At 41.1% G+C, this 72,089-nt stretch overlaps 2 protein-coding genes across 2 annotated transcripts; one reads left to right on the top strand and one right to left on the bottom strand.

Annotated features, from left to right (window-relative positions):
* The first annotated feature begins 22,407 nt into the window (after positions 1 to 22,407).
* Positions 22,408 to 32,877, top strand: POU1F1 (POU class 1 homeobox 1). Its single transcript, XM_035115498.1, has 7 exons — positions 22,408 to 22,549; positions 27,071 to 27,136; positions 27,267 to 27,384; positions 28,965 to 29,203; positions 30,171 to 30,335; positions 30,672 to 30,732; positions 32,664 to 32,877. Exons 1-7 carry the CDS (start codon positions 22,408 to 22,410, stop codon positions 32,875 to 32,877), a joined length of 1,005 nt encoding a protein of 334 aa, XP_034971389.1.
* Positions 32,878 to 38,423: 5,546 nt separating this feature from the next.
* Positions 38,424 to 54,334, bottom strand: CHMP2B (charged multivesicular body protein 2B). The gene is made up of 6 exons (XM_035115876.2): positions 54,117 to 54,334; positions 46,206 to 46,297; positions 45,735 to 45,929; positions 40,997 to 41,099; positions 39,176 to 39,282; positions 38,424 to 39,004 (listed from the first exon to the last, which is right to left on the bottom strand). The coding sequence occupies exons 1-6, from the start codon at positions 54,148 to 54,150 to the stop codon at positions 38,891 to 38,893; spliced, it is 645 nt and encodes a 214-aa protein (XP_034971767.1). The 5' UTR covers positions 54,151 to 54,334; the 3' UTR covers positions 38,424 to 38,890.
* Between the last annotated feature and the right edge of the window lie 17,755 nt (positions 54,335 to 72,089).

The following is a 72,089-nucleotide window of genomic DNA, read 5'->3' as shown; positions in this document are numbered from 1 at the left end:
GTAGATTTGATAACTGGATTAATCAAGTCAGTCCACATTTAAAGTTTGAAGGCAAGTATAGCTGCAGAAGTCTTCCTTTCTTGGATGTGGAGGTTTACATAGATAATTCAAAAATCCTTGTACGACCTTATTCATAGCTGCCAAGTTATCCCTTTTTTAAAGGGATTTTCCCTTATGCTGAATAGGCTTCCTCGCGAGAAAAGGTAAAACTTGGCAGCTATGCCTTATTGGAAGAATATTGATAAAAATTCATTGTTGCATTATACCTCTAACCCCAACCGGGGCGAAACAAAGGAGATAACCTGGGAACCTTGTTTATGGACATTGGTTTGCCACACCTGATTGCCAATTGGATATACTGTTGTCACCTCTACACCTAATGTACACATCCTCTTGTGGAATTCAAATATTATTTCTACTTCGAAAGTACTTTTGAATTGACTTTCTTTCTTTCTTTCTTTCTTCTACATGGATACCCCATGAACACTTCATTTATTTTGGACTGAATCCTTGTTGATAATTTGAACATGTGGGTGTCCCATTTATGTTGACTTATGTTGATCCAGTAGTGATGTATGGAAGTGAGAGCTGGACCATAAAGAAGGCTGATCGCCAAAGAATTGATGCTTTTGAATTATGGTGCTGGAGGAGACTCTTGAGAGTCCCATGGACTGCAAGAAGATCAAACCTATCCATTCTTAAGGAAATCAGCCCTGAGTGCTCACTGGAAGGACAGATCGTGAAGCTGAGGCTCCAATACTTTGGCCACCTCATGAGAATAGAAGACTCCCTGGAAAAAACCCTGATGTTGGGAAAGATGGAAGGCACAAGGAGAAGGGGACGACAGAGGACGAGATGGTTGGACAGTGTTCTCAAATCTACGAACATGAGTTTGACCAAACTGCGGGAGACAGTGGAAGACAGGAGTGCCTGGCGTGCTATGGTCCATGGGGTCACGAAGAGTCGGACACGACTAAACAACTAAACAACAACATGTGGATCTTGTTAATCTGATAAATTTTTGAACAAAGTTTTGAATAAGATTTTGCACATTCTGTTACAACAGCCAGTTACGCATGTTTACATAGTGCCTAAGATCCAGGGCAAAGCGCTGCCTTTCAGAAAGTAAAGGATTAACTACCTGTCATTTGCTTTCCTTGGCTGGGTGTGCACAGGACAATAGGCTACTCATGACCACAGGGTTTCTTAGTCTTTCCTTGGCAGAGACAGTCCCCCAAGCTGAGCAAGCGATACCTCAATTCCTTTATCTCTGCATGATAATTCCCTGTACTGGGAGCTTTTACATATGTGTGTTTATCATAAGGGAAGCAAGACAAGATGTGGCATCAGCAACTTTTTAATTTTTTCCTTCTAATTACAAACTTCATTGTTCTGTCACCTCAATCAGCAACAGAGAAATTAAATTTAAAAATGTAAGTGGGAGAGGAACTGCTGCTTTTCACCAGGTAAGTTCCTTGATTCCTGCAAATTTTATGAATTTCCCTCCCCAACCCAAAACGGCTTAAGATGCTTCTCCACTTTTGCCACTTGTGAATGGAGCTGTGAAAGGAAGTTTTTTCAGTTCAGTGATAAACCGTTTGCACTTCTGCTTTAGGAAGTGTAATTCTGGGGCATGGCTGAGAACTGCTTGGAAATGCTCCACTTCTATGATTTGTGTTCTAGATGAACCTGTGTCTCTCATTGCCTTAGCCTCACTCTCCCCATCCTTTCTCTCTGAAGATTAAATTGTTTTATGGTTCAAGAATTCCTCACTGTGGAAAATTAACTGAGCAGGTGTAAACTGAGCAAAAACTTTAAAAGACTGAAAGGTGTTCCCAGTAGCATCTGGCTTCTTGCTTGCTTCAGTCTGGCTGTGAGCCAGCCGCGAAACTAAGACAGCTGTAGCCAACATTTTGGATGACTTCCTTGTGGCATTTGGCAGAGGTGAGACAATGTTTCTGAATATATGTGACCTCCCTGTCAACTTTAATACTTGGCCATTTAGATATTCTAGTAGGAGCTGACAGGAAGATATCAGGCAGCCTCTTCTTCCCCACTGTCTGTAGTCCCTTCTATCCTGGAAGCTGCTCCATCTTGTATTGCTTCTCTGTAGCCTCAGCGGTAACCCCTTTCTTGCAGCATTTTCTACTTCAGGCATCCCCAAACTGCGGCCCTCCAGATGTTTTGGCCTACAACTCCCATGATCTCTAGCTAACAGGACCAGTGGTTGGGGAAGATGGAAATTGTAGTCCAAAACATCTGGAGGGCCGAAGTTTGGGGATGCCTGTTCTACTTCATTAAGAGATTTAATTATTTTCTACCCCCAGCAAAACAACAACAAGAAGAACCAGCAGTCACAGACCCTCTAAGTGTCCATATTTTCCATCCCTGATTTAGAGAAGCTGTCCTGCTTTCTGATTTGATTGTGGAATGTCCCACTTAGGAGTTATCCAACCCCCGAGCCATCTGAAGGCAATCCTGTATAGGAAAGGTTTTTTTAAAAAAATGTTTAATGTTTTATTATGTTTTTATATACGTATGTTGGAAGCTGCCCAGAGTGGTTGGAGCAACCCAGTAAGATGTGTGGGGTATAAATAGTAAAATGATCATTATGGAATGGGATGTCCCTATTTTCATTGGAGAAATGTTGGTGGGCCTGCAATCATCCTCAAATAAGGCCACGCTCCAATAGGTCTTATTTAGAACAGCTGCAGGTATTAATGCTTTAAAATATAGATGAAATACAGCAGCTCACAAATGGTCATTATGACAAAAGGTCTGCATTTGTAGCCACAATTCAAATGCAAGGGATTGGTTCTTTTTGATGGCAGCTGAGATCAGATTTGGGGAGAATGCCAAGATGGAATTCCCTACCTGCAGGTTGAGGTGGTATAGTCTGTGGTAATATCTCAAGATTCTGCTACATAAGACCAGGCCTAAGCCTAACATATCTAAAACCAATACAGACTGCTATTTAAATTTGTATCCTGCTGTTCCTCCCAAAGTATCCCAGGATGGCAAACTACAAATCGGCAATATAATATAATATAATATAATATAATATAATATAATATAATATAATAATATAATATAATAATGATTATCCCATCCTGCACCATAAGGTCCCAGAGTGGATTACAATTAAAACACAATATTAAAAACAGTCCAAAACATCTTAAATAATAGAAACGGGGGGGGGCAGTCCTAAAAATATACATCTCAAGCATCAAAAGCCAAGACAGAGTGGCATCATGAAGGTGTCAGGTGCACCTCTGTGGGGAGGAAATTCTACAGCTTAGGAGTTCATAGCTGTCAAGTTTTCCCTTTTCTCGCGAGGAAGCCTATTCAGCATAAGGGAATTTCCCTTTAAAAAGGGGAGAACTTGACAGCTACCGGTATGTAGGGGTTGCCAGGGAGGATGTTTAGGTCACCCCACCAAGCTTCTGAGGGTCGTGAAACAACCAAGAGGAAACATCTAAAAGCAGTCACATATCCTCACAGCTAGTATATTTCAGCTAGGTAGGTTTTAAATTCCACAGGCAGAATGAAGGATACAGACTCATCTCACCAGGGAGGGCATTCCGCAAATGAGTAAGGATCCATTCCACCAACTTGACAGCAATGTGCCATAAAAAGGCATAAAATGCAAGAGTCACCTTTCTGTCCTGGGGCATAACCAAAATAATGTTGACATTTCACATCTACAGATACGAAAGGCTACTGTTATCCAGGTGCTAAGGAGTTGAGGAACAGGGAGACCTCTGGTTATTTTCCTCACTTAATGGCTGCTTGCCAACACTAACTATGCTAATAAGTCCAATGGGGACTTTCTCTGGGGAAAGAATGCAAAGCAGGGGTAGCCAGATAGTGTTGCTCTCTAACTCTAGGGATGGGAAAGAAATTATAGTCAGTTTGCATTTAAAGGGGAAGCACCCCAATTCACACTTTTGAAAGCAATGAACAAACAAAAAAAACCACATCTGTCTTTAAAAATTCACATTTCTCTGAATTTTGAGGCACAGTTCACTAGCCAAGTAGTGTATACGAAAATGCAAAGGCTAGGCTGAAGTGGGCACAATAATGCATATATTCACGGATGCAACATACAAAGGTGTGTTATATTAGACAGAGCTGCTTTGCAAAAATGTGTATATTAAACAAACTTGCATACAGGTTAATAGAGTTTGTTGAGTTAGTGAGCCTGATGGCCAAAATAAGAAATTATGATGAAAAGAAAACAAGAGGCGAGTGGGAACATTTTGAAGAATGCTTTGAAAAGAGTGGTATTAAGGTTAACTGGCAAGTGGGATAAGCCTGTGAGCAGCAATAGGCAAGACAAAGGAACGGAAAAGGGAAATAATAAAGGGGCGGGGAAGGAAACATAAGGAGATGTAGCAAACTAAGAATATGAAATAGGATGACAATTGAAGATAAGCCAGGAAGTCTATATAAGACATGAATGGATGTAATATGTAAAACAAAAAATAGATAAATAAATATTAGGAGAAATTCTTAAGAATTTCCATGAAGACATTTTTTTTTAAAAAAAATAATCCCTAAACTGATACAGAAATGTGGAGGACTGAACTTAAGATTGGAAAATGAAAAATTGAGAGAAACCATAATTGATAGGTTTTCCATCCCTATCCAGTTCCCATCAGCCTTGGCCAGCATAACCAATGGATAGAATGATGGAGGTCATTGCCTGGCAACAACTGGAGGTCACCAGGTATGCTACCCCAGGTACATAGGAGTGCAGCCTTAAGCAGCTAGCAGCAGGTACCCTGTCTAACCACAGAGCTGAATCAGCACTGACGGCAATATGAGATACAAATTGCCAAAGATAATTCCAATTATATTTCCAAATTAAGAACACAAGAATTAAATAACTGAACTAGCCCAGGGAAACAGAAGGCACCATTTAACAGGATTGTAGAACAAAGGGAATAATTACAAATGTATTTTTTGAAAATCTCTCCATTTCAAAGCATCATATACATCAATCTTAAAAATATATATATTGAGGTTATAATTAAAAGCTGCCAATTCATTATTCCTATGACCCGTCTGCTCTCACATACTGTCCTGTTTATAGGGTTCTTCCAAGAATTACTAGTGGTTGCTTTTAAATGGCTAGTGGTACATTTTAAAAAAAAGATTTAAGATTATTTCATATGGATGTATGAGAGCTTCTTCTAAACAATTATGAAATCTTCCTGCTCCTGACAGGTGCTAATTTCTTTTCAGCTGCTGGAATTTTGAAATGCCAACATATTTTTTTTAAGCTGTTTTCCTTTAGAAAGAGTGAAATGGAAATAGCAACAGCTATATCAGCAAAGCTCCATATTACAGCAGAGAAAATGCAGGATTTTAATAGAGCTTCTGTTCAGCGGTACATTTATAGCACAGAGCAATGAGATTTCCATACATGATTCCGCTTGTGGTCCTTGGAAGTGTGCAATTAAAGTGGCTTTGAAAACTTCCCATGTATTCTATCAGATCAGAAGCACATCTGTTCGCACACATTTGGTTAGGAGCACCCACTTATCTTTTGAGTGGTCGCCAGGCAGATTCAGAGGCAATGTCTGTTTGACGTAGGAGTCTTTGCCACTGGCACTGTAACACAGGATTCCTCTTGCTTTTAATCCTACACAGGACTGATTACAGTATTGATCTTTGCCACCCTTCTGTTCCCAAGGGCTCCCAGGACAGATAAAGCGTGACTTCTGATAGCAAAGATACGATTGATTCTGAAATTTATACATTTAATTATAGCATTACCCAAGAATCTTTATAAGGAATCACCTTACATACAGTGAAGCTGGCATTCAGGGATGGGGGAGAAGCGGCAGAAATATGTACCGGTATTTCCCTGCGTATTGCCGAACTCGGATAAAATCCTAAAGTATCTCTCTGTCCTCCTGTCAAGAGATGGGGAAATTGAGGCAGTTAGCAAATCGAAAGCATGAAATAGCAATTAATCCCGCCCCATCCCATAATTTTTACACATTGATTTCACACTCCTGCAGGGAGCTCTGTGGTGCAGCCAGACAAAGCAGGAGGTCCTATGTGTGGAGGCCCTGCTTAGGGCTGGGTTTGATAGCTCTCTGCTACACCCAAAACTGACCGCCTTGTTTCTCTCGTCCCCATCAAGCATTGGGGAGGGGAGACGCAAAGCTCCGTTTTGCAAGCGAAAGCAGCAAAGTGGAGAAACCCCACTTGCTGCTCTCGCTTGCAAACTGCAGCCTCGCATCTCCTATCTCCACCCAGGAGCATAGACTTCTATAGAGCTTCATGATTTTCACATGGGTTGCCAACAAACCCATGACCTTCCTTTCTGTCCTGGGACATTTTTTTTGTCCCGGGACAATTTGCATTTTCCTGCCCATGACATCACATCTGCTTCCTCTTCCAACTACACGTTGCACATGGATAATCTTGCAAAGAAAACCCATGTGTCCGGGCGACCGCACAGCTGCATACCCCAGTTGCCCAGAGCCCTTACATGCAAGCAGGAGCTCATGTGATGGGTACAGGTAAAGGTAAAGGGACCCCTGACCATTAGGTCCAGTCGCAGATGACTCTGGGGTTGCAGCACTCATCTCGCTTTATTGGCCAAGGGAGCCGGCGTACAGCTTCTGGGTCATGTGGCCAGCATGACTAAGCCACTTCTGGAAAACCAGAGCAGCGCACAGAAACGGCATTTACCTTCCCGCTGTAGTGGTACCTATTTATCTACTTGTACGTTCATGTCCTTTTGAACTGCTAGGTTGGCAGGAGCAGGGACCGAACAATGGGAGCTCACCCCGTCACGGGGATTCGAACCGCCGACCTTCTGAACTTCTGATCGGCAAACCCAAGGCTCTGTGGTTTAACCCACAGCACCACCCATGATGTGATAAGAGTCTCCTTATAAAAAAGTGTAGTTGAAAGAGGTGTCAGGGATGGGGCGAAAAGAGTGGTTATGCATAGGGCTAAATGGATTTTGAGGCTGAGGCAAAGAATTCCCTCTGAAGGTGCATTGGTGCTCGTGTGTGTGTGTGTGTGTGTGTGTGTGTGTGTGTGTGTGTGTGTAAATGCAAATGTGGTATTTGGGGGGGGGCAATACAGGGTTTTTTAAAAATAAAATAAAAAATAGCATTTTTAAACATTCCAGGATAACTCAAGGTTTATTCATGATTTTGTTGGTTTAAAATCTGTGTTCCTTGTTTATGATGCCATCTGCAGGTGAAAAAATAGATTTCCACTACTGTACTTTTATTATCAAGTCAAACCTAATTGTGTATTTGTATAGAGATATGCATAAAGGATTAGGTTCCCTATTAGGATAGATTATATTTCCTACTTTTTGTACAAAACCATAAAGGGTTGGTTTGGGCAAATTTAGAAGTTGACCTAAAATTGAAAAATTATTAATAACACTGTGATTCTAAAGTCTAAAGCTGGTTTGTTTTTTTTTAAAAAAATTGCATCCTCATAAGATGAAATAGGGGGGGGGGGGGGAGTGTTAATTTAAACAAAGGTTCTCATGGGAGACCAGTTAACATAACCAAAGTGTCTATTGTAGTTGTTTAATGAGATGCATTCCCCTTTTAATTGGCAATTACTTTATTTTTCTGGGTCGTGGGGCAGGTTAGGGTGGTAGATTTTTAGTGATGGGCAAGTTCAGGGTCTGCTTTGTAGTAATGCATACATTTAAAAATGTTTTGCATGGGGGGGAAAGTATAAGATTTTCAAAGCTACGCAAGAAGGTTAAGCTTCTGCTATTCTTGCCGTCTTATCTCCTCTTTGGCTTCGGAACTTTAAGCCCTCCAAGTGTCTATTAAGAAAGCAGCTAATGTAGAATTGATAACGTATTTAAGGCATTAGTTGAGTAAAATTCCAAGAAGTTTGGATTGGTTATTACTATTACCAGTATTATTTATTAAATGCATATACCCACCCTTCATCTGAAGACCGCAGGGCAGTTTACAACATAAAAACACAAACCACAAAATACATAGCACATTTTTTTAAAAAAAAACTATATCCCTGACATATTTAAGAGGCCATAGATTCTTTTTTATTTTTTATTTTATTATTTTTATTAAAAAGAATGGCAATCTGCCACATGCAGCGCCTTATTTGGATTTGTCTGGAGTCTTGGAAGCTTGGCTACCCTACATTCTCCTACAAATGGTCCTTGAGCTTGTTTGGAGGTTCTAGCAGGGGAGCACAGCTATCGTACACCCTTGACCAAAGCAGAATGGTACACTCCTTCTATATGGGATAGTGATCCTCTTCCACCGAGCGTGCAACTTCAAGAGGGATGCACATAGAGCAATGAGGGAGGGAGGGGACTCCTGCCTAGCCAGCCAGATCAGCCAAATCAACCCTGACGATCAATGGGGTGACAGATGTCGCAGCCAGATCGCCCTCACATTTTTTAAATAAATAAAATAAAAATAATAAAATAAAATAAAATAAGAGACCATAGATTATTTAATGAGCCAAAGGCCTTAATTTCTTTTCCATATGATGTGTGCAGGTAAGACACAGCTACCCAGTGCAGGCAAGTGATGCAATGAGTGTACGGAGCTAAATGATGCAACAAGGATAGTCCAACATCTATAAGAAGAAAATAACAATAGTAAGAAACATTTCACCCTCCACTAGAGTTTGCCTGGAGTCGTCCTGTATTCTTGGATTCTCCTGAATTTTTCCTCCCCTTGACTTTGTCCTTCGGTCTTCAGTAGCTCTTTGGACATGACATCTGGCTTTCTTCTCAACCCTACCTTCTGGTTTGTCCTTTGTTGCATACTTACTAACATAGGAGACTGCCTTTCATTGATTCAGATCACTGGTTCATCTGTCTTAGTGCTGCCTGTATTGGCTGGCACTGGATTCTCAGATTTTTCCCATCCCTATCTGGAGGTGCCAGAGATTGGACCTTAGATTCAGCAAGCAAAGCATGTGCTCAGCCACCAAGACTTATTCTTGCTCCTAACTACTGGCTTATCTCCCAGCTTCTGGCTCACCTCACACAGCTGCCCATGGCCACTGGACAACCACACTCTGCGACAGCTTAACTGAAAGTCAGAGTGGGCTAACAAAATTCATGGTTTTTCTGGGTTGAGTGAGGCATGTAAATGGACTCGGGAAAGGATAGTAGCAATTTATTTTTCTTTAGAGAGCTTCTTCTTTTTTGTATTCATCTCTGGGTTCAATTTGCAAAAAGACTGATAGCAAAAAAAGTAATTTCCAACTCTTTGAAGTGCAATAGTTTGTTGACACAGTTAATTTGCAGCTCAGTGAAGCTATATTGGCTTTGTCTAATAACTGCAAAGAGGATAGAGAAGTATCTCAAATTTCCACTGAGAAGAGTTCTTCTCCAAAGACTTTGCTTTAGTTTAGAAGACTTAGCTGTTAAAATTTAGCCCTTAATTTATTCCATATTTAAAGTTTATTTCTTAACCAAACGTCCTTTAAAATGTGTGTGTTTACTGTGGGGAGAGGATATCAAAACTTCACATGACAAAAAACAACAACTATACTGTAAGTAGGATGTGTCAGTTTTATCTATATCAATTGTGTGCTTTTCTGGTAGTCATCCAGAACACAAAGAATTGAATTACTGTGCATTTCAACTCATTTCAGACCTAGAAAAACACATCCATCAATACATGAAGTTGCATTGGAACACATAGGAAACCTGTGTTTGACTGTGCATGTGTGGATTCTAATTAAACTTGGCACTGAGAAAAGATAGAATTTGGGCTGACTATTCTTGCAGACATTTAAAAAAATTCTTATCATAGAATTGTAGAGTTGGAAGGTACCCTAAGGATCACCTAGTCCAACCCCCCTATAGTGCAGGAATATGCAGCTGTCCTATATGGGGATTGAACCTGCAATCTTGGTTTTATCAGCAACTGAGCTTATCCCAATACATTACAAATATTCAATATTTCTAACTGTTTATACCTGAGGTCCCTTCCATATGCACAAAGCAAGCCTTAATTTGGGGGTGGGAGTGCATGCACTTCTGTGCTGCCAAGCAAGCCCTGTGGGCAGCATACAGACTTTCCCAGTGGGAAGAGCTTGCCGGTATGGCCATTTTAAATTCTCAAGTCCCTATGCACAGCAGGCTTTGTCTTGCAGTGGGGAATGGTTTGGCACTTAGCCATTAGGAATTGCTTTCCTGTGAGGAACTATGAACAGGCGTGAGATACCTTTGCATGTGGTGATGAAGTTCTACATGCTTAGCAGTGCAAAGTCTTCCACTCCTAGTCTCTGTGTGTAACAGTTCACAGAACAGCACGATGGAGTGAACTTGTTCTGCTCATTCTTTCTTCAACCTGACCTAGCCTGTAAATGAGATATAAAGTCCTTTTTGCCTGACACCTGTTTCCAAAACAATGTTTCAAAGACCTGTCAAAAGCACATGCTGTGTCGTACTAATCTGAAAGATGCTGTGCTTGGTCAAGAAGCAGGGCAAGGATAAGTGACTCAAAAATTGTGCTGGTAGGTGGGGAGGTATAGGGACCCAGGTGGCGCTGTGGGTTAAACCACAGAGTCTAGGGCTTGCTGATCAGAAGGTCGGCGGTTCGAATCCCTGTGACGGGGTGAGCTCCCGTTGCTCGGTCCCAGCTCCTGCCCACCTAGCAGTTCGAAAGCACATCAAAGTGCAAGTAGATAAATAGGGACCACTCCGGCGGGAAGGTAAACGGCGTTTCCGTGCGCTGCTCTGGTTCACCAGAAGCAGCTTTGTCATGCTGACCACATGACCCGGAAGCTGTCTGCGGACAAACGCCGGCTCCCTCGGCCTATAGAGCGAGATGAGCGCCGCAACCCCAGAGTCGGACACGACTGGACCTGATGGTCAGGGGCCCCTTTACCTTTACCTTTAGGTGGGGAGGTACCCTATCACAATGACACAAGCTGGGAAAAGAATGACACAGCAGTACATGGCCAAATGTTGTGATGTTCTGATTGCTTTCTCTTCATTTTTCTGCAGGACTAAGTCATCTGTTCCCTGCTATGGTCTCTACACTTCAGGTGTTCATTTCTGAAGGCCTTTCACGGTCAGTGTACTGAGGACAGTGGACTTGTGGAGAGGGGCAAGTGGAAGTTTGTTTCTTTTGATGTAGGAATTCATACCCTGACTTTCAAACACTATAACTTGTGGATATCTAGTGAAGCTGAATGTTGGAAGGTTCAGGACACATAAAAGGGGGGGTGGGGGTGGGGAGAGACTTATTCACACAGCTCATCACAGCTCCCACAAAAAGCAGTAATAGCCACCAACTTGGATGACTTTCAAAGATATTAGACTAATTCACAGAGAAGGGTGCTGCTGCTACTACTACTAATACTCTGCCTCCATGTAATGCTTTTGAATACCAGTTGCTGGAAACTATATGTGAAGAGAGTGTTCTTGTGCTCAGATCCTGCAGGAATCTGGTTGGCCTCTGTGAAAACAGGATACTGGACTAGATGGTCCATTGGCCTGATCCACCAGGCTCACCTTATGTTCTTAAATCTGTTCTGAGGACAGAAGCAAATGTCAGGCAACCATTAAAGTATGAAGTGTAGTCTCAGGTGTGGTGACATATAGTAACGGCATATCAATTGCATTGATGCTGATCGCCAAACCATTGGTTCTGGCTCTAGTGCTGGTCCAGCCGTCCACAGCCCAAGTTGGGTGGGATGCTTTGGTGACCAAATATGGTACTGATCCCTAGCACATTATGGGGAATAAATTCCCTGTGCACCACATCACATCGTTCAAAAAGCACTGCCATAGACCAGCACTCTCCTCCTTCATAACAGCCATGTGTCGTGTCGCCTTGTGTTTAGAGACATGCCTCTCTTGTTAAACTTTTGTGTTTTTGATGAAAGCATCTTCAAATCTATCTACAATGTAAAATTTGAAGTGAACTTGAAAGTCTAGTTTAATATGTCCTTCTGGATGGCCAGTAGAACTTGCAAAAAGAAATCACATCTTTCTCTATGGAAAGGAATCCAGATCTTGAAAGTCAAAGGCAGCATAAACTGCTTGATGAAACAAAATTGTGGCTGTGAAACATGCAGAAATGTAGTGTGCTCGCATATGTCTATCTATCCATAATCTCACTTTGCTTATTTGGTTTCTTTCTGCAGTGTACAATTCATTTTTATGTCTATCTGTGAAGTGCAAAAGAACTCAAAATGTCATAAAATATATCAGGCTCACAAGGAATGCTGCCAACCACTTCTGTAAACCACAGGCAGATCTCATCAGAGCCATTTTTATTGCATTTTTATTGGTCAACAACTGGAAGAAAAAATAATTGAGAGATAAATTAGATTTCCTTTTGTCTTTTATCTTCTCGTATCATGAAGGCTCATTATTCAAGATTCTCTATAGAGTGTGTGCAAGAGTGATATGTACCGGTATATAATACATTTCATTATGGCTCAGAATAGTAACTCACTGATTTACCTCTTAACACTTTCAAAATAAATTCCTTTTGTTTTGTTTTTCAGAATTTGACTTTCTTGCCAAACCATTCTTACATCAGTCTGTCTCAGAAGACAATGGAAGGGTGTGACTTCAGGGGTGAAGGCAAACCATTAAAGAGATACAGCGCCTGCTGCGGCTGTAGAAACCAATATGGGAGAGACATGTTTTGTTGCAGCTGGGGCAGATGACAGCATCTGATTGTGCTGATGCAGGTGTACCATAGCATTTCTTCTTTATGAGTCATTCCTCCTCTGGTCAATGCTATGGATACATAACCTGACTGCCTATCTGCAGGCACTGTGGTTGTCTGCAAGGAATTCCCACATGGCGGGGTTGATGTTGCCAACCTTCATGTCACGTTTGAAGACATATTTGTAACACAGAGTTGATGTGCCAATGGGTCTGATGCCTGAAGCCAGCTCCCTGTAGAGCATGTTTTGGAGATCCTGTCATCTTCTATTCTGTGGACTTGATCAAGCCTGTATAGACATCGCTGAGACAGGACAGTGAACATGCTGAGAACGTGAGTTTGGGTGAGCTCTGTCCTGCCACGTGATGCCCAAAATTGTCCTCATGCATTGCCTGTGGAAGGCGTTGAGGCATTTTCTTGTAGGCTCCTGCGCCTTTAACAAGTGGGCAGAAATTCAGCAGGTGTGACTTTGCATGTCACTCTTTCCCCTGTCACTGCAGTTTGTTGTTAGAATTTTAGCTTGTTAGGCTGCTGATAAAGATAGAGAAAAAGTATCAGGGGGGGGGACTTGTGGCAATTCAAATAAATTTTATTATCTGGGTTGGAGGGGAATATAATTTAATGTTTCTAAAATCAAAGGTTTGCTATAAGGAGAGTGTTTGATGTTTATGTCAGCATATGCTTCACTTAATGAAGACAATAGAGATTAAAAGTGTTTGGCTAGATTGAGCTTGAACATGTCTCTTACAGTGCCATTTTATGCATATCTGCTTGGAAGTAAATCCTACTGAGCTCAATGAGATTTACTCTAAAGTAAGTGTGTATAGGATTGCAGCCTTAAAGACAATCATTTGGGAATGATTATTTAAAGCTAAGCAAATCTCTGACAGGTGGACACTCTACTAAGTAATATCAATCAGTTCTCCTTTCTAATATGAAATATTCATTTTATAAATTTATTTATTCTCTATATAAAGTTTGTTAACCACTCCAAAGACTTGAAATACATGGAGCTGTACACTTGGAACCAGAATGTGCAGTGCCCTGTGTACAAACAATGTGCTGTTGTCAGTCATTTTAGGAAGAAAGGGAAAATGGTGATGTTTAGTGGATATGAAAAGGAGACCATTGATTGCCGGATTAAGAACCAGATTAAGGGCTGGCTTTGGAGATCTCTTCCATTCAGGTACTGTTTTTGTCATGTACAGATAAGTGGGTATAAGGAGCATTACTGAAAGCATACATTTCTTAGTAAGACATCTTCATGGTATTTCTAGCAAATGCAAGGCTGGCTGGTCTTAACTAACTTATAAAACATTCACCAGTAATTTATTAGACTCGCGCAGTAGGGACTTAATTCATGAAATATAAGTGTTTTGCTTGATTGAATGGTGTGTCTGAGGGTTGTATAACACAACAAAAATAGCTTTTGATAACAACATGGGGCCAGTCACTTTTTTTTAAGGTAGCAGTGTGCTTGGAAATCCACTACATATCTAGTTTCTGAAGAACAGGTCGCAATGCAAAGATGTATACATGGGCATGACTTGGCTTCTTCAGAGAGATGTAAGATTTTTTAAAGGCTTGGAATTGGGTGGGGTGTGTGAAGGATGTACTCCAATGTGGGGAAGGGATGTCAAATATTTGCCAGATTCATTATTCCCACTCCATGTCATTTTAGACAAATCTGAAGGACCCTGCACCCATTTTTATTTTTATTTTAAGAATCCAATTCATTGCCTCTGAACTCGGTTACTGCCAAATATGAAGTGTTGTGACTAATCCAACGAACAACAGCAATGTTCTGGAATTGGAACAGGAAGTTTTCAACTCCCAAAGTACTAGCGTTGTGGGTCTTTTCTGTTATTCTCTGTGGATGAATTATAAATGTTCATAGTTCTGTTCTTCCTTTCTTACATGCAAGATGGTGTGCAAACAAAGGGATCCAGGGAGTTCTGTACAAATGCAGAAGTCACTTCTGTTTGCACAAGACCCCTTCTCCAAGTTCAACAAATTCTCTTTTGTTGCAGACTATCTCACACTGTTCTGGCAGACGCCTGACACTCAGGAATGGTTGTCTTTGAGGACAGCACATGGGCAGCAATGGGAGAGGATACGGGGAATTCCCATTTCAAAAGCTGAGTTCCACTCAAGCTTCTTTAAATTAAGTTCAGAACAGTATATGCAGAAGATCTGCATATACCTGTGTAGATACATCCAGGCATCCTTAGCTTCATCAAAGTGCTGATAGATATGGAGTCTGACAAAACATTATAATTTTGAATTAGCAATTATGTGAGTTAATCTAATATCTGATTTCCAGCGGAGCTATGAAAATGATTTAATGCACTTTGTGATCGTTTGTTGAAAAACATGTTGATAAGCATACACTTTTGCAAAAACTCTCTAGTAATTAGGATTATGTGACATTATACAGTTGGTTTGCTTCTTTTTCGAAAGCAGGAATAGTCTCAAAGCTCATCGTGTCCAATAGCTTGCCACTTTTTACAACCGTGTCACAGCAGGGAGTTCTAGATCTCATTAGGAAGATAAATGGAAGGCAATGTATCTCCCAGTTTGGTTTCCTGCTGAGAATAAACTTTATTCAGTAACAGCCACAGTGATAAATTTTGAAGAATTATAACCGGAGATCTTGGAACAAGCTTGGTTTTCTCTCACCTTCTCTATTTCTTGGTTTACTACCTCATAACCTAACAAACTCAAAAAATATATTTTATTATACAAATTGGAGAGAAGGTTCTCAAAATTCATCCAATTCCTGGAGATAGTGCACTTTTCACTCTGCTTGTATTCTCTTTTTTAATAATAATTTTATTGAGGTTTACATTTTTATCATAGTAACAACATATCAAATAACAAAAAAGAAAGAAAAACAATCCCCAAATTTCCCCCTCCCCCTACTTCCCTCAACTTCTTCTTCTGGATTTTTTTACATATTAACTTCTCCAGCTTGATTTCTTGTATCTTAAATCTTAGGTTCTTTATATTAAATATTAGTATACTCTTATCATTTTAACATCATCTTTATAATTTTGGTATTTGTTTTGTTAATTGTGTTTATTCAAACCCTGCTAGTGAGTCTTTACTTAGTTGGTCTCTAAGGTGCTACTGGAAGGATGTTTTTATTTTGTTTCAACATTAAATTAGGTCCTATGTGGCATCTAGCATACATTGTTGGTCTTAGGTCTACTAAGATTGGCTTAGTCTTTGACAGCTGGGAGGTGCGTGGGTGACCAGGATGAGATAGTATCCTTACATAGAGCACCACAAGGTCTGGGCATTACTGAAATACTTTGTACTTGGGGCAGAATATGGTACAAAAATAATTCTAATTGAATTTTTTTTAACAAAAAAAAATGGCCTTCACTTGAAATATTATTGATCATAAAGTTGCAGCTGTCTTCCTTTATTTTTTCTTTTTTAGAACTGAATTGCATTACTCTTATAGAATTGTGGAGGGGGCAGTTGAAAAACAGCTCTATTGCTGGATCAAAAGCATAACTTTCTCTCTTTTTTTAAAAAAAAGGTGTTTGAAATGACCTTCAGGAGAAGCTGGTTTGTGGCTTGAATATGCTGATGAAATCACTTTGCTTGCAAGTTGTTTTGCTTTGTAATGAAACTCTAAACGACTAGCCATGCTGAACAGATGATGTTTTCTCCCTTGTACCCTAATATTCATTATTACAATCTGGAACCAAAGTTCATGTATGAATATAGATGAGAAATAGGATTTAAAGGATGCTCATGTGATAATCTCCATTTGATTCTCTTTCCAAAGCCATCACGACCTTTTCTTTATACTGCTGTTGGAAAGAGAAAGCAGGATCTCACTATTCACTGTTATACGTGTGTGCGCGTGCGAACACATCTGGAAGCACTTTGATCCTTCTCTCATTATGCTCAATTTTCCTTTAAATAAATAAGTAAAATATGGGCTCATTTTCCAAACTTTATTTAAACCTGATACTATTTAAGCTATGGTTTTCCCAGTAGTGATGTATGGAAGTGAGAGCTGGACCATAAAGAAGGCTGATCGCCGAAGAATTGATGCTTTTGAATTATGGTGCTGGAGGAGACTCTTGAGAGTCCCATGGACTGCAAGAAGATCAAACCTATCCATTCTTAAGGAAATCAGCCCTGAGTGCTCCCTGGAAGGACAGATCGTGAAGCTGAGGCTCCAATACTTTGGCCACCTCATGAGAAGAGAAGAATCCTTGGAAAAGACCCTGATGTTGGGAAAGATTGAGGGCACTAGGAGAAGGGGACGACAGAGGACAAGATGGTTGAACAGTGTTCTCGAAGCTACGAACATAGAATCATAGAATCATAGAGTTGGAAGAGACCACAAGGGCCATCCAGTCCAACCCCCTGCCAAGCAGGAGTTTGACCAAACATGAGTTTGACCAAACTGCGGGAGACAGTGCAAGACAGGAGTGCCTGGCGTGCTATGGTCCATGAGGTCACGAAGAGTCGGACACGACTAAACGACTAAACAACAACAACAACTATTTCATGATTTTCTCCTGCTTGAGTTCCTAGAATCATAGAGATAGAAATGACCTCAAAGGGCTTCTAGGCGAACTCTTGTCAGTGCAGGAAGCCCACTGCAGCATCCCTAATGCCCAGCCACTTTCTCACCTAACATCTTCTGAGGCTATCTTTTCCAGTTCATCAGACCACCTATAGGAAGTTCTTCCTCATTTTTAGTCTAAATCAGTGTGGTGTAGTGGTTAAGAGCGGTAGACTTGTAATCTGGGGAACAGGGTTCCCCTCTCCGCTCCTCCACATGCAGCTGCTGGGTGACCTTGGGCTAGTCACACTTCTTTGAAGTCTCTCAGCCCCACTCACCTCACAGAGTGTTTGTTGTGGGAGAGGAAGGGAAAGGAGAATGTTAGCCGCTTTGAGACTCCTTCAGATAGTGATAAAATGGGATATCAAATCCAAACTCCTCCTCCTCCTCCTCCTCCTCCTCCTCCTCCTCCTCCTCCTCCTCCTCCTCCTCCTCCTCCTCTTCTTCTTCTTCTTCTTCTTCTTCTTCTTCTTCTTCTTCTTCTTCTTCTTCTTCTATTTTGGACATACTGGACCTACCCTAAGAATGACAGGATATAAATTTGATCCAGGGCCATCTCAAGCACGTCGGGCGCCCTAGTGCCGTGGTGCGGAGATCGCTCCAGTGCCCCCGCCCTGCTCTGTTTCTTGCCACAGCTGGTGGGTGGGCACAGCACGCAGCACGGTTTCTGCGTGGCGCCGGTGCCCTGGCGCCCTGCACCACCCAGACTACCCCTAGAGCCGGCACTGATTTGATCCATAGTTATGTGACAGCCCTTCAAATGTTTTAAAATGCCTTTCATGTTGCTTCTTACTCAACTTCTTCACCCTTTCCTCATAGGAAATTTTGAAAGAGTGTTGTGGACACCTCCTCTAGTTTCTGTTGTTTGCTTTTCCATGGCTCTGGGTAAGAGCCGGATCCAATAGAATTCAAATGGATCTGCTTTAGTTTTATGATTTTAGGTGGGGTCCCCTCCACCCCTCAAATCAAATGGAAGCTTACATTGGTAGGTTGCACAGTAAAATTAATACATGGATCTTCATGAATTTTCCATACAATGACAACAAAATCACCAACAAATCAGAGAACATAACTGGGGGCCAAGTGATGACCTATGATGACAGGCATAGGCAAACTCGGCCCTCCAGATGTTTTGGGACAACAACTCCCATCATCCCTAGCTAACAGGACCAGTGGTCAGGGATGATGGGAGTTGTAGTCCCCAAACATCTGGAGAGCTGAGGTTTGCCTATGCCTGACCTATGATATGCTGGGGTTTTCCCTCCTACCTTTTCAATTGCTTTGTTCAGGTGCTGATCAGAGCTTTACAAGGAAATGGAATTGAAACAGGAAGTGCAAGAGAGTGTGGCTTTTCTAACTTCCTCCTTTGGCTCTATATACCACCTTCACCCACTGATGGTGAGGCAGCTCAGGGTTTGTGAGCACCATGGGAAGTCAAACACTTCATGGTAACCAAGGGCACCAAGTTGGTGACCTCAGGTTGAAGACCATCATCTTGACTTGTCAACAAGACAAAGCAAGCACCCCTTTTTTCATACTCAGCAACATTGCCACCAAGCAATGTTGTGGCAGACACTAGATTTAAGCATGCTAAACATATTCTAAGGAGTATGTAAGATCAAATAAGTTTGGAAGTGGGGAATGATGGTTCATACAAATTCAAATATGAAAAACACTGTTAGAGTCTTTTATATTTTACTGATTAAAAACATTTCGTGCTCAAAAACTTGGGGGGGGGGGTATGCACTGTGTCCAAATACACAGAATTCAGGGGAACTAATATTTCTTTCCCTTACTGACACCCCCCTCATTTTAGCTGTGCATTGAGAACCGTGGGAGCACCCTATACCAAATCACATAAGCAATCTGTGATACACATGCAGAGGTTGTTTTTCAACAATCTAGTGTGAGGACAGGTGCCCCGGGAAAACAAATTATCTTAATTTTTTATCCTTTATCAAGTAGGCCCATTTCCCCCATCGGTTGGGCTTTAAGACTATTGTCAGCCATAATGCAATTATGCCTGGTCTTAGTCCAAACCCGATGAACCAGAGCTTGGCAACAGGAGCTAATGCACCTTCTATATATTTTAAAAAGTGATCAGTGCATGGGAAAGTGTCTTCCACAGAAATCTCTTAATCCTTTCTCTTTATCAGGTGTCTTTGCTACACTGTATGTGTCCATCTATGATACAGACTGTCAAAGGAATCGTTCCATTTGCCCAGTCATGCAAACGGTTAATTATGGCTTTCTTAATAGGTATAACAAACTAGGGAGTCTTAACACAGGCTTTCTGATTTGCAAGGATTCAGGTGGTTCATCGTGATAACTGCTTTGCTATTGCTTTGCCAAGGACTGTATATTGTCTCCCTGCATATTTCACTTATATGCAGAATTCATCATGTGAACGGATGGACTAGATGAATCCCAAGCCGGAATTAAGATTGCCGGAAGAAATATCAATAACCTCAGATATGCAGATGACACAATTTTTATGGCAGAAAGTGAGGAGGAATTAAAGAACCTCTTAATGAGGGTGAAAGAAGAGAGCACAAAATATGGTCTGAAGCTCAACATAAAAAAAAAACTAATATCATGGCCTCTGGTCCCATCACAACCTGGTAAATAGAAGGGAAAGAAATGGAGGCAGTGAGAGATTTTACTTTCTTGGGTTCCATGATCACTGCAGATGGTGACAGCAGTCACGAAATTAGAAGACGCCTGCTTCTTGGGAGAAAAGCGATGACAAACCTAGACAGCATCTTAAAAAGCAAAGACATCACCTTGCCGACAAAGGCCTATATAGTTAAAGCTATGGTTTCCCTAGTAGTGATGTATGGAAGTGAGAGCTGGACCATAAAGAAGGCTGATCGTCGAAGAATTGATGCTTTTGAATTATGGTGCTGGAAGAGACTCTTGAGAGTCCCATGGCAAGAAGATCCAACCTATCCATTCTTCAGGAATCAGCCCTAAGTGCTCACTGGAAGGACAGATCCTGAAGCTGAGGCTCCAATACTTTGGCCACCTCATGAGAAAAGACTCCCTGGAAAAGACCCTGATGTTGGGAAAGATTGAGAGCACAAGGAGAAGGGGACAACATAGGACGAGATGGTTGGACAGTGTTCTTGAAGCTACTAAAATGAGTTTGACCAAACTGCAAGAGGCAGTGGAAGACAGGAGTGCCTGGTGTGCTCTGGTCCATGAAGAGTTGGACATGACTAAATGACTAAACAACAACAACAACCAACAGAACACTATTTGCATTCAATCTTCTCCTCAGTGGGGTGTGATCCTTGACCACATGACAGCCGCCTTGAGTTATCCTCTTCGTAGCTCTGGGCTCCCACAGTAATAATAATCTCCCTTCCTTCCACCCATATGCCCCATTTGCAACCCTAGCTTTGACCATATTCATATAACCAGACTGATGCAATTCTTTCATATTAACGGTATTTTTTATCCATGCAACATGCTAGGAAATGAATATTATGAGTAGTTCCATTCAGTTTTACTGGGAAATTTCATACATTGTAGAAGGAAACTTTATTATACAGGCCCCATAGGATTCAATGCAAATAAATTTCAGTATGCTCTCATTACTAACTCAACTCATTAAATTCAATTGTGACTGCCTTGCTCTAGATCAGAGAAGAGAAGCACTGCAGCACTGCAGTAGTCATGTGAAATGCATATAATTCTCTTAGGAAAAAATTAGGAGGGACCCATCAAATGTGGAACCAGAACTGTATACCGGTAATTGCAGTGACAATATCTATGAGTTCCTGCCAACCTAGCAGTTCCTGCCAACCTAGCAGTTCGAAAGCACGTTAAAATGCAAGTCGATAAATAGGAACCGCTACAGCGGGAAGGTAAACGGCGTTTCCATGTGCTGCTCTGGTTTGCCAGAAGCGGCTTTGTCATGCTGGCCACATGACCTGGAAGCTATACGCCGGCTCACTCGGCCAATAATGCGAGATGAGCGCGCAACCCCAGAGTCGGTCACGACTGGACCTAATGGTCAGGGGTCCCTTTACCTTTACCTATCTATGAGTTATCAGTCTATATGAATGACACTTTTTAAGTGTTGCTTTGAATTCAGTACAGGATACAGCAGAAATGGTTAGCTCAAAAACTCAAGTAGCATGCAAGCTTTTCTGCTTGTGGAAAGACTGTTTTTAGGATGATACATATGCCTTAAATGTATTCATGACTTCAAAGTAGGGTGAATGTTTACCTGATCTTATATCTTGCATTTGGTCTTATCAGAAGCTCTGTTTATTACAATGCATTTTTGATGTGAGTCTCTGAAACTTTTTAAAACAGCAACATTTAAAAGCAAAAAGTTATAAATGCAACTTTAAATATCTATCTTTGTTCCAGAGAACTGTTGATATTATGATTCCCAGAGGGCCTTAAAACAACACGTTTCATGTATTTTCCAAGTCTGTCCAGTCTCAATGAACAGTACTTCCTATTCAGAGTAGGACATTCGAAACATTCTTCATGGAATAACATCTATTTATGGATCTCTTCATATCATCCAAAAATTAAGAACCAAATCTCATTTATATAGTTTTTGGTTTTAATGTACATTTATAACTTTTGGATTTGGGGTTTTTTGGGGGTAAGATTTTGGTTTTTCAACCTTTTGCTTCGTGCGGTGGGGATCTCTGTGTGATTTGAGTGTTTGTTTTTCGGCTTTTGGGGCAGGTGTTCATACGGTTGGATAACACTGAGGAGGTTTCCGCAACTATTATATGAGCAGAAATTGGGGTAAAAGACCTGCAGCCTTATCTAATATTGTTCCTTCACAAAAGCCTGCTTTAAAAGAACCTGCAAAAATTGGGTCTCTGGTTTCCCCTCATTAATTGGGTGTCTGTTGCATTTGGGTGGGGAGGAAGGAGGTTCCTAAGTGATCAGGCAACTTGGCCAGGCAAAGCACATTAAAATGGATAAAGGGATTTCCTGACAGTATAAATACCTGCACACGACTTCCCTGTGCACCATAACCCATGTTATGTATATATGCAAGGGAAAGTGGTAGCAATCGAATCCGAACTGCTGGGAACTGCATAGGGTAGACTTGGGAGGAAAGCAAGGCAAGGCATCTCTTCATTCTTCCTTTTCTGTTTGCTTGTGGGAATGAGTTGTCAAGCCTTTCCTTCAGCTGACACCTTCATCCCTTTGAATTCAGACTCGTCACCCTCTCTGCCTCTGATAATGCATCACAGTGCTGCAGAGTGCTTACCCGTCTCCAATCATGCCACCAATGTGGTATCAACAGGTACTTTTTTTTATTCTATCAGTGTTGCTCTTCTCAATGTGCCATGCCTTGGCATCTTTCATATGCTACGCAAGCCCTTGAAGGGAAAACTTTTTTTTAAGAGATTAGGTTCTCTGAGCAAATGATTCAAACTAAAACTACCAGCATGCCAGGTTTAATTGTGTATGGTGTAGTTTTTTTAATTGCCACATTAGCTTTCCAGTAAAATCTTCACAATGGAGAATATGGATCCTCATAATGCATCATCAAAAAGCTGGTGTCTTATTTACTTATCTGATGTCGTATTTCTTTAAAGTGTTTCTTAAATGTTTCATCAGAAGATTCCAGGGTGGTGTACAAACGTGTGAATAAAATCAATTCACACAATGTACAAAATTTAAAACCATTTAAAAACAAGACAAAACATAAATCTAAAATGGTGAAAGCGTATCACAATTCCTAAAAACCATTTACAATCTAAATGTCTTATTTTCTACCTCTCAAAAACTCATACCAAAGAATGGGAAGATGCATTTTATGAAGTGGAAAATAAAACCAACCTGTTTGCACATATGCCAGCACTAAAAATCTAAGGTGGTGCAAATTTTAACCAAGCTAATAAATCCTGTTTTCAGTTGCATGTCTAAGTATGGCATTATTAACAATTAATTTTCATTTCATTTGGACTCTTCCATATGACATTTTATTTTTGTTGTTGCTGCTGCTCTAGGTGGTGGTATATTCTGCAACATGTAATTGACTCATTTATACTGAATTTGTGGTGGTTTATATTGGAGCATCCACACATCCTTCTGCTTTGTTAGTTGTTCTTCAATGATTCCCCAGTGTTATTGCATTATTGTCATCTGGAGCTGCACATCTTGAACTAGAGTGCTATAAAAGCTATCTGGGAGTGAAAAACAAAAAAATAACTTTGAATGTTTGTGGTATGAAAAGTTAAAGGATTTTAGCAGTAACATGCACTGTTTGGAAACAGAAGAGTTTGTCTGCCTCCAAAACCTTTGCAAACACAAACAGTATTGAAAGGGGATTGTATGTATAACCTCCTTGATACCAAATAATCATGAAAGCACAATAAAAACGATGCTTGGAAGGGCCCTTAGAGTTGATCAAAAGCATCAATTTATTCCAAGTGGCGTGAAATGACATTTCAACCTTAAATAAAAATCATTTGTATGCCCATTTTTTTCAAAATCCAGTGTGTGTGTTTAAGCAGAAGAGAAAATAGAATCAGAAAAAAGCTGCTACCAAAAACCCAGGGAGGGGCACAGGGAATGAGAATTAATCTACTGTATATTGAAGGTACAGCAAAAAGAGTTTTCACCAACCAATATAAGTTTGATAAGGAAGGAGCCAACAAGCCTCCTAGAGGGAATTCCATAGTCAGGGCTGCAAGCATAGAAATTCTGTCCCATTTTCCTACCACCAGCATGACTGAACCCAGCTGGAAAGGGCCTCAAAGATCTCAGAAATTGGGTATGATCGCATGATGATCCTTAAAAGACCTTGGTCCTGAATCTTTAAAGGCAGTATTCAGCACTTTGAATTGGGATTGGAAACAGCCCTATCCAAGGTCAGTCTCAAGTGGAAAAGTGGGCCGTGGGTTCTGGACTTTCTGCCGCATCTGCATTTGTCTCAAGTCATACTTTCAAACACTTGCAAGGTTTTATATAACTTGCCAGAGAGTTCACAGTTTTAGAATAAATTTTCAAAATAATAATTGTCTCAAAAAGCACCAGAATTAGGTTTGAGGGCTACCTTGGCAAAGTTCTACCTGGTCAACCTCAACTTCACCAATGTCTCCCCACTAACCCTGGCACCCCCCCCCCTCCAAATAATTTTTTTCTGGTAGTTGTGGACTCACAACTAAATGCTGCACTATGGTCCCAGTGACTGGTCATGCCACATCAACAACAATAGGACAGACCACTCAGAAGTAGGCAGAGATGCCTGGTGTTGGTTTAGAATGATAGCTGCTCCTTGGGAAGGCAGGGAGATATGAAGTCAACAAATAAATACAATTAATTAAATATGATTTTTAAGGTAGAGATCCATGTCCCATTGACAGAGGCTTTTGTGTAGAGTTGCTTCATCACTCCGCATCTGGTTTCTCCCAAATGAGTTATATCAGTGATGCATGAAAGTCATTGTGCTCAGAAACTGCTACTCTCTCCTCTCCCCTGCAGGCAATTTAAGCCAGGCTCTTTTCAGTTCCTTGGGTTTTCTGTGACTTCAAGAGCCTCTCCGTTTTTAATTTCAGAGAAGCATCAAGATGTGTATTAAAGCAGATGACCCCGAAAGTATATTATGCTGTATCCAACGATTTCAAAGATCATTAAGTTAAAACTTTTTTTTCCCTGTTACATGGGAGAAAACCAATTTGTGGATTCAAAAGAAATGAAGAAAGAAGCAGAACGCTGCGCTGCCGTTTTAATTTAATGTGAAATAGAATCCTTCCAGGAATATAATTCATTTCTATTTCAATGCCTTAAAACAAGAACCGTGGCTGAAAGAATGAAAATCAAAAATGGCTTGGCACACAGTGATTTATTTGCAGTGGATAACGCCCCACCCCACACACATAGACACATATATGTGTATGCTTTTTTAAAAAAAAACAAATTGTGAATAGTTCATATTGTGGACTTTTGATAAGCCTGCCAGATAAGGATTGACCTGTGATTAGTACAGAACTATATTGAAACTTGCACATGTGATCTTTAACAAACAGTTCTGTTTTGAAGTAAAACTGGATGTACTGATTTGCAGGCAGGGGAGTTCCTTCTGTGTAAAATGGAATCAAACCAAAGAACAATGGGTATATTTGACTAACGCAGAAGCCATTCATAGTTCAAAAAGTAGTCAAATGTTCCTTTGATTCCTTTATCATCTGCCCACATCAGACTTGGCGATTTTTTTTAAAAAAAGTTTTATTTTGTAAAATTTACATAATAAAATAACGTTTCATAAGCATAATTTATATTATATGTGTCAAGCGTTTCCAGCAAACGATATAACTAGCACACAATGGCCTACATTTACCGGACTTCTGCTCCACCTGCTTTCAACAACTTTGTCCTGCGTGGTAAATCTGAGCTGCATTGAAAGCTGGGTGCATGCAGTTGCTTTCTTAAGACGCTCTCCAAAATGTAGAGAATAGACTCAAGACAGAGCCAAAATGTGAATATAATATATTATTTTTTTGCCTGTTTGTTTATTTCATAACACAACTTGATTGTCAAAAAAAAGAAAGAAAAAAAGAACAATGCTCAACGCAGTTTACAAAAAGATAAAACAATAAAATACAGTGGTATCTCAGGTTAAGTACTTAATTGGTTCCGGAAGTCCGTACTTAACCTGAAACGTACTTAACCTGAAGTGAACTTTCCCATTGAAGCTAATGGAAAGTGGATTCTTCAGTCCCCGGAGTACTTAACCTGAAAGTACTCAACCTGAAGCGTACTTAACCTGAGGTATGATTGTAAAGGAAAAAAATTACAACCATACTTTAAAGCATATAGATAGAAGGTAAAACACTAAAGCTGATTAAAATTACCTCCACTTTCATAGTTTCTGGGTAGGCTTATCTAAACAGGATTTTTTTTAGCAGGCAACAAACATAGGACAGTGAAGGCACCTGCTTCATCTCTCAACAGGCAGGGAGTTCCAAAGTGTAGATGCTGCCACACTAAACGGGTCTTGTGTGACACCCATAGTGGTGCTAATTCTGCAACTGAAGAGGTCAAATGGGCGCATGTGGGGCAAGGCAATCCTAGTACACTGGTCCCAAGTTGTTAAGGGTATAGAGTATGTTAGTTTGCATTTCTTGGTGCAGAAAATATTGATCTGTTGTGTAGAGATCTTTCCTATTCTAATTAATTCCAGAGGGTTCTGGAAGCTTCTCTGTGTGAAAGAAACAAGCAGGAACTTCCTGATGTTTGGGGTTATTCCTTCAGAGAAGCTGAGTACAGCTGGCTTAAACTGGTTCTCTTATCTTTTCAGTCAAGGTCATGAGGACTATAAAAGTAGGGCCAGAAGGAGCCTGGGTTTCTCTTTTTCTTTCTTTCTTTTCTTTTCCTTCTGGTGTAGTGTTCTGTATCATAGCATGCTTAGTGTTAAGGTTTTAGACATATTCTAAGTTATTGTAAGTTTAAGTTAAGTCCGCTGCAGCTGGATTTCTTATGGACAGTGCCAATCCTGAATGTATTGGATTTGTGACCATTATGCTCATTTGCTGTCAGTAAAGCTCGGCTGGATGAAATATTAATTGCCTCTGGTCTATTTGGGGGGGGGGAATCCTGCAATGTGTTTAAGTTTTTACTCTGCTAACTATACATTGGAATCTATTCTGGGTCAATATTGAGTAGAATTTCAATGACATAGTGTACTTTGGTAGGGTTGAAAGGATGCTCTTCGGGTCCTTATACATGTGCTTACCGGTCTCATCTGTTTTGTTAACCCCAACCCCTAAATCTTCCTCCATATACCTCTCCATGCCGACACTGGGAAATGTTATATCAGGTCTGCATTATTCCATCCCTTCCTGCCATTATGGAAACCAGCAAGCTGCCTACGGAGTGATGGCAGGTAAGAAATGTTCTCTTAAAACCAGTGGGCCCATAAGGGGGGTGGGGAATGCATCTGTAACTAATTCAGTTTGTCTCAACTGAAATGGTATTACTCCACTCTCAACTTCCTCCCCCCCTTTTTTACCCAGGTATCAAGCCTGCGGGTCCAGATATGCTGGCAGCCAGCCTCTCTCAAAGCCGCATTTTGCAGACCTGCACTATGCCCCATCCCAACATTGTGAATGGTGTTGGCACATTGCAAGGCAAGTCTGTCCTGTTTCATTTCGTTTTGTTTTCCCTAACTGATTAACCTTGTTACATAAAAGGCTTCAGTGCCTGAGAGGCATTCCTGTAACAGCAGTAGTTCAAAATCAAAAGGAGCAGGGTTTAAATCTTAATTGCCATTTAAAAACAATGAAAAGCCATACAGAATAAGGATGACGAAAAGGGACCTTGTGGTTGAAGCTAGTTGTCATTATCGGGAATGAATGAATGAATCTTTATCTGTGTCAGCCATTGGCCATGGCAATAAAACAACAATAAGATATACAAAGAATAGAAATAAAAAGTCAATTAAATAAAATACATCTTAGGGTTTATAATCAATAATCAAATAGTGGATCTTATTCTGATTGCCCCAGCTAATAAGCTTGCAACCTTTGCTGTCACCTGCTCATCTTGATCTGTCAAGTGAAAGGATACTGTAGCAGTGGTTGGGCGACCCAGAATGGACAATAAAAGAAGAAGAGTTTGGATTTGATATCCCGCTTTATCACTACCCGAAGGAGTCTCAAAGCGGCTAACAATCTCCTTTCCCCTCCTCCCCCACAACAGACACCCTGTGAGGTGGGTGGGGCTGAGAGACTTCAGAGAAGTGTGACTAGCCAAAGGTCACCCAGCAGCTGCATGTGGAGGAGCGGAGACGCGAACCTGGCTCCCCAGATTATGAGTCTACCACTCTTAACCACTACACCACACTGGCGTGATAATCTCATTCCTCAAGTCTTTATAAAGAGTGCAAGCCAGAAGGGCATGTGCCACTGATTCGATACTGCCATCTCCACAGGGACATAAGCATTTTTTGTGTGGAATCTGTTGGAATCGTCCCTCAAGTACAGCCATTTAAAAACGATGAAAAGCCATGAAAAGGGACCTTGTGGTTGGGGCTAGTCATCTTCATCGGGAGGGAATTCTGCAAACTCAGGAGCTGCCCCAGAAAAGGCCCCGTCTTGTCTATTCACTAACCAAATCTATTTTTGGTTCCCGTTGCTCAGTCCCTGCTCCTGCCAACCTAGCAGTTTGAAAGCACATCAAAGTGCAAGTAGATAAATAGGACCGCTCCAGCGAGAAGGTAAACAGCGTTTCCGTGCACTGCTCTGGTTCGCCAGAAGCGGCTTAGTCATGCTGGCCACATGACCCGGAAAAACTGTCTGCGGACAAACGCCGGCTCCCTCAGCCTGTAGAGTGAGATGAGAGCGCAACCCCAAAGTCGTCTACGACTGGACCTAACGGTCAGGGGTACCTTTACCTAATGGGCTTGGAAGCATATTGGGAAGCCAGCACAGTGTATTTGTTTATTCATTTCCAATATTTATAGACCACTTTTCACCACAGATGGTCATAGAGCAGTTTACAGAACAACCAATAAGACCAGTGGACATAGGAGCAGGGTAATATGAAATGATAATAAGCTATTAAGACTTCAGTCCCATGCCACTTACCTGTGAGAGAGTCCCATTGATCTTGGTGAGGCTTACTTTTGAGTAAAAGTCTGCCTAGGATTGCACTGCTGCTAAATGATGTGATCTAGAAAATTATAGCATTTGTTTTCATTCTCCAACAGGTAGCCTCACCCCTTGCCTTTATAAATTTCCTGACCATGCGCTGAGCGCCAGTTCATGTGCTCTGGGCCACAGCTTTCCTTCCATGCACCCCTCCATCCTTGGAGATGACTCGGTCACTGATTTTAAGCAGGAATTCCGCAAGAAGAACAAGTCAATCGAAGAACCAATAGACATGGATTCTCCTGAAATCAGGGAGCTAGAAAAGTTTGCCAACGAGTTCAAGCTGAGAAGAATTAAGCTGGGTATGTGACTCGTTTAACTAAGGATGTTAGGAGATATTTTTTAAAAATATTTTGCTTATGCTAAAGCGACAAATGCATGGATTGTGGCATACTGATAATGATAAAATGGTCAACTTTCAGTAGCAGAGTAGAAAGGGCAGTGTAAAAGGGCCATGTCTAAGTACTATTGTGAATGAACTGGGTTTTTACCGCATAGTGGAGCTTTTCAAGCCTTCCACATTCTTCAAAAATTGTGCACTGATATAAATGATCATATGCAGGAAATCTAAATGGGAATGTCTTTTCTGAGTAGTAGGAAATGTATAGCACAAGCCTTGTGTAGTCCAAGGATAAGTCCCAGACTCCCTTTTTAGTTTGTCTGCTTCTGTGTTAAAATTAAAACATTATATTTTGTACAAGCAACAGGCAGTCTTGTGACAGCTTAAAAACAAAGATATTTACTTTGGCATAACTTGTGTGGCATGTGGTGCATAAATTGACTGTAGATGCATTAAGTGTTATCCATAGATGCAGAATCATCCTCTCTACCGATCTCACTGAGGTCAGAAGAAAAAGATACGCAGAAAAGTACAGGGGTTGCTAATTACGGCACTACCAGTGGCCATTCATGCAAAGTTGATAATTTGGACAGCCTGGCATTGGTAGCTAATTAGCACATGCAGTCTTCAAGGTGACACAGGATTCTTTGTTATTTTTGCAGTCGCAGATTAATGGCTTCCCCATTGGAAAACCTTTTCTGTGTCTGATTGGTGTGAAATCAAAATCAGATTTGTTTTATTAGATGAAAGAAAAACTCTAGAAGAGCTTCAAAACCATCAGTGTATGTATATATATAGAGGGTGTGTGTGTGTGTTTGTGTGTGTGTTTGTGTGTGTGTGTGTGTGTGTGTAGATTGATAAACAGATAGATAAAGTGTTCCTATGCCAGCATCTTTCCCTTAGCTTGTGGGATTGTTTTCTTTTGGCAGGTTATACCCAAACTAATGTTGGAGAGGCTTTGGCTGCCGTGCATGGCTCCGAGTTCAGCCAAACAACTATTTGCCGGTTTGAAAACCTGCAACTGAGCTTCAAGAATGCTTGCAAACTAAAATCCATCCTAACCAAGTGGCTGGAGGAAGCAGAACAAGTAGGAGGTATAACCCAAAATTCCATGGCTCTTCTTAGAGGAGATTTCCTTGCTTGTGTGCATTGAAACTGATGTGCAACAAATTTCAGAAAGCACAGGCCTGCTCCAGCAACCCCTTTAGCACAATTAGTCAAGGGAGGAAGCAGGATTGTTCCTACTAGCTCTGACCCAGGTGCCAATGAACCAGATTACAAAGCACCCCCTGGGTCTTAGGTGTGGGTCCTATTTTGAAATCACTGAAATGTGAGTGTTTAGTTCACAGGAATTACAGGTCACAACAGCTTTTGATACTGTGCATGTTTTCATTGGAAGTCACTTTGTCTCACAATGTTCTGTTCTGCAGCTTTATACAATGAAAAAGTTGGAGTGAATGAGCGGAAAAGGAAACGCAGAACAACCATAAGGTAACGCGGTTGGATGCTGAACTGGGCTTTTCAGCTTTGGGAAACGCAGTCAGCCAGCACTTGAGTATTCCCACCTGTAGGAATAGTCTCCTAAGGGCCCATCCTACATACCAGGGGTTAGGGACCTCGAGTCCAGGGGCAAAATGCAGCCTACCTGGTCTTTCTAGCGATCCCTCAAGACTTTCCCCACACATCCCCTGGAATAAGCCCCCAATGGCCCTGCTCTATGACAACCATGAGTGCTTTTGCCCATCTTACTCATCTGGATGGATGGTGGAGTGAGGTGTGTGTGTGTGTGTAAACCTCTGACTCTTGTGTGGGTAGAATGTAGCTTCCTGTGGAAAGGTAAGAGTCTTCCCCATTGGCCCACTATTGCATTTGTCCCGGCCCACTAACACAACACAGCCCTTAGGCACAAAGAGTAGCCCTTCCATGCTATAAAGCACTTGTCTGAGGCCAAGTCCCTAGAATCATAGAATTGTAGAGTTGGAAAGTCCCGGCCGGTGGCATGTAGAATTAGGCTGCTTAGCTTATTTTCCTTTAGTTGTTTTGTTAAGAAGTGTTTTATAGAAGATGGTTGCTTTGCTGATGATTTGTAATTGTTTTACTGGCGATTTGTTAATTATTCTAAGTGATTTATGTTGTAATTGTGATGGTCTGTTATGTTGTGACGGTCTGTTATGTTGTTTATTGTTGTAATCCACTTTGTGACTCACGTAAGTGAAATGTGGCATAGAAATATAATGAATGAAGGACCCTGAGGGTCATCTAATCTAGTCCAACCCCCTGCAATGCAGGAATCCTGCCCACAGCCTTCCCTGGGTGGGCTCGAACCACCAACCTTCTGCTTAATAGCCAGATGCCCTGACCCATTGCACCACTTCCAAATACACATGTATAGGATTGCCTTGTTAATTACATATATGGTCCTTGTATTTGTTGGGGGGCAAGGTCCAAAACATCACACTTTGCTCCTTTATATACTTATGGTTGAGTTCATGGTCTCTTTAAAAGACCCATGCTAATTCAATCTTCTACGATTTTGAATCAATAAAACCACAATGTTTTGTTTTACTCCATCACACTGCCGATGCTGATACACCCAGCCACCCATTCCTGGTTTGTTTAACCTCAACAACACAAATACATTGCAAAGTACACCAACTTCTCTAAAAGAAACCCTGAAAAGGGAACATACCATCCCAGCTGTTTTACATCAGAAACCTAACTGCTTCGGACAGCCCCTTTCATGTCAAACATAAAGTATAATGCTTCCCCCTTGTGGTCAAAATGAAAAATTGTTCCGCTACGGAGGGAATTGTTTTTTGTTATCCCACATGGCTTTGGAAGAAATTTTCTGTACTGTACTGTACCACATATCTGAATATTTTCACAATATTTCAGTTTGGGCTGAAAAGCACAACAAGCAGCTTGGAGGCAATTTCAACATTCATTTGTAGTTTCCCCAAAGAATGAGGCAATATCATAATAAGGTTTCCAACTTGTTTTTAAACGTTATGCTCTCAGATTAGAACCGCAAATTAAAGCCAATTTTAAAAGTGATTTGGTAAAACACATAATTTTGTGTTAACTGATACAGATTACCTTTTTTTGCTCAAGTGTTTTCACTAAAACACATTTGGCAATGTCCCATCCCTTTTTAAAGCACCAATTTGAGCCTTGCTTTTCTCTTTTCTCTCTTGAATTTGGGGCTGCCCTCTTTTTCTCCGCTAGTATTGAAAGCACAGGGATGAATATGGATGATGCTTCCTATTTGTATCGCACAACCCAGGCAACAAATGATATGTGGATGTCATACTTTTTTCCCCTGCCATGTATGTGAAACGCCTTGCATGAACTGGCCTTGCATAGTTTCCATGCAGCCTGAGATACCAAGGATATGATCGGATTGTTATGGTTCTCCTTTCTAGCATTGCAGCCAAAGAAGCTCTCGAGAGCCATTTTGCAGAACAAAGCAAGCCTTCATCTCAGGAGATCATGAGGATGGCTGAGGGGCTCAATCTGGAGAAAGAAGTGGTGAGGGTCTGGTTCTGCAACAGAAGGCAACGAGAGAAGAGAGTGAAGACCAGTTTGCACCAGAACACCTTTAATTCCATTATTAAGGACCACCAAGAGTGCCACTAGGATTTATTGGCGTGAAGCGGGTTTTTAGACAGCAACACTTTGAAAACTGGACTCCCCCCCCCCCCCCGCAAAAAAAAGGGAAAAGAAATGGGCCTAAATGCAGGGCATGTAGTGCTTACCACTTTTACAAGTTTGTCACGCTTAATGGTATAATAATTTTAGGGATGCTTCATTTAAATACTGTGCGGTTAATACAGCCTAGTGCAGCAGCACCTTGTGCATTTTAGTAATGTCAAACATGTGGAAAATAGGCAAAGCAGGAATGAAAACTGCTTGGCCTATTTTAATACCACTATCTATAATGTAGGAGGGTGATGATGACTCCTATGGGTGCAGAATGCAGAAGTTAGGTGGTTAGATATTCACCTTTAAAGGGTGGCCTACTGTGGAACACTATTTGCATACTGTATTTTGGAGGGGGTGTTCTCACACATCCAAGTGCTTTGCTTTCTTTATTTTAGGCTAAAATCTTTTACTTGTTCACCGCTGCTGCCAGGTATCTAAATATTAAATCAATTATATATCTCATTTTACCCACCAGTACCTAGCTATGGATCAGCGTGGTACAAAACAGCACCAATTCCATTTTAAAGTAAAAAGCAGAGTAACTTATTATTTATTTTAAGTATAAACAGCTGAGGATCTTAGCTTGTGTAGATACTATACAGTATGTTGATCTGTACATGGTTTACTGTTTAACTCAGAATGGTTACAGTTGAAGTTATTGCTTCTTGAAGAAGAAGAAACTGAGAGATTCAATTTCCTCCCTATAGTCAGTTTCCCTAAACCACTCCAACCCAGTTAATATTCATAGAATCATAGAGTTGGAAGAGACCACAAGGGCCATCCAGTCCAACCCCATGCCAAGCAGGAAACACCATCAAAGCATTCTTGACATATGCCCATCAAGCCTCTGCTTAAAGACCTCCAAAGAAAGAGACTCCACCACATTTCTTGGCAGCAAATTCCACTGTCAAACAGCTCTTACTGTCAGGAAGTTCTTCCTAATGTTTAGGTGGAATCTTCTTTCTTGGAGTTTGAACAACCTTTCTCCCTCATCTATATGACATTCATCCATCTAGGTGTGGAGAACTACACATGCAGTCAAAACACAAAGGCTGCAGGCTGCACCCACATTGCTACTCTTCAAATTTGTGCCTCCAATAATCCCTTGTCTGTTGAAATAGGCAGGTGTGGGGGGGTGTTCTCTCACTTCTAATCTGCATTTCAGAAATTCCCTAGGTCCTGAAGTGTAAGCTCTGAAACTTACATTGAGATCCAAAGACTAGAAAAACGCCATTTAACTTATACCAGCCTAATCAATTTGGACAGAGATTGAGATGGAAGGGATATTTAAAAGCCTGAGGTTATGGGGAAATTCTGCTGACATCTATATGTTATAGTCCTTTAATCCAAATACTCTCATTAGCGCCCTAGACATTAATTGAACTAGCTAAGTAAGTTACAGCATGAAGCCTTTTCCTCTGCAAGAATGAGATTTCATAGGAGGGGAGGAAAAGATGACAGGAATCAAGGGATTTCAGAGGGGGGGAGATGAAAAAAACTGTCAGTTCTGACTGGGGCAGGCTTATCGGTGGCATTGATGAGGACTCCGTTGACAGGATCCTTAAACCTAAAAGCTCCTTAAAGCAGTTGTCGTCTAATGAGCAGTTTTAGCAAACAGTGAGGGGCCTGGTGCTTAAAATATTGCCAAGAACTTTTAATATGGGAAAGGCTTATAGGGAGGCATTATCTAACATCTGCATTCTGTACATTCATCTTTAAAGCTACTTCACTCTACCTTTGCATTTTGATTTTTTGCTTTGTGAAGTCCAGCGAGGATTAAAAGCTTGCTGTTACCAAAAGGAAGTTGGCCCAATGAGAGGTATTCCTTAAACTACATTGGAATAAACATGGCAATTACCTCTATCCTGGCTTATACAGGAAAGCCAGTAATGTATTAGTTTAAAGGCCTCATCCTAAAAACGAAAGGATCATGCTAAAGCACCATGTACTATAGGGGGTCTCTAACTGGGAACTTTATTAATAAGCTACACGGCTTGCGACCCACATCTTGTAAATGATCATAGCACAGAATGGGAGACACACACGGCTAGGTACAAACAAGCATTTGGCAATCAACAAAAAACACAATTTTTTATTTTGTTGCATTTAGATCCCACATTTTTCTCCAAGGAGCACAAGGTAGAGTAATAAAATTGTAGAGTTGGAAGAGACTCGTTCAGCCCAACCCCCTGCAATGGAGGAATCTCTTGCCCAAGATTGGTCTCGAGCCTATGACCCTGAGATTAAGAGTCTCATGCTCTATCGACTGAGCTATGGCTGTGGTTCTCCCCATTCTCATTTAATAATGGCCTGGTTCGTGTCACTTCAAACCATAGTTTAAAATAATTGTGGTGGAAAACAGTGTCCAGACAAGGTTAAGGGAAAGATTCTGATCATCCACCACAGGCCATTTTGACAGGAGGGTGGAGTCTCCCACTTGTCAATCCCAAGGTGACTCTATCTATCTATCTATCTATCTATCTATCTATCTATCTATCTATCTATCTATCTATCTATCTATCATTGCAGGCATGGCTGATCCTTGGCATCACCAATTTCACTTCAAGCCAGCATTGCAAATGAATGTGTGTGCTCACAGCAAGCTGTTTTGGAGCTTGCTATTAATGCCAATCCCATCAGCTGGTTGGTGCTGACAGCAAGGCTTGCTTGCCCAGGAACAGTGAGGAGTGCACTTTTAAAGAGCTCACCTGTTCCTTTGCAGCCGTGTCTCCACACCCTGAAAGCAGGTGTGTTGGGGTGTGGTTTGAGGAAAACTGCTTTTCAGGCCAAATTGGGGCCTGGCAGACTTGGGGTTCTTCAGCCCTAGTTTAATGCGATGTGTGAACCACCTCAGTGTCAATTAAAACACAAAAGTTGTGTTGTCTGGATACTGTTCAATGGATAAACAAGCATCAGGAATTGTTGGGAAACACAGCATTATTGCCAAGCTGCGTAATGTTTATTTTGCTGTGTAATTTCTTCTGTAGTATATCAGCCAGTTTAAAACTTTCAGCATTGCATACTTCTACATTTTTGTTATTTGTCAGGGTGGAAGCCTAAAATAAAACACATTTTTTGCAAGAACAGGAATTGCAATATACATGTTTTGATATCTATCATTCTGTTGTCCTGGTATTATTTATCTAGTGTTTTTTCTTTCTTTCAAAATTGCAGTACAGCTACACTTCTAGCTGCTATTGAATGAATTTGATGCTCCAGCTTCCATTTTATGGTGATCAACACTCTGTTCAGAAATAAAATTCTGCTACGGAACAGCTGCCTGACACACATGCATAGTAGCAGCCTTCTTCCCTAAAACAATGACAACTCTTTTCATACATGAAGATTATAATGCAATATATGTGAAGGGAGAGAGTTGAAACCTTTAGATCTAGCATTATTAGAGAAACTGAAATGAAGAGAAACTCAGTTAACTAGTGCCTCATTCAGGAGGCATTCCTTCATTCCATTCCCTCCCTAAAATGTTTTTATTCAGCACTCACCATTGACAAAACATTTTCAAGTATTGTTTGATTGTCCAGCTTTAGTTGGGCAGCATTTGTAATACTTGTAACTTTCCCACTAGAGTAGATGAATTACTATTTCACTGGTCATTAGCATTAGCATAACTTTCTCTACAAAAACACAAGAATTCTTGGCTACATTTACATTTTGAGTAATATCAAAGCTATGAATTCATAATCTCGGTTACCAGTAGTTTTCTTTATGCCTCTTTCACAGCCCAGTCCTAACCCTCTCCTTTTCATTCAGCAGGGCTTACTCTCAGGTAAGTGGGATTAGGGTTGCAGCCACAGCCATTCAGGGCAATCCAAACCCAAGCTGGGCAGCAGCGGAACACGAGGGAGCCATGAAGTCACCATCCCTTTGGCCCTGTCACTCATTCTGGTGGACACCTGCTGGCTACACCAGTCCTGGATTGGACTCAATGCTGCAAAGAGATGGGAGTGGGGTTGACTTGGAATCTAGTGGATCCTCAGCTGCTGCCTCTCATGTAAGGTGCATTTCAGGGCTTTCCACAGGCTACTGCTGGCAGACCAGAAGCAGTCTCAAAATGTAGTGTTGTCATCACCCTGCTGGCAGAGCAAGGAAGAGGGAAACCTCTGCCCCATTCAATGTACACAGTGCAGCAGTTTGGGGGTTTGGATTGCATCCTTAATCACTGACTAGTGGGTGCTTTTAGTGTGTTTTTTAACTATTCTTTTTAAAAAATCAAACAGAAAAATGGCACTCAAGGAGCTAAAAGCTTTTATTTGATTTTTACAAAATCCATAAAAAGGAGATCTTACTGAAGGTATCCACATAGTCTATTTTATGTAATTACAAAACCAAATTGTGTATGTACTGGATTGCTTTGATCCTGTTTAACCAGAAAAATCATAGTTCCATACTAAAATGAAGACCTAAGCTGGCAAATGCTGCTGCTGTTGCCTTATTTCTATGGCGTATCTTGTGAGTTGATAGTCACAGTAATTACTTTCTTTTCCTGATCTTCATAAACAATCAGCAGACATTTTCTTGGTAATTTAAATTCTCACAATTAGTATCAGGGCCACGAAGAAGTTCAGGAATAGAAATCCCCTTTCACAACTGGCAGTAATTCACAATGTGAATTATGTTCCCTATAATACATCAAGTTACCCACTGTTTTACTATATTAGGCGCAATTTTATAACCAACTGAACCTATTTCCTTTAAATAGTCAAGCATACATAATTCCAATTAGTGTGTAACAACTGGATATAAAACAGAACAAACATATGGACAATAAAGTGTATTTTCAAAGGTAACACTTGTTCAATGAAAAATGCATAGCAATATGTACAATGCTATTCAATGAAAAATATGTAATTTCAGGTGTTGGTAGTAGATTACATACTTTGTAGCAGCGGTTGCAGTTGAGTTCATATAACTCGAGATAATGGCTTTAACATTACATTATTTCCACAATTCTAAGCTTAATTAAAAGAAACCACACACGATGGGCAACATCCAATGATGTTCACCTTCTTGTGCAATGGAAATCCACTTGTGCAACTGAACTTCCTGCTTCTCTCTTCACCCTCTAGCCCCCTTGTGCACCCCAGAGCAGATTTTGGGGGCACACAGGAGGCTGCAAGGAGAGGAGAGGAAGGAGGACCCTCACTGCATGAAGATCTCACCCTATGTACACAAAGGCACAGAATTCCTTCAAGTTAGCTGTGTTACAGTACAATGGAAGTTATTTAGTACGTTCCTTACAAACCATTTCCCTAGCATAACATATTATATTATTAGACCACAACCTTGCTTCTAAGAAGATAATTATCAGTATTGTTCTAAAATCTTGGGACTATATTAGAAATGTGTATTTTAAAACAAGGCTGAATCAAAAATGATTTCCTAAAAAGGCGCTTAATGAAAAACCCACTATACTTTTAAATACATCTTCTGCTTGAAGAATACAACAGCCACCTTCCAAATGAAAGAAAAAGTGAGGTTTTATTTAATACCATAAATTAAGAAGTCTCTTGGTGTACTTGCAACACATACGTAAATGGAATTCCTCCAGAAAGGCTGCTTGCAATAGCCTCAGAAAGGTTAGAAACCTGAATGAAAAATGGAGCGTTGGTGCTTTTTGGAGAAAAAGCTAATTGTACCCAATCCAAATTTAGATCATAAATGTACATATGTAACGGTTGTTCTTGTTTCCAGCAGAATCCAATTTGGTCAAATGTATACACATTCTGCATTATTTGCATGTTGTGATGTTCTGTCTCAACTGATTCCAACTAATTGTTCCAACTGCTTATAGAATTCATTGTCACCAAAGATGGCTCGGGCAAGATCTTGCAAAGGAATTTGGTTTTTATTGATACTGGTCTTGCACATTCATGTGCAAGCCAGCACTGGAGCAATTGCAGAAGGCAGGCTGCGCGTCACCATGGGGTTAATCTACTCCCAGGGCTTTGAGCTGCCGCTCAATCTCTTCATCAGAAATTGTGGCACTTTGGGATGCTGATGCAGATGGCATGCCTCTGGCAGCTGAAGGAGCCTTGGCCATCTATTAGAAAGAAAAATGAGGAAAAGTTACATTTAGGCAAGCAAGATGAGACACAGTAATCAAAATGATAGAACACACAGACAAAAAGGAAGGCACTTTAAAAAGTCAATAAAAATGTAAGGGCAAGGGCAGATTACTTTTCAAGAGCAATGGGAGATAATTTCTTCATACCTTTCCAGATATTTCAATACCAATTTCATCCAGGACTTGGTTCACAATATCCTGACTTTCCTGTTCTTCATCAGACTCATTGAAAATATCATCCAGGGTATCATTGACTTAAAGATAAATGAAAACAAAAGCTTCATTAGAACTGTAATAGTACAGTTGTTACCCTGGTCTTGCATACCACTTTTACATCCCAGCACACATTAACAGCTTTATTTTGAAGAAAAGTAAAAGAAAATAATGTAAGCAATAATATATGTGGGTTTATACTGTTATACTGCTGTTTAAATGTGATTTTGGCCCTCAAGGCAGCTTACAACCTTAAACATATACAATACAAAAACAGAGCCAAAAAGCAAATCCATTAGCAGGGAGAATTTATAATTTTACAATGTTAGCTCTGAAAGCCAATGTGCTTTTAGTTGGGGATTTAATGCTCGTTTGACCATGAATGCTCCCAAAATAAGCCAACCTATTTTCCCCAAAGTCAAAAGATAGCTTGGCTATTAATGACAATTTCACTAATGTTCCCTATTCTCCTGCAACCAACCAAGCTCCCTTCCATCCCACCAACCCTTCACCTGCACCAGCAGTAGTAATAAAACCATCTGTGTAGTCAGGAATAATGGAAGTTAACAGGCCTCCACAATCCTTGGCTTATTTCCCAATATTCAGCATCACCAGCAGACACCCTAGTCATCAAATCAGGACATCAAAGCCATGATTTGAACCTGGTTTCTTTTTAACAACCATAGCTTGAACAAGCCACTATTCCAGATCTTGATGAACTTCTAAAGTAAAAGCACAGCCTTCTATTGTACGTGAAGATATCATGAAGAGGGAAGAATGAAAGCATAAGCTTGTGTAGGTTCCGTATTCTATGAAACCATGGGTTTGAATTGAATCTGAATCAAACATTTTTTAAAAGCTCTATACTGGGAGATAAGCACTTACAAGGGGGCACAATAGACTTGCATCAGCATGCCATCACTAGTATGCACATTGTACTCAGTTAGGCATCCAGCTAAGACAGTGTCGTGGTGCAAAAAGATATGGCTTTGTTATGGTGCTGGGAATAACAACCATTGCTAAGTGCAACATAGCAGCTTCACACAATGTTATTCTAACATAAAGGTAGAGTGAAAACAACCCAAAAAATGGCAGTTTCCCCTTTCCTTTATCTTCAAAGGATTTTGGCTTCCAGAGAATCAGTCATGTGAAAAACCAAGTTACCTATTTTACATATGGTGAACATCTACATTATGATATTGGATCAGGCAGAGCACAGGTGGAAAGATTTGCCTCACACAAGACTATGGCATAGTTTGCGGAAAGCAGCTCTTTGTGCCATTAAAGCAGTTTCATTTTTAAGGTTGCAGCTTTGATAGTCTAACTGGGACGATGTCCCCCATGATGTATGTATATTCTGCACCTAGTGGTTCACTTTTTAAGTATGGATTTTCACTTAAAAAGCAGCACTGGTTAATGTTTCAGCAATGTAATGTGCCATATGCCCTCCTGAAATCTGAATGGGCTGAGCAGGCCAAGGCTTTAGTGTTCCACATGGCTCTTCCCATGACATTGACATTGCCCCTCTATTACTGGCCATCCATTTTCATGTTTCCTTGCCTCTATTCTCTATGTAGCCCATACCAAAGTAATAAGGAAGACTATGAAAATGGATGTTCCTGCAATTAATAATTTCAACAAACGTAGGTTAAACACAAGCTCATGAACCAATTATTAGCTTGATTTGGTGGTCTTGCCAACCCAACAAGGAAGCAGGGAATGGTTTTAATCATTGCATGGAAAAGCATAACTTACTCATCTCTTCAGTCATTTCCATTTTCATGTTTTCTTTCTGGAAGTTCTGCATAGTTTGCAGTGTCTTTTGTGGATCCATCTTTTTATTAACAGTTTGCATTGTCTAGCAATAAACAATAACCTTTATGAATAAATGTGGCCAACATACAGTACAGTAAAACGGATGAACACATAATAATAATAATTGAATACTTTTAAGGTGTTGGAAGAAAATAAATTCCAAGGAATACAAGTTCCCATGTAAAGTGGGGTATACAACAAAATCTTTAGTCTTTGAACATCTAGAAATATCAGAAAAAAGAGTAGAATGCACTATTGTGTAGCAGTCGGTTCTTTTTTAAGTCCATCTGATGTACACATTTTCCAAAATCTAATCTGCTGATGGGTCTTCCTGATATTGACCGGGTTTGGATGGAATACCAAATTATAATTTAGCATTACAGTAACAACATCTCAGCTGGTGTTCTTCTCCTTCCAGTGCTACTGTACCTTCATTTGTTTTCAATTAACTGCAGGTCAGTGTCAAATCCAAATCCTAAACTCTGCTTAATATTAATTATGGTTTTATTGGAACAATCATACACCTTGATTTAAAATTGGCTTGTTTCTGTGAGCTATAGTTAAGACCATCAACAGTTTCTTTAAAATGGAAGTGAAAGCTTCTATCATGGCTGTGCCAGATAAGGGAAGGAGGAAGGCATGGGATGAGTCACATTGTTCATGTAACACTAAGCTTTTGTTTAGCATTATGGTTGAACACAGTTATTGCGAGAACGGTGAACCCTGTATGATAGGTGTAAAACCTCTACTTTTATGCCTACACATCTTACAATTTAGAAAATATCTTCCTGGCCCTATAAAACTTTATCCTTCATCAAGCATGTAGTAAACCACTTGCCTCACACGAAGCTGACTTATATCAAGTCAGGCCATTAGTGTGTCTACCCCAGTGCTGCCTATTTTGACTAGCAGTCAGGCAGTGATCAGGAACAGCTACAAAACACGTTTTTGTTCCCAGCCTACCACAGGGTCACCCACTGCCCATCAATTCCTCTCCTGCTGCTCCAATGACTCACTGTGAGGGTTTTCAAATTTAGACAGCATTTGCTGCTGCAGCTAAGCAGCCAATGGTTTCCCTATGGGGCTCTCTTGAGGTGATTTTGCCTCAAAATCTCAAAAGTGCTTAAAGAAAGGGGGGGGGAGGAAGACGTGGCAGTGATTAGAATTTACTGAGCTGCCTCGGGAGGCTTAATGCCCACACTGCTGACTGACAGTGGCTCTCTAGTGTTGTTGGCAATATGTTTTAATCAGCACTGCCAACTTTTAACTGGAAATGTTGCAGATGGAACATGGCATCGTCCGCATGCAAGGAATACATACCACCAGAAAGCTATGTCCCCTCTCTGCATATGACCTGGCTGGAATGCTTTTATAAACTGGAAGAAAGGGGTTCCACCAGCCCTTTAATGCCGCTTCACATGCCCCAGAATCAAGTAGTAAAATTCTGAATTGTACAACCAACTGTATGACTTCAGAATGTGAGTGGAGGAAAGCTTTTTTCTTCCTCCCCACATATGCCCTAAACTATCTGTAAGCGTATCAGGTAGAAACCACCTATTCCATCCCGCTTCCTACTGTGCTAGGTTTTCAGCTGCAGAGTTTTGTTTTGGTTTTTAATGCAGGAGAGCATTCAAAAGCCACTTAGGCCCAGTGATGAGAGCCAATAAACTGAAGCTCAATTCTGATAAGGAGGTACTGAAGGTGGATAGATCTCTAGTCTGGGTCGATGATGTACAAAATAGTTAGACTTATTTGCAAGGCTGCCCTTCTCTACATGCTATTATGATACCCTCCTTTAATTATACATTCACAAAATTCTTCTAAGATTATTTGACAGCACGGAGAAATCATAGTTTGAGGTAGAGTTTCATTTTAAAATAGTATAACAGAACAGAATGGTTATGCATTTCTACCAGGAGCTGTAGAGATAATATGTTGGCACTATTTCAAACAAAAGATAATTACGTGAATGAGGTTTCTGTCTTTATAAAAAGGAGCCAAAGCATCAGAATCCAGTAGACTCTAACTGGCGAGTTTGCTGACATTCCGCTTCATCCTATTGGATCAGTTATAGGCCAATGAGAGGACACAATTCTACCCAAGTTGAAATGATTGGCTATGGGGTAGGTGGGCTCTGACTGGAGCGAATAAAAGGCCAGGCTCCAGTCAATGAGACAGCAGACTAGGCTAGAATCTGATTGTTGGTCAGTTGATGGAAGAGCTGAAAGTTGAGGTCAAACAGGGTATATCAAGGGGCTTAAGAAGCCAGGAGCTAATGCCACTAATCTAGACCTGACATTAGATTTGTGGAGAAGAGCATGTGACTCTAGCAGTAGCCTTCAAGGGAATTCAGCTCTCAAGCGTCAGTGGGATTGCTGAGAACTTAAGGCAACAGGGGTTGTTGGACTCCAGCAGAAGTTCTGAGAGAAGACTGAAGAGTCAACTTAGAGGAAGAACTCAAGGACCTGACAGAAGAGTGCAAGTATAGACCTCAGTCCCTAGTTGTAACTGATTAAGACTATTATAGTGAAATGGATTTAGATTTGGATTTGAGGTGGGGGTGGGGATGGGACTGAAGTTTGCATTACTTTCCTCTTAAAAGTGGCAGGAATCCTACTGTGTTTGATATATAATTTCAAGTGACTAAAAACTAATAGTGTATACATTGTTATTTAAGGTAACAGTAACAAAGTAAAGTTAATCACCTGGTTTAAGTAAGTAGGAATGAATATATACATACAGTGGAACCTCGGTTTATGAATTTTCGGTTTATGAACACGGCGGACCCATCTGGAACGGATTAATTCACTTTCCATTACTTTTAATGGGAAAGTTCGCTTCAGTTTATGAACGCTTCAGTTTATGAACAGACTTCTGGAACCAATTACACCCATGTTTCAGTTTATGAACGCTTCAGTTTAAGTACTTCGTGGTCCCGTCTGGAACGGATTAATCCACTTTCCATTACTTTCAATGGAAAAGTTCGCTTCAGTTTATGAACGGTTACTCCGCGGACCGTCTGGAACGGATTAATCCACCTTCCATTACTTTCAATGGGAAAGTTCGCTTCAGTTTATGAACGCTTCAGTTTATGAACAGACTTCCGGAACCAATTGTGTTCATAAACCGAGGTACCACTTGATGTAACAGTTTTGATACGATACTTTGTTTTTACTTGATATTTTGATCTCTGTGATGTTTTGCCCTACACTTAACCATAGCTATTGTTGGGTAAACTGAAAAAAATAAATGGTATCCATAATAAAGGATTAAGGATTAAGAAAAATGAAATGTAGGTCACAGCAGAGAAGTGTAAGATGATCAGTCCTTTTTTTCTAAAAAATGTTTAGGGGCACTCTCATTTTCTTACTCATATTGAAATACTGCCCTTCAATGAGGCCAAACTTAATGATTCACAAAATGTTTAGGGGTATGTGTACCCCCGTGTACCCCCAGAAAAAAGCACTGGAGGTGGTGGTGGTGATAAAGGGTTTGCCACAGACATCCTTACTCCTAAGTTGTCACTTGAACTTAAAATATTGTGACAAAAATGAAAAAACAACTTTATTTGTACTTTTAGTAATATTTTTCTATAAGTTCCTAACTACATAAATATTTAAGATGCCAAAATATACAAAAAGGAGAGAAATTTACCTTCTATTTGAAGTTCTAAATTGCTTCCAAATTCCTTTAGAAGCAGCAAGAACATTGCCTAGTCACAAATTTTAACTAAGTGATTTCACATACAGGTCACTTTCTCACTATAATATCCTGCTGTAATCACAACGTGAATTTGCAAAGCTAAAATGAAACATTCCTGTGTTCCCTAAGTCCTCATATGAGCTATGGAATACATATGTGCCAATATTCTGCACAAGTCTGTGAATCCATATACAGTGGTACCTCGACTTATGAATGCCTCAACTTCTGAAGCTTTCGACTTCCGAAGTCCGCAAACCTGGAAGTATTTTCACCGCACGGGGAGCGGGGAGAGCACCGGGGCTGTCTCAGCTGGGGAGGGGAAACATTCCCTCCCCCCAGCTAAGCAGCGCACAGCAGCCCCAATGCTCCTGCTGCAGAGGCCAATGCATCTTGTTTTTCAACATCACGGTATATCACCAAACCGCGATGTTTGGCTAGCGATACACTGCAATATTGCCCAGCCCTAGCAGGTTGTAAGTATAATAACAGTAGAATTTATTATTGGCTATGTTTTAGACATAACAATAGACTGTGGTTTAACTCGACAGGAACAATCCTAGGCTGACATGAACCCCCCTCAAGTGAAGCTACAAGACAGAATTTAGAAGTTTTCATTTCTGCCCCGCCCCCATTAACTGCAGCTTGTTGTTTTCAAAACCCAGCAAATTGTGGTTAATCTTACACAGTTTGTTTAAAACAAGACAACTGCGACCAGGGTTTATGACCTCGGCTTGCTTCAACAAGCCATAGTTGAGATTAAGTTTCAGAAGACAATGCTAAACTGCAGTTAATTAAAAACATAAGTGAAAGTTTCTCATCTCCCTCTTGCTGCAGTGCCGAAAGAGGGGGGAATACACAAGCCTGGCACTCACCTAGATTTGTTCCCATCATAAACCACAGCTGAAACACAGATTTGTGTAAATTAAGAACTGTATCCTATGAACAATATTTGGGATACTTAAGTTTGATTGCTTACCTTTGCTGTTGTTGACATTGCTCCTGCCATTTTCATTTGTGAGTTCATCAGTTTTGTTTGTGTTGACATAGATGTAACTTTTGAACTAACAGCATAGGTTCGAGTTTTCTGTTTTCGCAGTTGCACAAGCTGTTTTGCTAGAACCTTACAGGCTTCTTTGTTTCCAGTTTTAGCCATTTTCTTTATTTCCAATTCCTATTTATTAAAAACAATTTTTAAAAAAATCTGTATTCACTTTTAATCTTCCAGCATAAATACTATGGTATTTAATGAGTAAAAGCTGATTTTTCAAACAAATTCCTATTAGACATGCAAGAAAGCTATCTAAAGAAAAAAATACACTGTTTCCAAAATTAAAAGCTAGAGAGTACAGGCAGAAAATAGTGTTAAGGAGATGGACAAGATATTATTTACCATAACCAGTTTGGGCACTGATTGTGAAAGATGAACCAAGATTCTCTGATTACTTACCAGTTGCTTTTCCTGTCTTTCCAAAGCTACTCGATCTCTTACTATTGCCCTCTGGGTGCCTCTTAGCTCCTTATTTTGTTCTTTAATTATATCTAAGAAACAAAATATTTACAATTAGTATAATGGATAAGGAAGTATGGTGAAGACATGTATGGTGAAAACATAAGTTTTAGGTGAAAGGTGTTTTGCTCCTAATAGCAATATCACTGATGTCTCAAAAATAGACTACTGGAATAACTGGAAAACAGCCTACTAGGATAGTGTGAGGGACGGAGGCCCAGGAGACTGCTTTCTCTGTGGCAGCCACTCATTTATGCAACTCTCACTTCACAGCTAGCATTTTCATTGTACTGCTTATGCTGAACCTTTGAATGCAACCTCTTTACCCTAGCTTTTTGACAATTAAGGTATTTTGTTTACTGGGACCCACCTCTTTTATTCAGTTTCTGCTGTTTGTTCCATTTGGAATAGTTGTACTTGTTTTATAATTGTATACTACCTGTGACCTTATTGTAAAGGGCAGATAAGATAATACTTGATAGAAATACTATCAGGGGTCACCAAGGTTTATCTTGCCTGGGCCAGATCGGTCCTGCGGAGATCCCTCTGTGGCCTGGATCGCGCCCCCGGTTTTCGGCGTCTGCGTGTGTGCAGATGTGATTTCCAGTGTCTGCGTCGACGTGATTTCCGGCACCACGGAAGCGAGTCCCCACGCTGTGCTTTTTTAGCACAGCGGGCAAGCGGGCACCTCAGTTTGGGGGCAGCTCATGGGCCGGTCAAATGACCTCCGCGGGTCGCTTCCGGCCTATGGGCCTTAGGTTGGTGACCCCTGTACTATAGTCTTCAGTTGCAGGTAACCAATTACATGTGGGGAACAGAATCATATGCTGTCCTGACACCACAACCTACTTGTGTTCATTTGAAGGCCTGCACAGACAATATGTGTTTAAAATCCTCCTAAAAGGGTTGTTTCACATGATTGGGTACTCTGCTTTTTTAGGGTCTCAGTCACAAGGAGAGTGTTATACACGCACAGCTGCTATGCAGGACTTCCATTTAATGCACATGGTTCTTTGGTCACTTGAGACTGAAGTTGTGAATATGACTTAAACATGAATGCTCCATCTTTCTTTATTTTATAAAGACTAAAAAAAACTTAAATGTTTTCATCATAAAATGCATAAAACCACAATAAAACCAATTTATTTTGCCTGTGGATGGTTAATATGAAAGCATTCACTAAAGAAACAGGGAGATAAAACTTAACCCACACAGAAAGCTTGGCAAAGTTAAAACGGGCTTAGCAGTTTGATTCCTGTGAACACACAAACTCCAATTGATATCACACATTTTCCGTACACGTAATTTTAAAAATAGCCATACTGTTTTGAATCCGCAGGAAAGCAGAGGCTTCCTCTGGATCCAACCTACTATGTTACTATTTTGACACTATCATTATTGCTTGAACATAACAAACAATACCAACAGTATGAATTTATTTCCATTATTGCATTTTTTTCCTATTTCAAAGATGTTTGCTATACATATAATCATAGCCAGATACATTATTAAATGGGTTATATATCAACTTAAGAAAACTGTTACTGCCCCAATGCAGTATAAGTAGACTAGAGATAAACCAATCTTCTGTACCCAAGTATTAGCACTTGATTGTTCTTATTTTTATATCATTCTGATGTTATAGAAACGGTGCTCTCCACATCACAATTTTTTGGGGAAAAGTTTCCCTTTAATTTCACTATCAAAGAAATTGTAACACAGCATAAACAAAATACCACCCGCAGCACAAATATTTTCTAGCCTTTTAATAAACCAGCACTTTCTTCCACATAGAAAGAGTACAGGAATCTGAACCTTATGTAATCATAACATTCAAGCTTTCATTGGCCTACTTTGTAAGTATATATATTTGTATTGAAATACTATTTGCAAACAGAGTTGGAATTCTCATTTAGATAAGAGGGTTGTTCCCTTAGCTATAAATTGAGAAGTTGTGTTTTATCAGATGAGAATACTTGTAATGACTTTCAAAAAGTCCTTTTAGACCACAAAGATATGACACTTTGCAGGCTGGGAGTGTTTATCCTTTTTTACTCAAAGAGAAGCAAGTGATGTTCCCATGAACTAGTGGCTATGGGCTAGAGGGGAATGAAGTTTTGAATTATAGGACTGCCAGTCAAGGATTACAGTTATCTATTTCTTCATAATAAAAAAGTATGTTTTGTGTTTTTTATGCCTGAGGCCATGTCAAAGTAGCACACAATAAAGTCAAAATAATTTATTTGGAATTGTTCAGAAGAGAGTCAACCCCGCCCCCCGCGCTTTTACAGAGATGACTTGTCTTATTCTATTAAAAATCCCATTTCTTCTGAAAATGAAACATCCCCAAAATGTAAGTTTCCATCTTGCTTTCACAATCTAAAAAAATCATCTAACAATAATGATAGGATTTTGTTGCTGTTGCTTCCCACAATATAGACTGTCAAAAATGAATAAAGCATGAACTGCAGCCATAGATTTATTTTACATTAATCCTTTCTTCAAAGACTCTTCTTTCCTAGATACAGTTCCAAGACATGCCAGGATGAAATGATTTCAGCATTAAGAAGTCCTGACAGGAAACATTTTCATATATGTTGTGGCACCTATACTGCCTATATTAACTTATACAAATGCATACACAATTAGTCTCATGTAAGTACTAAATACAATTGAATGATTAGCATAGGGAAAAATCAAGAGCGTTGCATGAAGAAGTTTGTACAGTGGTACCTTGTGGTTTGTACAGTTTGTGCAGTGGTACAGTGGTTTATGAACTTAATCTGTTCCGGAAGTCCGTTCTTAAACCAAAGCGTTCTTAAACCAAGGCGTGTGTTTCCATAGCAGCGGGGACTCAATTTACAAATGGAACACACTCAATAGGAAGCAGAACATGTTCTGCTTCCAAGGCAAAGTTCACAAACCAAAACACCTACTTCCGGGTTAGCAGCATTCTTAATCCAAGTTGTTCATAAACTAAGCTGTTCTTAAACCAAGGTACCACTGTACTGTACAATCAGGCTTGATTTGGATTGAAATCCATACTTAAGAGTCAAAATTATGGGAACATGAGAAGTCTCACAGTTGACAACTCTAAGAATTACCCTGAACTTGGTTTTTTCTCTCTCTTTGTTTTGGACAAGAGAATGTGATCCGGGTATTGGGGGTTGTCAAAAATCCTTTTACGTTTTAGACCCGCAGGACTCCTGATGCAGGTATGGGGGAGTGTTAAAGAAGGTCTTCCTTCAGAACAAAGTGGGCTCAAATCCTTTCCTGACTGCCCTGGGAAAGTTTTCTGTTGCTCCAGTCAGTGATCCTGTTGAACACCTGGTCAATATTGAGGACAGGGAACTAATCAAGTGGATAGTGTTCTGAACCAGCACCGGGAATCAGCAGTAGGTGATGAGGGGTAACAAACTGAGGCTCAAACCGGACAAAACAAAATGTACTCTTGTGGGGGAAGGGGTGGGGGAGAGATAAAAATCTGGAATAGGGATTAAATGAGGTTTACAGTTTGGGACTATTCTGGATGCAGCTTTACATCCAGATGACCTCGTGGTAATGATGGCCAGAAGTGCCTAGGCTAGTGCACCAGCCGCACCTGTCCCAGAGGAGTCAGGCCTAGCTATAGTAAAACATTCCTTGAAGACATTACTCTATGTGAAGTTCTCTTGAAAAGTCTCAAAGATGCAATTGGCCTAGAATGTAGCAGCAAGGATATTAGTGAGCGCACAGCCATAAGAGCAAGTTATACCTATCCTGCAACATCTGCACTGGTTATCAATTTCCTTCTGAGCACAACTCAAAGTGCTGTCGATTACCTTTAAAGCCCTAAATGGCTTGGGCCCAGGATACCTGAGGGTGGCCCCCTCTTAAACCATGGGTGCCACATGGGTAAAAAAATGGAATGATAGAAATATCTGCATTAAATAAATAGGAACCATTTTGTGTGTATATATACAGGTCAGTTTTCAGTCCCATAGATCTGTGACCTTCTTTAGAAGCCCATCATAAAAATAATAAAATAATAATAATGAAAGACCTGCATTGGCTCCCAGTACGTTTCCGAGCACAATTCAAAGTGTTGGTGCTGACCTTTAAAGCCCTAACGGCCTCAGTCCAGTATACCTGAAGGAGCGTCTCCACCTCCATCACTCTTCCCGGACACTGAGGCCCAGTGCCGAGGGCCTTCTGGCGGTTCCCTTGCTGCGAGAAGCCAAGTTACAGGGAACCAGGCAGAGGGCCTTCTCGGTAGTGGCACCCGCCCTGTGGAACGCCCTCCCACCAGATGTCAGAAAGAAAAATAACTACCAGACTTTTAGAGGACATCTTAAGGCAGCCCTGTTTAGGGAGGCTTTTAATGTTTAATCAATTATTTTAATTTATTTTTCTGTTGGAAGCCGCCCAGAGTGGCTGGGGAAACCCAGCCAGATGGGCGGAGTATAAATAATAAATTATTATTATTATTAATAATAATAATTATTATTATTATAGCAGCAATAAAATTTATTTAATGAAAACTGATTTATTAAAAACAGAATGATAAACCAATTATGGAAATTAGAAAACATCGAAGCCACATCTGTACAAAATAGGTTTAACCATCTTTCTGGAGGCTGGGGGGAATGAGTATTTTGAAAAACAGCAGCAAGGTAAAAGTTGCAATTGATGCCTAGAAGTAGGTTGGCCAGTATGAATATCATTTGCTATACCAGAAGTGGCTTAACTGATAAAGTATAATTTAACTGAAAGCTAAGGACTACAGCTAACTCAATCCTAATGAATGGATCTACAAAAATGGCTGTCTCACAAAAACACTAAATGTGTTTACACTGACAAAACTTTTCATTCGATATCCCGTAACAATGCAAAAATTTAAGTTCCTTGTTATTTACTCACAAGCACCTCTTCACAGATCAGAGGTAAGGAGGTGGCACTTATGTCAGACAGTAAACCTAGTGCCCTCTTGCTTGGGATAACTGGAGTTGTAGTTCAACATCTGGAAGACACCATGCTATCTAACTCTGATTAAACAGAAGCATATACCAGAGACAGAGCAGCTTCTTTCTTCCAGGGTATAAATACTGAGAGTTTGAAACTATATATTTATTTCTGAATTCGTCGAAGAATGCCAACTTTCCAATCCTTATGACTATGCACTCACACTTACAAGTTTTTGTCTCAGCTTATACTTTTTATGTTTGCTTCCTTAACGGTTGAACCTTGAGGTTTCAGGTAGGAACCTCTACCACATGTAGGAAGCCGACTTATACCTTATTGGTCATCTAGCTCAGTATTATCTGCACTGTCTGACAGTAGCTCTCCATGGTCTCTCCCAGGCCTACTTGGAGATGTAGGGATTGAACAAGATCTTTGAATGCAAAGGATGCTATCTTCCCAAGCCATGACCCTTCCCATAAGCCCTGCTCTTTACATCGGACTCCCCACTGAGAACCATAGTGCTACACCTCATTGGCCTTCCAGAAGTGGAGCAGAACACATACCTTCCATTGAGTCCAGTTCAATTGTTCAGTTTTAATCAATACTTTTTTCTGCTTTTAATGGGGTGTTGTTGTTTTTTGGGTGTGGGTGGGTGTTTTGTTTGTTACTACACTTGGCCATGAGCACAACAAGGGCAGAAAAAATGTTTCAATTAATAAATATAGAATAGCTTTACTACCAGATATATTCACCACACATGGAAATAAGTGACAGAAAAGAAACTATACCACATTTGTAGTAATAGATTATCAAGCGATCGTGTGATAGAAAACCAAACCATATGGTAACCTTGTTATCTATTCACCCTATAGCAGTCCTGTGTGACAAAAGGCTTCACAAAAGAAGCAACTCCTTCAAATTTATATCAGTGGAAAGCTGAGAAAGCCAGCTGTGCCATCAAATTTTGTACTCAAACTCTTTACCAGGCAAGTTATATAAAATACTAAATTTATGTTTGATGCACTGCAATTACCGGTACTGAGTAGTAATACAGTGAAGCAGCAAAGCTGGCAGGACTGGGGATAAAATTTATTTACATCACTACACTACTCAGTGCCTCCAATAGCTAATGACTGTGAGAGTTCTGAGTGCTGGGAGTCATTATCTGCTCAAAGATGTACAAGCAGGAACAACAGGAGAGGATTCTGAAGAACATTTGCCCTCCTCCCAGCCATCAACACCTTTCAGGGAAGAAGAACCAGATGCCACATTACCATTACCTGGTATTTCAGATTTGTCATTGGGGTAGCACTATCATTCAACTATAGGTCTAATTTTAATATTGTGAACCACTTTAATAACCATGATGGTTGTAAAACAATATATATATAAGATAAATAAAAATGTCACCTTTTCTTGAGAACCCAGTTCTAAAGAAAATGAGTGTCCATGTTTTGACTCATGAATAAATGACGTAGCCAACATTAAAACACAGAGGTGGAAGATACGTAATAGTGCATGACAGATACAGAAAATACACTTAGCAGCAATGATCACACAACATTATGCTGCAATAGTCATAAAATATGCTCTTTCCCTCCCAAATATGCCAGCTGCTTCAATGTAATTCAAAGCATTCCTCTGAAGTGTCTTTCTCTAAACTAAGGAAGACTTAACTCATACTTTAGAAATCCGCAGTAGGTAGAATTTTTGTGTACACAAACACCACACAAATATAATCCCTAGGAAATACTGAAGGAACACTTTTTAATATCAACCAATATTGCAGCAATAGTAATAAAGGGCATCATTTTGAAGAGGACACTAAGAGCTTTGTTACATCAAGGAACCAGCTCTCTGGCAACACTGAAGCACCCTGGCAGTTCCTGATAGGAAAGAATGATGATGTTTTAATAAAACAATGCATCTTGTTTCCTTGGTTTTTTAAGGGCTATTGATACAGATAATTATTTATTTTTATTACATTCCTATACTGCCCTTCATCCAAGGGCAGTATTAAAAAAAAAATACATAACATAGTAACCAACAAAAACAATAATTCCCCACACAGTGTTTATTTATTTATTTACTTATTAAATAAATAGGTGGCTACATACACTCACCTATTGTAATAATTTCTCAAAGTTACTGCAAAAAGCATTTCTTAAGAACCTTGCCATACTTCTAAGGCATTCTCTGCAGCAGCTCCTTCTCCATTTGAGCAGTGCAATCCCCACTATGTGTTCAACATACAGCAGTTTACTCCCAGGTAAGCGTGCCACAATCCCTCAATAACCTGGTGCTAGCAGTTCCACAAGGTGTTTTTGTGTGTGTGCTGCTTATTAACATTGTAACACTTCCACACATGATTAGATGAGTCATGCATGTTCGTCCTCTCTCTCTCTCTCTCTCTCTCATGCACAAACAACAACCACTGCCACCCAACAACACACACAGATTGTGCTCAAGCCTACATTCTGAGCGGCATCATTATTTTTAATCTTTATTATTAAAATTCAAGCCTGATGGTGCATTTAAGGCAAGTGAAAGACCAAGAGGGCAAAAAACGCAGAGCAGGAGGCACCACGACAGCTATAGGGCTATCAGAAAAATGGAGAGGGAGGAAGACTTCTATGGGGGGAGGCGAAGCAATCATATTCTAGGGGCCAACTAGGATCACTAGGCTGGATCCCCTCAGGTCAGGGGAGCCCCACAGGGGCGAGCACTCCCTGAAGTATCGCCTTGAGGCGAGGGACGGAGGGAAATCCCCCCCCCGTTTGCTAGGGTGCGGTGTCGTCAGAGGGCGAATAGGAGGAAAGGCTGCCCACCCCCAAGGAAAGAAAAATGACCCCCCCCCCGCCCCACCATAGCGACCACCACAGCAGGAGATTTCCTTCGCCCGCCACTCACCGTCCACCGTCTTCTTCTTGAAGAGCGACGCCATGGCGGCGGCGGCGGCCCAGGAACCGAGGCAGGAGAGCGGGGCCACCGGGGCTCCTTCCTGCTCCTCAGGTGACCGACCAGGAAGCGGAGGCTGCCGCTGTTGCTGCTGCCGCAACCTCAGAGACAAGCAGGAGAAAACCCCGCCTCCCGCCTTCGGGAGAGGCTGAGGCCGTAGCAACAGCGGCGCCCAGTGCTGCCACTGGAGCGGAGGGAGGGGCTTGCCGCGAGGGGAGGGGCTAGACGAGACCGCCCCTCTCGCGAGCGTCTGGGCGGAGTCGGCTCCGCGGCCGGTCGGGCAGGAGGGGAGAGGAAATGTGTGGCGGTTGCTCACGTGATAGCGCGCGGGCGGTGAAGGGGCAGAAACGGTTGGTAGCCGCGCTGTCATGATACGACCTAGTTGTGGGGGTCTTTCGAAGGTGATGCCACGTCCTGAGGGTGGGAGGACGTTTGTTTTATTTATTATCCATTTATTTATCTACCGTCTTTCCCCTCACGCAGCAGGCAGGGTAGGGGGGGGTTGGGGGGAAGGTGAGCGGGTAGTAGTAACCTCTACACACACCGGGAGGACGGGCGGATTTACCTCGCAGAGCCGCGCCTCACGACAACCTGTTTCCCAAGAGTGTCGCCGTCGAGGTGGCAAAGCGGCCGAGCGAGAATAATCCCGGCGGCTGTTTGAGGAAATGTAGCTCGTGAGGCTTCTCTTCCTTTCAATCGAAGTATTTTGGGGAGTTATTTTGAAACAGATATTTTATTCGAGTTTTCCACACACACACACCTCCACCACCACCACTGAAAGAGAGAAAGAAAATGTGCTGGGAAAAGGCATTCGTGGTTTAATCCGGATCAGTTAAATCCGTCGCAGAGGCGGCCACACAGCGGTGCTTTCCGACGCCTCAACACTCGGTGCATCTACGTGGTTTGAGGGGCCACCAAAGGCTGCCTCGCTAAATCCGAAATGCAGTGAAGGCGCGATGCCACACAGTGGTTTTGGGTCGTACTTAGGCTGTACTGTCTCTGTGAGCGCCTGCGTTTCCGTGTGGAAAGAGGGAAGAGGTCGGCGAGGGTTGTGCTTGAGCGCAGCCTGGGACTTGCCTGACTCCTGGAATACTACCAGGGAGAGACAGCTGAGTCTGCAGGTTGGAGATGCCCCCCACCCCAAGCAGGTCCCTAATAAGTCTTTTAAAGAATATTTTCAAATTGTAAGAAATACAGTAGTGACATTGTAAAGTACAAACTCTCACATCTGAGTTTTGTGTACAATATGCGGATATTTCCGTAAGAGGCCACCAGGACACATGGTACATGATTGCAAAGCCCTTCCTGATAATGTCAGTGTTAGGACACTGAGCACGCCCAGTCTGGCTCCTGAGATTAGAGAAGTTTGTCATACCTGCCCTAATGTCAGGCTCTCCGTTTGCTTAGAGAATAATCTTGCTGGGTAACATTTGGATATACAGGTGGTCAGGATTGGAGGAAATGATGTTCAGATCCCTTCCAGCCTTCAATTCAGTGTGGCATGCATCATAAAGCTGGCAGATGCTGTGCAAAATGCTAAACAGCTATTTGCAATTGCAGCAGTAGAGCTGTTCCACTTTTGTGTGGTGTTTGTATTACATGTTGAAAATGCTATTGAATGAGCAAGATTACTTGTCTGGATTTTTAAAAATTGATGCTCATTTTGAACCTGTACAGTGTCTTCTATTAGGGGATACAGTATGGATGAGGAGAGGGACCTGCCAGCCCACCAAAGGAACCTGCCAGCTTGCCACTGAGGCTCTTGTCTGTTGCCTTCTGCTGCACTCCTTGCTTCACTCCACGAGTCTATACAATCAGTACATCACACAACAAACCAATTGACATGACAAACCCAGTACAGCTAATAAACCAGTGTGCAGGGCACAAAATGATGGTATGCCAAAAAGCATGATCTCTGCATATTGAAAAAGGCACGTTTTTGGGGAAAGCAAAAGTAAAATTTAAAAAATGACAGCATAAATATTACATTTTCTCTTCCTATTTAAATAAATGGTTTCTTAATAGGTAAAGTATGCAATACGTTATATGTAGTAATTAACTAAACAAGACCCAGATCGCTCCTGAAAGAGAATTATGTTTCATGTTATAATACTCTTATAAATCTCACACAAAACTTTTCTGTTCTAATTTCCCATTGTAATCTAATTTGGTGATGTATACCAACATATACAGGCATTTCCCAAAAATGTCATACAGTATAGTCTTGTTTTCTTTTAAGCAGTATAGCATTGATTTTGTAAAAAATAATAATAATCAAGTTTTGTTAACAAAAAAATAGTAATATTTAGTATTACCAATAGTAATTTAGCTGCCACATTCAAAATATACTAAAGAATAAAAATAAATACTAATTGGTGCACAGAATGTCATAATTACCTTGAAAACTACAGATAGACTGTTCAGTAGGTATCAGTGACTACATCTTTTTCATATTCAGATATCTTGCTGCATTCTTAGTAAGAGTATGTTTCCGGCATTTTTGTTAGCCTGAGTGTCTGTTGTAGGAGAAAAGCTCTTTGTATCAGTATTTCGTCTTCAGTGGAATTTAGAGAACAGACACTACTGCTCCATCCATAGACTCCCATCTTCTGGCTGTTTTATCTGTCAGTCCTATTTTTAAATTTCTTCCTTACACATAAAGCTTGTAGATCATGTAGCTGCAACCAGGCACGATGAAGTGGCATACACTGAGGTAGCTACAATGATGAGACAAGTGGGGCAGGTCCTACTGCACATCACTTGCACTCCCATTAGAACCCTTTATTGCTGCCATGTCTCAGGCACGTAGAGCTACTCTGTGCTGACTGAAGTGCCTTGAGCGCATCATAGGCTATATCTGCATTTTCATGTAATTGTAACATGACTCGAATCCCAGAATGCAGCAAACTTCACATTCAAGTGAAAAATGAGTTTCTTGTTCCTAGTTCCGCGCCATCTACATTCAGCGAGCATGCATGAGGCAGTGGGTGGACAACTTTTATTCCCTGTGAAGTAAAAGTAATCTGTAGGGCTGGCAGTGGGACGCTCCCGGGTCTCCACCCCAGAAATGTCTGAAGGCAGTGGAACTTCCAAGAGGGTCTCCTGCTCAGAGCTTAATGCCCATGGAAGTTTTTGGGGAAGGAGGTGGTATTTCAGATATTTGGGGCTTGAGTCATTTATGGCTTTTAAACATTACCATGGTCAATTTGAATTAGGTCCAGAAACAAACTGATTACCAATGCAGCTATTTTGAAGTAGGTTTATGTGAGATCTCAGTGGAACGCCAGCCAGTATTCTGACTGCTGCATTTTGGATTACTTGACATTTCTGATCATAGGATTGTAGACTTTGATAATAGAATCATAGAGTTGGAAGGGTCCCAAGAGTCATCTAGTCCAACCCTCTACTTAAAAACCTCCAGGGAAGGAGAGTCCACAACCTCCCGAGGGAGACTGTTCTACTGTAGAACAGCTCCTACTATAGGGAGTCACCTATCACTACCACATGTCTCTTCCTCCTCTGGGGAGTGACAGGAATTGTTCTATGCACTGTGCCTTCCAAAACCTGCTTGGAGGGCTCTAGTTCTACACCTGCTGCTCTTGCCTCCCCCTATTGTCTATTGGAGCTTATTTGGGTGTTGTTGGGATAGTTTACAAAGTTTTGAGTATTTCCTACTCCTTCCTCTCAGCTGGCCATCTCCAGACTTTAATTCCCTTTCTCCAATATCTCCATGGAAGGTAACAAGTGGGTTATCAGCATACTCATCCATGATCAGTAGCCTTGGACCCAAAGGGGTTAGGTTAATAATGGAAAATGACATGGTCTCCAATGTGGCTTACTATCTTCACAGTGTATAGGATTACTGGCTTAGAAATAAATTCTAAATTAAAAAAAAACAATTTACGGTAAGAAATGTAATTTAATCCTTGTGTTTTGGGGGGAAATCCAGATGTGTAGATTCTTAATTGTGATGAATTACACCTTTAAAAAACACCAGGCTGTTCATATTCCATTTTCAGATTTGCAGGCATATGAACTTTCTTTCCAAATTACCTATTGGCAGGCAACTATTTCTTTTCTTTCATCTCATGACATTAATATGCTTGTGCAGGTTTCCCTGCAGCTGTGTATCTCTATTCCAAGGCATTTGAAAAATAAACACATCATTTGAAGAAGTAAAAAAGCACATTATTTGAAGGACTGTAGATTTTATTTGTCAGAATTATGTTAGCTAGCTATTAGCAAAACAACAGTAACATTGGAAGAAATATGCTTCCATCATAGGTCCCCCCATTGGTTCATTTTTCATTATCTTGTACTGTGATATAAACATAAGCTATTCCTATGCTTAAAAAGGCAAGTACAAACTAAAAAGCGATTATTTCCACCATAAATTTCATCCATATAGCTAAATGAGAAGATTCTTTTGCTAGCAACCTGTCCCAACGAGCTGTCCTGTTCTACAGTGATTACTACTACTTCATTATTTATGTCATTCGAAGGTCACGGGGTGGTTTATAACATAGTTTAAAAAGTATTCAGAGTATCTCTGTCCAGTCACGGATCACTCTGGGGTTGCGGCTCTCATCTCACTCTATAGGCTGAGGGAGCTGGCGTTTTTCCACAGACAGCTTTCTGGGTCATGTGGCCAGCATGACTAAGCCGCCGGTAAGGTAAAGGGACGCCGGACCATTAGGTCCAGTCGTGACCGACTCTGGGGTTGCGGCGCTCATCTTGCATTATTGGCCGAGAGAGCCAACATACAGATTCCAGGTCATGTGGCCAGTGTGACAAAGCCGATTCTGGTGAACCAGAGCAGCACACGGAAACACCGTTTACCTTCCCTATTTATCTACTTGCACTTTGACGTGCTTTCGAACTGCTAGGTTGGCAGGAGCAGGGACCATGTCACTGCAGATGGTGACAGCAGCCACAAAATTAAAAGACGTCTACTTGGGAGAAAAGCGATGGCAAATCTAGACAGTATCTGCAGGAATTTCTTTTCCTAACATATAGAACACTTGTATCAGCCCACTTTGGATACAGTCTCTTGCATGAGAGAATGAAATACTGAAAGGCACCATTTTGAATCAAGCTGAGAGACCAAAACTTCTGCATGATTTTTCCTGATTTGTAGCATGATATTGCCACACTCAGAAATGACACTATCCATTTAATGATCACAATTTGCTGTGGGAAGGGGATTCCTACAAATTCCCGGACAGTGCTTGGCACTCCTTGCTACTTCTAAATGTATAAATAAAAATTGAATCATTAGGATTAAAAGGCGCAAGCTGCAGAACTGTGGAAGGTGGAAAAAAAACTAGCTTCACACACACACACACACGAGTATATGAAGGAGAGAGAAGGCAAGCAAAATGCGAGGGAGATAGTGAAAGATACAGGAAATTGAATGCAGATTTCCAAAAAATAGCAAGGAGAGACAAGAGGGCCTTCTTAAACGAGCAATGCAAAGAAATAGAGTAAAATAATAGAATGGGGAAAACCAGAGATCTGTTCAAGAAAATTGGAGATATGAAAGGAACATTTCGTACAAAGATTACCATAATAAAGGACAAAAGTGGTAAGGACCTAAAAGTAGCAGAAGACATCAAGAAGAGGTGGCAAGAATACACAGAGGAATTATACCAGAAAGATATGCATGTCTCATAGTAGTGTGGTTGCTGACCTTGAGCCAGACATCCTGGAGAGTGAAGTCAAATGGGCCTTAGAAAGCACTGCTAATAACAAGGCCAGTGGAAGTGATGATATTCCAGCTGAACTATTTAACATTTTAAAAGATGATGCTGTTAAGGTGCTACACTCAATATGCCATCAAGTTTGGAAAACTCAGCAGTGGCCAGAGGATTCGAGAAGATCAGTCTACATCCCAATCCCAAAGAAGGGCAGTGCCAAAGAATGCTCCAACTACTGCACAATTGTGCTTATTTCACACGCTAGCACGGTTATGCTCAAAATTCTACAAGGCAGGCTCAGGCAGTATGTGGACCGAGAACTCCCAGAAGTGCAAGCTGCATTTCGAAGGGGCAGAGGAACCAGAGACCAAATTGCAAACATGCTCTGGATTATGGAGAAATCGAGATCCAGAAAAAACGTCTACTTCTGCTTCATTGACTATGCAAAAGCCTTTGATTGTGTCGACCACAGCAAACTATGGCAAGTTCTTAAAGAAATGGGAGTGCCTGATCACCTCATCTGTCTCCTGAGAAATCTCTATGTGGGACAAGAAGCTACAGTTAGAACTGGATATGGAACAACTGATTGGTTCAAAATTGGGAAAGGAGTATGCCAAGGCTGTTTATTGTCTCCCTGCTTATTTAACTTATATGCAGAATTCATCATGCGAAAGGCTGGGCTGTATGAATCCCAAGCCAGAATTAAGATTGCCGGAAGAAACAGCAACAACCTCAGATATGCAGATAACACAACCTTGATGGCAGAAAGTGAGGAGGAATTAAAGAACCTTTTAATGAGGGTGAAAGAGGAGAGCGCAAAATATGGTCTGAAGCTCAACATAATTAAAAAAAAAACTAATATCATGGCCACTGGTCCAATCACCTCCTGGCAAATAGAAGGGGAAGAAATGGAGGCAGGAGTCACGAAATTAAAAGACGCCTGCTTCTTGGGAGAAAAGCAATGACAAACCTAGACAGCATCTTAAAAAGCAGAGACATCACCTTGCCGACAAAGGTCCGTATAGTTAAAGCTATGGTTTTCACAGTAGTGATTTATGGAAGTGAGAGCTGGACCATAAAGAAGGCTGATCACCGAAGAATTGATGCTTTTGAATTACAGTGGAACCTCGGTTTATGAACACCTCAGTTTACGAATTTTCAGTTTACGAACACCGCGAACCCATCTGGAACGGATTAATTCACTTTCCATTACTTTCAATGGGAAAGTTCGCTTCATTTTATGAACGCTTCAGTTTAAGTACTCCGCGGACCACCTGGAACAGATTAATCCACATTCCATTACTTTCAATGGGAAAGTTCGCTTCAGTTTATGAAAGCTTCAGTTTATGAACAGACTTCCAGAACCAATTGTGTTCATAAACCGAGGTACCAATGTATGGTGCTGGAGGAGACTCTTGAGAGTTCCATGGACTGCAAGAAGATCCAACCTATCCATTCTTCAGGAAATCAGCTCTGAGTGCTCACTGGAAGGACAGATCCTGAAGCTGAGGCTCCAATACTTTGGCCACCTCATGAGAAGAGAAGGCTCCCTGGAATAGACCCTGATGTTGGGAAAGATTGAGAAGGGGACGACAGAGGATGAGATGGTTGAACAGTGTTCTTGAAGCTACGAACATGAGCTTGACCAAGCTGCGAGAGGCAGTGGAAGACAGGAGTGCCTGGTGTGCTGTGGTCCATGGGGTCACAAAGAGACAGACACGACTAAACGACCAAACAACATATATAATATATATATTCATATTCAAAATACAGTGCAGGAAACAAGGCATTTCATTTGGTCAGTGCTCTATAATACAAAGAGGCCTTCTGCCTTGGTTGTAGCTTTCTGTCTTGCCTCCAGGAACAACTAGAAGTGTTTCTTGCCATCTTTATTTTCAGTCCTGCACATCACTCCAGGTTAATCTTTATACTGTGACTGATAAGTTGAAACAAAACACACATCAGGGAAACACAATTGAATTCTATACTGGTGACTCAGAAAATGCAATAGATCTCTTTCACATTCAGTTAAACCTTTTCCCCTTTGACAGGGATGGCGGGCAGAGAAATTGCTTTCTACAGGTTTTCTCTGGATGCTTTTTATGCCAAGAAAGAGAATGAAAAGGAAGCTTTAACAATATTTCTTACAGGCATTCCAGCTAGGCTTTTTCTGAAATGGTTTTTTAAGAAATTAGTTGATAAAATTGAAACCTAGAATCAAGTACAGTATATCAAATAACTGCTCTTTCCCTATCTTCTGCAAATACCAGAGTATATACTGGAGAGCACAAATGTAACATGATAGGAATTCATTATTTTCATGTGCTTATAGTCCACAATTTGAATGTTTGTCTCATTGAATATTTACATTGAAGAGAAGCAGCAAGCTATTAAAAGTGTTCTTGGTGTAACCTTTGGACCTATTTTTTAAGGCACTGCTGTTAGTCCTGAGCAAAATCTTCCTGATTCTCACTGAAGTGTGCAGCTGCAAGCTCCAGTGAAATAAATGGTGCTTGGCATGATGATGAGGTTGTTTGAGGCTTTCAGCCAAAGTCTAGCTTCATCAACCAAGTATAGTAGGTAAATGACTGCATTTCTTAAGGGTGGTCATAAAACTACTGCTTATATTTTGAAGTCATTTAACTTGTAAACTCTGCATCTTTAAATGACTTTGCCCAAGGTTGAACAGATATCGGGGGTATCACCTAAAAAGCAAAGGCTTTTGGTACTTTATCATGAGCTTCAATATTTCCTTAAGGCATGAAGTTTAAAAAATATGAGAGAGATAGATTAGATGAGGGTATTTATTATTGCAAACTGCACAGTCAACTGGGATTGCTGCTAAATGCTCTTACTATCATAATAGCCAATCTTATGTTAATTCTAGCCTGAAGCTTCTTGACTTTTTATGTGCAGAGATAATGGGGGGGTAAAACTACAGCTTTTTTGGTTGTACAGCAAATTCTTTCCAACCATGTCAAATAAATTATACTGGCTTGCAAACTAAAAATGGTTTGGGCATTGGAGGAATTCCCAGCAATAATATGCAAAGGTTATTACCCTTGATAGTTAGAGGGTGTTATATTTTATAGTTGGTGCTATTTGAATATTTCCTTCATAGGATGCTAGCAAAGCTACATTCCAACCTTGTACTTTAGTAAACTATAGACGAATTCCTTCCTCATAGAATTCGTTTTAGTCCTTGTGCTATGTAGGTATATCATGTTTTGTTCATGAGCTCTGGCATGTTTAATATACACATGTGTATATACAGTTATTAATCTTGATGTTATACATTTCCTTTAGGTGGGTGATCATTTGTTATTAAATTATATACCTCTATTAATGCCAAATCTTTTAATCTACTTTGCCCTTCATTATCAAAATTGCCTCTAATTACTCCCTAAGCCAAACAAAATTTCAATATCACAATTATTTAAGTCCTGACTATTTAATTACCAGTAACCTTTTACAAGTGTGAACATATTAAACTGTAGAATAATTCCTAAAGAATTTGTGAAGTTAAATTGAATGCTTTCAGAAATTTTAAACAGCAGCCAGATGCCAACCACTAGAACTTCTAGGTAATTTTGCCTCCTTAATAATTTGAAAATAATAATAAATACCGTAAATAAATTATAGATATAGATATATCACTTAAGGAAAGCTGAGATCTACACTAATTGGAAAACTAATAAGAACTTTACAGAAATAAAATTCCTAGCAGGCTTATTATTTAAAACATAGCAACCAGGATTGAGTTGTTGTTTCTGATCTTTAATTTCTTTTGTTTCCCGTGTAAGCTGATGCTCATCATTTTTACAGCCTGTCAAGTGTACAAAAAAGCTTCCTGAAGAGCTAGTCTGACAATATTATATTCCATGTCTGCCCTGAAAACTTGATGTGTAAAGTCATGGAAGTCACTAAAATTACGCTCCCAGGGTATGTGCAGTCAGAAAGCAGGATATATTTTAAGCTGGATTGGGCCCTAAAGTGTTATAAAAAATAGCTTTTCCTCCTCATTTTTTTTATCACTGCAAGTCCATGCAGGCAGAATCAAATTGTTTATGTGAAATCTACTGTTCATGCCTTGCAATATGGTTTCTCATTGGGCCCTTGAGTGTAGTTCACTTTTTGTAGTATCATGAAATATCTGTTTGGGCTTTTTTTAAAAAAAAAATCCACCCTTCCTTTGTTCTCTAGTTTGAGATCACCTATTTTTAAAATTAAATTTAAGAACTGAAATAAAACTGGAACAGATTTCATATATGTTGCTTTGAAATCAATTGCCTTGTATTTTGACCTTTAAAATTAATGAACATGCCTAAATTAGGTCCATTAATGTCAATACACCTACTCTAAGTAAAACTTAGAGTTGAATACCACCCAGTATTGGGAATAACTACCATTGAGTAGAAGTGCATAAGATCCAGCTGCATGTTCTATTTATTTCATGGTACTTTCATGTTGGGACACAGGTGGCGCTGTGGGTTAAACCACAGAACCTAGGGCTTGCTGATCAGAAGGTCGGCGGTTTGAATCCCTGTGACGGGGTGAGCTCCCGTTGCTCGGTCCCAGCTCCTGCCAACCTAGCAGTTCGAAAGCACGTCAAAGTGCTTTCCTCCAGCGGGAAGGTAAACGGCATTTCTGTGTGCTGCTCTGGTTTGCCAGAAGCAGCTTTGTCATGCTGGCTACATGACCTGGAAGCTATATGCTGGCTCCCTCAGCCAATAACACGAGATATGCGCCGCAACCCCAAAGTTGGTCACAAAGGGACCTAATGGTCAGGGGTCCCTTTACCTTTACCTTTACTTAAGTGTTCTTGTCCCTTTTAATGAGTTTTCAAATTGGTGATGGACTGTGGCCAAGGTCATATAGTTTTAGTCCTTGCCCCAAGCACATTGCAAGTCATCCTCCAGTGAACTCCATATGTATTTTCACTGCTGATTGTAATACTGTGAGTCCTCCATCTTTGGCTCAGGTTGCATATACAGTATGTGTAAATAAACCATATATTTTAAAGACACCACAGTCTCTGCTGTATTTCATTTCGAAAGGAAACACAAACCCTCGGTAAGTGCCTGGAACCCCTGGAATCTGACAACCCTTGTGGAGGTTTGTCAGAGGTGGTGTTTGACAGTATGTATGTTTGTTTCTAATATATGCAGGAATTCCTGTTTCTGCTGATCTGTAGCTTATGGAATTGTGAATCATTATGGCTTCACATATTAGACTTCATGTCTAAGAAAATGTTAACCAAGTCTGGTGCTGAGTTCATTCCCCTCTAACCACAGAGATAGCTTAAGGATGGATGCCATAATGGCACAACATTCACATTCTCTATTATAAGATGCTGTGTAAATGTTTCAGTTGAATATGTAGGCTGCCTAATTAAGATTTTTGGTCATAATGTTTTCCATGGTTGTCTTAAAACACTAGTGGAACTGAACATTTCATTCACATTTCTGCTGAGCACAACATTTAACACAATAGTTCTCTTGTTGATAATTGCCTAATCAGCATCATTATAATTTGCTACGCTAGCAACATCCTGAAACCAGAGGTGGTTCAAAACAGTTAGTACTAGTTTTATTGTGGCTGATTCCCATGTTCATTCTCATTCATTCTCTTATGTTAAGGGGTGGGGGATAAATGACAAGATGTTCTTATATAGTTGGTGTTTAGGTCTTTCCAGATGATATAATACAAAATTTTATCTTTAGTGGTGTATTTGCATAGGCATAATTCCAGTGCATCTTTTTCATATATTGTCCCTGTATAGTGAGTCATTTAATTTCCAGTAAGTGCCTTGGAGAAGCACAGTGGCCTTATATCTTGGCAAATTCCCTTACTCATCTTCTTAAGGTGACCCCACTAAATGAAGTCTGGTGGGTGCTTACCAAAGAAAGGTTACCAATTGGCAATGATGCCCCAGCTGTGGAATGCTTTTTCCAGAAAGGCTACCTGGCACCTGTGATATGGTTTTTTTGGCACCAGGTGAAAGAGGCCTCTTTCCCCAGGCATTTAAATATCATTATTTATTCAATTCTATCCTGCCATTCCTCTCAAAGGAGCCCAGGGTCTTAAACAGCAAATTAGTAAAAACAAAACAATTAAAATAAAATAAAAAACATTTAAAACAACTGTGAACATCTAAAGGTAAAGGTACCCTTGACCATTAGGTCCAGTTGTGGACGACTCTGGGGTTGCGGCCTCGCTCTATAGGCCGAGGGAGCCACCGTTTGTCCAAGGACAAAGGTCATGTGGCCAGCATGACTAAGCCCCTTCTGGCGACCCAGAGCAGCGCACGGAAATGCCATTTACCTTCCCGTCAGAGCAGTACCTATTTATCTACTTGCAATTGATGTGCTTTCAAACTGCTAGGTGGGCAGGAACTGAGACTGAGCAATGGGAGCTCACCTCGTCGCGGGGATTCGAACAACCGACCTTCTGATTGGCAAGCCCTAGGCTCTGTGGTTTAAACCACAGCACCACCTGCGTCCCTTCTAAAGCTATTAAGAACACCCAAAACCCTCTAAAATTATTTTATTGTTATTGTATTACTACAATTTATAACCCACCCTTTACCCTAAGGTCTTAGGGTGTGTTACAGCATTTAAACATAATCTTATAAACAGTTTAAAGATCTTTAGGGTATTAAAGTCTGCTGTGCTGGTTGCTACAGGTGGTTTTATTTATTTTCATTTTATACTGTAATCATTTTACACTTTATAATATTTAGTGTTTCGGGGTTTTAGTCAACTAACGTTTACATAGAGTAGAGCCATTGAAATTAATGGCAATGGCTAAATTAGGTCCATTAATTTCATTGAGCCTACTCTGAGTAAATGTTATGCAAATACATCCCTAAGTTTGTTTTTATGTTTGTTTTTGTCTTATTAACAATCCAGTGGACATGTGTGCTATACAAATGCACACCATCTATATATTGAGAAACCAAGTTATTGTTATTCTGTGAGGCTTTCAACTTAACTGGTGTAAAGCATTGCAACAAGAAAAATATATAATTTACATATTAAAGGAATATCCTATATGTACAGTAATCTACCTACTCTTTTGGAAAAGAACATCTATTCATATAATGAATTAATATTTGCAACAGAATCATTTATAAACTTTGCAGCAGTCTATCTCAACACAGAAACTCAACTATATACAGAGAAACAATTACTGGTGCTGTTTGTGAGTCATAATGAAAGCAGGCGCAGAGAATGGGCTTTGAACAGGAAGCCCTTTATCCCAATTTCTGAATTGATGTATGACCTCGAGCGAGTGAGTCTAACCTTCTGTTTATATCTATAGCTTTAAAACGAGAACATTGTTCTTCACAGGGGAATTATGAAGAGTGAAGCAGTTACTATGAATATTTGAAGTGTGTAAGTGTTTTTAAATTACATATTTAGATCATATTAATTGCCTGAGAAAAAAACATAAGAAAGCAGTCAATTTTAGCTTTTGTATGTGCTAGCATCTAAATCCAAAGAGACAGGAAATAAATATAATCAAATAATTTATTAGGCACATCTGCTAAAATGCTCACAGCTAGACAACCTGCAGCTTAATTGTTCCTTGTACAGAACTGGATTTATGGATAGGCTTTCTGGCCCCAGTATCGAAAGAAGGAAGCCCTGCCTCAGGCAATGACAGTGTCATACAAGGAACATAGGTAGCACAACTCAGCTGTGTCAAATTAATGTTTCTATCATGGGACGCACAAGCATAATGAAGGAAGACTAAGGGCATTAAGGAGAGCTAGTCCTTCACTAGGACATCCCCTTAGATTTCATCTTGAGTGCACAGAGAAATAATTTCATTTTCCCCCAAAGTGAAAACAGTGGGTTATAGATTAGCTTTGGTGAGAAATGTGACCAAAGGGGACTTGGCATTGCATATTGTTTTTGCAGGTGTCATCCAGTTTGTAACTGGGATGATTTAATGAACATAATAATTCTCTGAAACTTAATGGCACACTAGAAATTGTAGACCAAGAAGAATTCCCAGTTTATACCTTGTTTGCTAGGGCATTCCCTCCTCTGGCCCGTGAAAATTATGTAAAGATAAAGACAATTTAAAGAAAATACTACCTATTTTTTTTCCTGTCAGTAAATCATAATCAAGAGGATCTCTTTGTGTACTTTATTTATAAGATATAGGCATCTGATTATTTTCTTTGATTTTGTTCTTCATAATATGATTTTTCCTTCTGTTCTGCTTACTTACATGATAATGTAATTCTTACACACATCCTGCAAATGGCCATATTAATGCCGTACACTGGATTATCTTGGATTTGTGTGCAGATTTACCTTACAAAGTAGTGATAATTACATAAACCTGTTGTAAGGTTGTCTACACATTACTATTCACTCCAGTTCTAATGTGCTCCCTCCTCTGGTTTTTGAAGCTGGGTACACATGACATTAGCCACCATCCATATGTATCCTGTACTTTATTGGGAAATACTGCTGTCTGGTGCATCTGATTTGAAAACATAAACCTCAAGCTGAGGTGTGTATACTTTAGACATTCTTGATTCCTGACAGCTTGATTGAATAGCTCAAGGGTTGGCAAACTAAGGCCCATGGGCCAGATGTACCCCCCCAGGCTCATAAATCTGGCCCACGGACCCTGCCGCCTGCTCGGTCACTCCCCGCAACACTGGCACGACTTTTGGGCATGCGGCGCCACTGGTGAGGCTTCGTATTGGCTGCAGGAAGTTCCTGCAGCCAATCCGAAGCCTTGCCGCCCGCCCGCTGAGGTAAACCCAGCGCAGGCATGGACAGAGAGGCGGGCGGGCGGGCTGCGGGTCTGGGCCTTGCTATGGGCATCATGACGGGCGTATCGTGGAGCTTCAGCTGGAGCTTGGTGCGCCTGCTGGCTCCGTGCCCGGCTCAGCACTGCTGCTGGCGGCATGCTTGGTGCAGCTGGAGGGCAAGCTGTGCGTCGCCTGTCCAGTGCTCTGCGCACGCCGCCTGGGAGTTCCTGGGGATGGGCCAATAGAGCGGCTGCTGCTCGTCAACAACACCGGTGAGCGGGCACCGCCGAGATGCGCTCCTGAACACGTGCACAAGTGTGTTCCTGAGTCCAGAGGCAGCTGCGGGACCGGCTTGCAGGGTATTTATATTTTTCAAAATATAGTCCCGCCCCCCACAGGGTCTGAGGGACAGTGGACCAGCCTAATGGACAGTGGACCCTAATGAAAAAGTTTGCTGACTCCTGGAATAGCTGTTTGAGGGAGTAGCAAGTGCAGGGGAAACAAATCAGGTAATGATGCATACAGCGATGTAAAATGCAACTTGAAGTATGTAGAGGAGCAAATGACCTCACTGTGTGTTAAGCTGCTCAAGTGTACGTGCCCTAAGATAGCCACTTACAACTGCCCGTATCTCCCCAAACAGTACTAAAGTTGCTTAGTACTGGGCTATGCAGCTGGCAGTTGTAATCCAGGCTTGCATGCATCCTATATAATAATGTCCATGTTGTCCCTGCGTCCAGTTGTCCCGTGTGTCCCTGGGTCACTGCGCATGTGCCCCAGGGATACAGGGATTGGACGGAGGGACAACGGCCAACCGCCGCTCCGCCAACCGCCGCTCCGAAGCCCAGTCTCATGCTGGAGGTGCGCGGCGAGGCGGCGGGGGAAAGAAGCGCTCCCCCCGGCAGCCTTGCCGCGCACCTCCGGCATGGGACGGCGCTTCCTCGGCCGAAGCGGCAGCGGGCGCCGAGGGAAGCCGGCTTTGGCTTGGCGGCGGCGGGAAGAAGAGGAGGAATTCCTCCTCTTTTTCCCGCCGCCGCCAAGCCAGTCCCCAAGCCGAAGTGCGGCGCGGCGAGGGCTTTTCACTGTTGAAGGGAGGCAAACGGCGAAAAGCACCCGCCGCGCCGCACTTCGGCTCGGGGACTGGCTTGGCAGCGGCGGGAAGAAGGGGAGGAATTCCTCCCCTTCTTCCCGCCGCCGCCAAGCCAGTCCCGGAGCCGAAGTATGGCGTGGCGGGGTTTTTCGCTGTTTGCCTCCCCCTGGGGGGAAGGCAAACGGTGAGAAGCCCCCGCTGCGGGGTTGCCGGCTCTGTCGGGTGGGGGGGAGGGAGAAGCAGAAGATCTGATCGGTCTTTGGCTTCTCCCTTCCCCTGCCCAACAGAGCCGGCATTTGGCTCTGTCAGGTGGGGGAAGGGAGAAGCAGCGGATCGGATTGCTTCTCCCTCCCCCCACCCGACAGAGCCGGCAACCCCGGGATCTGTGCTTTCTGTCGGCGGTGGTGGGAGGGGAGGGGAAGGGCTGCTTTCTCTCCGTTCGTTCCTCTCCCCTCACCACCAACAGAAAGGGCTGTCGGCGGCGGAGGGAGAGGAAGGAAGGAGGAGAAAGGGCTGCTTTCTCCTCCTTTGTTCCTGTCCCTCTGCCGCCGACAGCAAGGACAGGTCCGTGGCGAGGCGGCGGGGGGGGTGAGAAGCGCTCCCCCCCCCGCCGCCTTGGCACGCAGCGGCGGCATGGGACGGAGTTTCGGAGAAGATCTCCTGCCCCCCCCCTCGCCGCGCACCTCCCGCATGAGACGGGGCTTTGGAGACCTCCGAAGCTCCGTCCCATGCCGGCGCTGCACGAGAGCAGCGTTCTAGCGCCCATTTCTAAACGGGCTGAATTCCACTAGTCATACATAAAATGGACCAAATTATGACCAAATGCAAAACTGCTTCAGAAATTTCACACATTTGAATTCCATCCATCTATGGTCTTTCCCAGGATACTCCCTTCCTGGTTTTCCATTTTCCCACAACGGTGAGTCCTTATTCCATTGTTCCCTAGTAGAGCCAGCCCAATATATTTTTCTGCCTGAGGCAGAGCGGTAAATAGCATCTCACCATCATAAAACATGTACTACCCAAGGCAACCAAGTTAGTGTGGATCCTGAGGTAGAAAAATGTCACAGGCACTTGTCCTTGTTCTTGACAGTAAAAATACAAACATGATGAATTAAATAACTAACAATTTTCTGCCATTCCATGATACCCAAAATCGGCTGCCTAAAGTGGCCATCTTCCAGAGCTGCTTAATAGAGGCAGACCTACCACTAAGCACGCTCCGTCTGCACCCAGTTTCCTCACTCACCCCACCTCACCTGCCTGTCTCCGATGCTTCCTTCACTCTGGAGCATGCACAGTGTATCAACAGTGTGATGACAGAATAGTACAGAGAGAAAATTCTGTCAAAATTCAGATTGAGTTTTATATTGGTACCACTCCATAGACTTTTACAGAGGTACTCTTGGTGTATCATCATGGCCCAATATGAAAGGACAAATTATGTGGAAGAAATTAAACAAGCAGCTCTATTCCAAGCAAACCAGAGAAAATTCGGGGGGGGGGGTTGAGTAGCTGTAGGGAATAAACTTGCACTACAAGGGAGATAGGAGTACATGATTTCCTGCTGCTGATGAATGATTACAAAAATAATGCCATTTTCTGAATGTTGTAACATTTGCATCACAAATGTAGGAAATAGACTTAGGGAAGAGCTAACAGATTGTCATTGCCTGAAGCACTGTTGTACCAGTGATTGCTCCAAAACAACATATTTAAATATATATTTTTCTTAACCCTTCTTATGCCTTCAGTACAACTTGGTCAAAAACCAGCTTCATGGACGGTGAAGAAGTATACTTTAGACAGAGACCAGCATAATTTGAACCAGTTATATCAATCAATTTTCTTTCTTTCTTTGGGAGTGGTATATGGAGATATGTGGTATTTTCAGAGTCACTTTATGCATTATGAGTTTTATGTGGATCACTTCATTCTCCATGCTGTAACAGCATTCAGATAAATGCTTTCATATGTGTAACTATTTATACCATGGTTGAGTTAACTACAAATCCAAAGCCCCTTACCTGTGAGGGGAGCTATGGTAAGCATCTGATCCATTTGTATGCATTGTTTTTTTTTTTTTACACTTGCAACAGTATTTGCGACATGACTGGGAATTTGCTGTGTTATGGGCATGTTTGGTGGGAATGACCAACAGTGAGGTTTGTATATGGGAGAGTGCTATGGATATGTTTGGGAGATGATTTTGTGAGAAGTGCAGGCACAGCTTCTAAGTAAGTTATTTTTTTTAACTGCCAATGATGTTTTAATATGTGGATTTTTTATTGTATTTCTGTATTTTACTTTTACTAGTACTGTTTTTGATGTTCAAGAGAATGTTTTGTTGAAGAATTGATGCT

Source organism: Zootoca vivipara, chromosome 4, assembly GCF_963506605.1.
Source record: "Zootoca vivipara chromosome 4, rZooViv1.1, whole genome shotgun sequence".
In the NCBI taxonomy this organism is placed as follows: Eukaryota; Metazoa; Chordata; class Lepidosauria; order Squamata; family Lacertidae; genus Zootoca; species Zootoca vivipara.
Note: the sequence above shows the minus strand (reverse complement) of the source record. Positions and strands in the feature narration are given on the sequence as shown.

Coding starts and splice junctions, on each gene's coding strand:
- POU1F1 (XM_035115498.1), top strand. CDS start 22,408: ATGAGTTGTCAAGCCTTTCCTTCAGCTGACACCTTCATCCCTTTGAAT. Junction 27,385..28,964: donor GTTGGCACATTGCAAGGCAA/GTCTGTCCTGTT, acceptor TCCAACAGGTAG/CCTCACCCCTTGCCTTTATA. Junction 29,204..30,170: donor GCTGAGAAGAATTAAGCTGG/GTATGTGACTCG, acceptor TTCTTTTGGCAG/GTTATACCCAAACTAATGTT.
- CHMP2B (XM_035115876.2), bottom strand. CDS start 54,150: ATGGCGTCGCTCTTCAAGAAGAAGACGGTGGACG. Junction 46,298..54,116: donor CAAGAAGAAGACGGTGGACG/GTGAGTGGCGGG, acceptor TTTGTTTCTTAG/ATATAATTAAAGAACAAAAT. Junction 45,930..46,205: donor AAAGACAGGAAAAGCAACTG/GTAAGTAATCAG, acceptor TTTAATAAATAG/GAATTGGAAATAAAGAAAAT.